The 67,834-nt window shown below is 34.8% G+C and overlaps 2 protein-coding genes and 1 pseudogene across 3 annotated transcripts; all 3 read left to right on the forward strand.

The window, feature by feature from the left end:
* Positions 1-6,772: 6,772 nt before the first annotated feature.
* On the forward strand, positions 6,773-9,951 carry LOC107952282 (receptor-like protein EIX1). The gene is made up of 2 exons (XM_041083287.1): positions 6,773-7,756; positions 7,844-9,951. The coding sequence occupies exons 1-2, from the start codon at positions 7,252-7,254 to the stop codon at positions 9,949-9,951; spliced, it is 2,613 nt and encodes an 870-aa protein (XP_040939221.1). The 5' UTR covers positions 6,773-7,251.
* Positions 9,952-30,935: 20,984 nt separating this feature from the next.
* Positions 30,936-34,960, forward strand: LOC107951472 (carboxyvinyl-carboxyphosphonate phosphorylmutase, chloroplastic). 2 transcript variants are annotated; one of them, XM_016886537.2, is made up of 7 exons: positions 30,936-31,327; positions 31,418-31,491; positions 31,671-31,753; positions 31,992-32,016; positions 32,123-32,142; positions 32,323-34,383; positions 34,483-34,960. In XM_016886537.2, exons 1-6 carry the CDS (start codon positions 31,029-31,031, stop codon positions 32,494-32,496), a joined length of 675 nt encoding a protein of 224 aa, XP_016742026.1. In that variant the 5' UTR covers positions 30,936-31,028; the 3' UTR covers positions 32,497-34,383; positions 34,483-34,960. The 2 variants fall into 2 exon arrangements, with proteins under 2 accessions (XP_016742026.1, XP_016742025.1); XM_016886536.2 differs by having other exon boundaries at positions 32,851-34,383; positions 34,483-34,804.
* LOC107952576 (basic blue protein-like) lies at positions 34,203-34,804 on the forward strand (annotated as a pseudogene).
* Positions 34,961-67,834: the final 32,874 nt, after the last annotated feature.

The following is a 67,834-nucleotide window of genomic DNA, read 5'->3' on the forward strand; positions in this document are numbered from 1 at the left end:
AAAAAAGGGGGGAATGTACATTTGTTGGACACGCATGGAACCCTTTATTATGTCACGCCAAAAATTCGATTGTTGCGAATAGCGTATCAAAGCCACTTCATCTGTTTGATTAGGATCATTAGCATCCTTAGCATTAGTATAAGTATCGGTGTCTGCCTGGATCGAACACCAATTGCAACGATTCGATAAACGGCTCATTGGGATAGATGTAGTTAAATAATAACCCCCTAGAAACATATAAGAAGTTTTCTCCTCGTACGGCTCGAGAAAAAAATGATTAATTAAAAGTTATGTCTATGTATGGAATTATAATGTATGGAATTAGCATGTCAAAAAGATCCATAAACCAGCAAATCAATTAGACATTTAACCTCGTCTTTTCTTTTAAGTATCAGTGGATAGTGTGACGTAATCTTCGACGATCCCCGAGTCTGAACAAGTTTTGGAATCACTATAAAACATGGAAAAGCAACAAAGTAACCTATATAACTTAGTAAGCTTCACTGTTACAATAAGCAACTATCACCCTTCATTAATCATTCAAATAATAGAAAACAATACACAACAATTCTATTAAATCTCAAAGATATCAAATGATCATTCACATAACTTACCAAAGACTTATCAATTCCATAGTTTCCAAAACTCAATTCATTACCGCACGTACCTGTACCATCTTGCACCAACCTCATACTCAACCACATCTTTCATTTACCCGTTAAACCATTTGGAATAGAAGTTGGATACTTAAGGGTCTTACACGATAAATACTTGTACCATGGCCCGAAGCCAAATCAGTGTAACTTATCTGAAACTCTGATATCATGGCCCAAAGCCAAATCAGCCGATATGCATGGCCCGAAGCCAAATCGGTTTATATCGTACCCGAAGTGCTAAATCATGGCCTGAAGCCAACTCAAGGTATCCCTAATGACATGTCACTAGCATCCTAAACTATTCCTAAGGTTCAACTGGGATTCCAACTGTCGAATCTTCATCGAATCATTTTCAAACTTGTCTGTAATCACATAATCAATATTCATGCTATATCAAAGCACATAAAATACATTTGAAATGAAATTATAACATACGAACTTACCTTGGATGTTAAAATGACAAATCGAGTCTATTAGTCGATAACTTTATCTTTTCCCCGATCCAAGCCTGTATTTATCCTTTCTTGATCTAAATATATTTAGAATTAACTTATTTAATCATCTCTCTATTCAATTTAGACCAAAACACACTTTAAAATAAATTTACACTTTTTCCCCACATATTTCATATTTTTCACAATTTAGTCCTTATTTCATAAAATAAAAAATTAATGCAAATTTCAAAACACCCATGATTAGCAGAATTACCATTATACCCTTAGCAAGCCATATTTTTCATTTATTTCACATTCCAACCACAAACTTTCAACATTTCTAAATTTAATCCCTATTTTTTATTTTCACTAAAAATCACTTAACAAAACCTTATATATCTATCAATAAGCATTCATAATCTATCAAGAACTTCAAAATACACATGTATTCAACAATGGCATCATCAAAATCTTTAACAATTTTGCAAATTAGTCCCTGGGCTAACTAGTACTAGTTGCAACGATTACAAAAATATAAAAATCATTAAAAACGGAGTAAAAATACTTACCAATCAAGCACACAAGTGACCGAATAGAAAACCTAGCTTTTGGATTTTCTTCCTCTCTAATTTCAGTTGATGAAGAACATAAAAATAATAACAATGTTTTGTTAAATTAATTTTATTAACATAATTTTACAAATTACAAAAATAACCTTTGTTATAAATCATTTAAATTCGTTTATTCATGTCCACTCACACTAATCATGGTCTAATTACAACATAAAGGCCTTAACTTTAAGGTTCTATAGCTATTAGACACCTTTAGCTATTAGAACTCAAGTTTTACACTTTATGTGATTTAGTCCTTTTTTATCAAATTGACAATTTAAACGATAAAATTTCTTAACGAAATTTTCACACAATCATTCAATCATGCTGTATACATTAGAATAATAATAAAATAAATATTTTGACTTCAAATTTGTGATCCCGAAACTATTGTTCTGATTTGACTAAAAACGGGCTGTTGTAAAAATTCTGAACGAAAAAAATGAGTTATAGGTTAACATTAATGGTTAAATAAAGAAACAATGTATTAGGCTCAACGGGGTTGACTAAGGGTTAATTAAAAAGGTAGGCTTTTTAATGGGATAAATGGGTTAAAACCTTGTGCCTTTATCATCTCAGTATATCAAATCAAAGGTGTGGTCTTGACATGTATAATCGAAGCAAGTTCTAGAATAACAAATTAAATTGACACACTCGTAACTAATAATCAAATGAGCAAGAAAAATATATGTTCTGAAAGCTCAAAATCTCACAAAAAATCATGGTTTTTTATGTCAAACTTGTAAATTTAAAACTTCAAAATAATATCTCAATTCAGAGAAACAACCTAAAAGTTTTAATTCTGAGAATAAACTTATCATGCTTGATTCTCTCATGTCTTAAAGTTTAAATCAACCAATGCACCAATATCTACAAATTAATCTAAAACACATCAACAAAAATCTCAAATCGATAAAAATTTATTCTAATGGAAGTATGAGAAAATTATTTAAACATAAGACATAATTAAGATATTTTCTAATAATTATATAAATAACCGCCCCACATTTAAGATGTACATTGTCCTCAATGTACAACCAGATATTATCACAGTGTAAGTAGAATATCATAAGAGAGGGAGAAAACTAAAACTTCCCAGAATTGTGAAAAGTGGAATTGTAGACAAATCTAACTGTAGTGCATGATTCCAAGCAACTAAAAAGAAAATAAACACAAATAGTCAAGAAAATTGGTGTTTTGATTCGTAGAAATCCCTAAATTATGTTAATATCTCTTTCGAGATTAAGAACAACTGACTCTAGCTTGATTAATTGAAATCTCTTTCTAATAAAACCCCTATCATCACATTAACTCGATTTATGGATTCCAATATTAGATTCGACTTTAATCTGATGGATTTATGTCGTCCTATTTCTAAGATTGCATGCAACTCCACTCAATTATGCTAGATCTACTATTAAATAGAGCTTTTGGCTCCATTGAATTAAACACATTAAACATGAATTAATATCCCAGAAATATTAAAATAAGAAATAAACATACATAATTAAGAACAAGAATCAAGTATTTATCGTGTAAAAAACATACATTAAATAAAAGTATTCATCATAGGTCTCATCCTCCCTAGATATCTAGGGAATTAGTTCATAATCCTAAATGAAAACATCTCAAAGTCAGAATAACCACAAAACATAAAAAAACTCATAAAAACTTCGAAATAAATTAAAAGGAGATCTTCGATCTTGATGGAGATCTACTTTCGAGTTGATTCCAATGGCGTTCTTCGAGTGTTTTCTTTGATCTTACCTGATGGCCCCCTTATGTCTTCTTCTAATGGGTATTTATAGACTTTAGAATGCTCAAAAAGCTTAAAATTTGATTTTTTAAGCGTATTTGGGAAGCAAGGTGTGAAATTGACAAGGGCTGGCACATGGGTGTGTGTCCAGCCTGTGTGGAAATGCCCAGGTCGTGTGGCTCCTAAAAACAGCTCTATTTGTCCGATTTTGGCTCTTTTTTGCTCCTTTTGCTCCCAAATGTTCTCTTAAGTATAGAAACATGAATTTAAAGGATTATGAGTATCAAATTCACTAATTTGCATAAATAATCATCCAAAAACGCATTAAGAATGGGATTAAAATATGTTACTTTTATAGTTATCAAAGTCTCCTCTCCTTTTCACCTATCACCATTACATTTAAATTCATTCTCATAATCCAAAAAAGCATGATTAATCTCATGCTCAACTAATCCCCATTTAGCTTTAGTTTGGTCATCATACTAAATGAGAATTGTGAAAAATGAATCAAGCACTAAAATCTTATAACACGATATTCATTATCTTTCCAGAATATGGGATAGTCACATTCGTCCCTCAAAGTTAATCCAATTTCAGCTCAAAATGCACATTGGGAGGAAATTGTTTTGGTGTACAGTTGGGAAAGTGAGTCGGTCGTTTGCCGTATTTGAGATCCCGTGAACAAATTGACGTGTCTAGTTAGAAAAAAAAAACTAGTTGGATTCCATTAAGGGAGATAATGATCAAATTTAAACGACCCACATAGTTGATGTCATTAATTTGAGTTGGACTCTTCTAGATCGCAAGGCTGCCGAGATCTTAAATTGCGAACGCATGTTACGTGGTTAGATAATCAGTAAGGGTTGGTTTGGAAGTCGTACCAGAACCAACTACACAAGGAAGAGTTAGCTGTTGAGGTGTCATTGATCACTATAACTATCTTATTGTTTGGAAGAGAAAAATCCACTTTCAAGGACCAGTTCGAGTTCGGAGTATACTAAGGCTAAGGCTAAGCATTCACATATTTGATTTACCAATTTAATTTAAATTACTTAATTTTGTTTTGCAACTATCAATCCGTTTTTATTTCATTTTATTTTATACTTGTTTTCCTTTATCAACTAAAATTTCCCTTTAATTACTTTTCAGCTCTACATGTATAGGTTGTGGGCATGACAGTTGCCTAGACTCAGGAATCTGGTCATGTAAACAGGAAAATTAGGAGTCCCAGTCCCTGTGGGATTGACCCTACTTCTCTATACTATAGTTTAATTCAGTTAGAGCGTAGGCAATTATATTTGGTGGTTTCGACACCCATAAACTATTAGTAAATATTATATTTTAGTCATTCAACTTTAAAAAATTACAAAATAGTTACTGAATTATTTGAAAGTTATAATTGGTGATTGGCCCGTTAAGTTCCTAACAAATATTAGATGTGGGGATGGGTAAGTTTACAATTTGGTCATCAATTATTAGTAAATTTATAATGTAATCACTCAACTATTAGTAAATTTACAAATTAGTCACTTTTTGCATAATTTAAGATTTTTTTTCATTGATACAACTAAATAAAATGTGCTATTAAATTATTTTATATTTTCTCAACCAAATTAATATCTTAGCGGTTTTTTTTTCTTTTAATTTTCCCCTTGTTAAGTGTTAATTAATTACATAACAAAATCGAAAAAAAGATTTAATGAATTATATAATGAAATAATAAATTTGTTTGGTACATTAGAATCTCAAACTTATACACCCACACACAACCATTTAAATTACTATACAGGCATAATCAATGGGTCAATTCTCGATTTTAAAGATATAAAAAACACCCTTAATCGATAATCCAAATGCTAGGATTCAAAATAATAAGTCTTTAATTACAAGAGAACCAATAGCACGTCTCTTTCTTTAATTACAAGAGAACCAATAGCACGTCTCTTTAGTCATTAATTTGGATAAAATAGTGATGATAAAACTGAAAGTGATGTGTAAATAAATAAGAAGGAAAGCAATCACTCTGAAGAAGCTTTTTTTTTCATATATTTAATGGTTAGAACCAAAACAAAGATAAAACCTATATTGTTAGACAAATTTGTTAATTTCCTTCAAATATTTTTATATTTTATTTAGTACTATCTTAACACACTATTGAGAATAATGGTTTTAATAATTTAACGGATAAATGATTTGTTTGTAACTTTTAAATAATTCAGTTGAATTGAGTATTATATACGCTTATTAAAAGTTTAAATGGAACAAGAAATAGAAAAGAGAAAATTACAGTCAATTTGTATATTGTTCGGTCATTGATGAAGTAATAATAATAAATAAATGGCATAATCATTTATTTCTGTCCTTTAATGTTACAAAAAAAGTTATTTTAGTTCTCTATTTAAATTTTCATCTTTTTTTGCCCTTAAATTTTTTTCCTTCAAATCACCTCAAAATGAATGAAAATGTTAACGTACGTGAATTGCCACTTGGATTACACATTAACATTTAATTAACTTTTTAAAATTTAAAAATTCAAAAAAATAAAAAACTTTTTAAAAATTTAATAATAAAATATATAAAACAACAATAAAAATATTTTTTAAATATTTTATTAATTTTTAAACAGTAAAACAGGCTTTTAGGGCAAGGCAAGCTAACTTGAAAACGAGCTTAGACTTGAAATTTTTTTGGAACCGAGCCTCAACTCGGCCATGGAACCTTTAGGTTGGATGAACTTTGAAAAATGGTCGAATCAAATTGGGGTCAAATTTGAGATAAATTTACTCACTCGTTTTAAGATATTTACAGAACTATCATAATATATATTAAGTTTCTACATTCAATAAATAAATAAATATTTTAAGATTTAAGTCTAAACTCAAAAAAAAATATTTGGTTCAAAATAAAAATAAATAAAATTTATTTGATTCAAAATAAAAATAAAATAAAATAATTCAATTAAATTCGGGCGAAGTGGAATCTCTTATTAAATTTCGAGGTGAAATTTGAGACAATTTTTTTTTGTTTTTAAGAGTCGAGGTGGAAGCAGGATGGGATGGGATGTGACTTCATCAGAAAAAAATTCCAACTCGAAATTCCCTACGAAATTGTCTTTAGGTATCAACACTATCACAGAGCTTTAAATTTCCTATGAAATTGCTTTTAGATAAAGGACTTGATCAGAACAAGTTACCTGTAAAATGTTACATCACTCACTCCCCCCTATCAATCAAAACTTTGAAAATAACAATTCAACAGGGTTTTCTCTGCAACTTCAATTACTGCTCCTATAAAAACTATTGGATCTCTGAACGGATTAAATCCAAGACTTTGTTTTAATGCATAAAACTCATCATCATCATCATCATCATCATCATCATCATGACCACCTTTATTTTCCTACTGTTTATTTCTTCCAAACTACTTGTTATAAATGCTTCTAATTGTCATGAACAAGAAAGAGAAGCATTGATGAGCTTCAAATCAAACATGGCAGACCCTTCAAATCGTTTATCTTCATGGAAAGGCCAAAACTGCTGCAGCTGGCATGGAATCGACTGTTCGGACTCGTTTCATGTGACAGCCATTGACCTTCGAAATCCCAAACCAGACAACCTTATTCTGGACACGAATTCCCAACTTGTTTCAACGTCTGATGTCCCATCTACTGCTCTTACTGGACCCATCCACCCTTCTTTGTTCTATCCCTTACTCATCTCAGATACCTTGACCTCAGTTTCAACAACTTCAGTTTCTCAAAGGTTCCTTTAGGATTCTCAAATCTCACTGGACTCATGTATCTCAATCTATCGAATGTTATGTTCAATGATTCCATTACAACCCAGTTTTCCAACCTTACTTTCCTGATGGAACTTGATCTTTCGTGTTCTTCAAGCATTGACGACCACTCATCAATTTACACTACCTTGTCATCTACCCGGACAATTCATGAAGGTTCTCTATACACATACATGAATCGAGGCAATTTGTATGCACCGAATTTGAGTTGGTTGCAAAGGTTGAACAATCTCAGAAAACTAAAACTGAATGGTGTGGATTTATCCAAAGCATCTCGATCAAACCTGTGGGCTAAATCGGTATCGACTCTTTCCAAGCTGAGGTTTCTTGAGCTGTCTAATTGTAGGATTTCTAGGGAGGTTCCAGTTGAGCAACTTCTCAACCTCACTAAATTATCTGAATTGTACATGGACTACAACTTCTTGGCATCGAAAATCCCGAGTAAGTTGGCCAATCTCACCTCCCTCTCAGTCCTAGACCTCACCAGATCGAACCTACAAGGTCATATCCCTTACCTTCCTCAAGTAAAGACACTTCATGTGGGAAACAACTCTGATGTTATGGTTGATCTCCATTCAATGTTTGCAGTCCCCTGGCCTCGATTAGAATCAATCGACATATCATCTACTCATGTCATTGGATCCATCCCACCCTCCATCGCCAACATCACCTCATTAGTTGATTTCATAGCATACAACAGTTTGATTCAAGGACGGATACCTGCCTCCATGATGAACCTTACGAGGTTGGAAATGTTGAGTCTAGATATGAACAACATAAGTGGTGAGATTTCACCATCAATATCCAATTTAAAAAGCCTGCAACTTCTATCTTTGCTTCAGAACTCTTTTCATGGATTGATCCCCGACACAATTTGTAGTATCTCCTCTCTCAGGTATCTATTGTTAGCAGGCAACTCTTTTACCGGAAACATTCCAAATTGCATAGGCCAGCTCAATGATCTCAGCTACTTTGAGGTTAGTTCCAACAAGATGAATGGATCAATCCCTTCATTGTCATCTTTTTTCAGACACTCAACTCCATATATGTTAGTTCTGGGATTTAGTGGGCTAACCGTGAAAGTAGACCAACAACCATTTCCACCAAGGTTTCAACCACAAATCGTGTCCCTTGATTCATGTAATATGGGAGGCAAAATCCCAGGTTTTATATCAAACCTGACCAAACTAGTATTTTTAAGTTTGTCCAATAACAGCCTATCAGGGACAATTCCTTCTTGGCTGTTCAATCTTCCCAACTTAGGCTACTTAAATCTTTCTTTCAACAGGCTCCAAGGTGTCATCCCACCTAGCATCAAGCTAAAGTCATTTTTCATCCAGACAACACTTATATTAAGAAACAATCTGCTTCAAGGATTGATCCCTCGGCAGCTCGAGAATATTCAAGCTTTGGATTTATCAGCGAATAATTTCACAGGCAACGTTCCTGCGGAGGTCGGACTAGGCAAAATTAGGTACTTGGCACTCTCTGATAATAAACTTTTTGGTCGGATCCCATTCTCTTTATGTCAAGAAAACTGTGAGCTTCTGCTGCTAGATCTTTCCACCAACAACTTGTTCGGAACCATTCCGACCAGCTTCGGAAATTGCAGCTGTTTAGTGTATCTAAACCTCGGCTCGAACAATCTTACCGGTGGTATTCCAGAGGAACTGCAAGGTGCTAAAAGGTTGAGTTTTTTAAATGTTAGTGGCAATCATTTTGATGGTCCATTCCCTTCTGTTGTTCGTAGACTTGAGAGAATATCGGTTATCGATATGGGAAACAACAAACTCAGTGGAAAGATCCCTGAATTCATTGGAGACCTCAAAGACCTCCAAATTCTTTTGTTGGAATTCAACTCGTTCAATGGTTCAATCCCGGAAGAGATAAATGCATTAGAAAATCTGCAATTCATTGGCTTTTCTAATAATCAACTGTCTGGTCCAATCCCTGAAAAGCTATCTGGTTTAAAGACAATCATAAACAGGCCAAAGGATGGAAATCTTCTTGGGTCTATCATCTCACAACTGTACATTGGTGTTCGAGTGAACCTGGTCGCTAAGGGATTGTCAATGCAATTTGATGTGGTTCGAACGTATAATAATGGACTGGATCTTTCATGCAACAAGCTTACGGGAAATCTTACATCGGAATTAGGCCATCTGCAAGGGCTTTATGCACTAAATCTCTCCCATAATCGTCTCTCTGGTAACATCCCAACCGCCATTGGAAACATGAGTCTTTTGGAATCTCTCGACCTCAGTTACAACAATCTAAGCGGAGAGATCCCCGTATCATTGGCTTTGTTGGATCCACTCTCAACTTTAAACTTGGCACACAACAATATGAGTGGCGAAATCCCAACAAGCCCACACTTTGATACGTTGAGCAGAGATGGGTTAGCATACATTGGCAACAAATTCTTGTGTGGAGCTCCTGCTGGTAGCCACTGCGACAGCGAAGATTTCCCAACGCCAGAATCATCTGAGTCTGAGCATAGCGAAGAACAATCTGGGGAGTGGAAAATGGTGCTCGCACTGGCATTTGCAGGCTATGTAGTTGGTTTCTGGGGACTTTTTGGGGTTGTTTATTTGGTGAATGAGAAATGGAGGAAGGCTTATTGGGCAAGTGTTGATCGAATCGTAGATGGAATCATCAGATGCAGAAAAATCAGAGTATCATCTGTTAACCAGTGAATTTTCTCTTTCTTTTATCTCTTTGTTTGCTAAATTAATGGATGCTTGATCCCTTTTCCAAAGATTGTTTCAGTTCTTCTTTTAGCTCTATGATGATTAGTAGGTAACTTAATTGCTTGTACATAAATATTCGTAAAATAAAATAGTTTGTCTGTTTGTTTGAACTAAAATGTTTCCAGAAAAAATATTTTCTAAATTTTATTCTTGTCTTCATAAGGTGATTGGAAAATTGCTTCCCTTTCCGCGACTTACGGATAAAAAAGGGAAATCATTTTGCCAAACTCTCCGACCTTTCCAAAAAAAAATAAATAAATAAGAAGAAAGAAAGCGGAATGCTATGAAAATATCTACTTTTTCTTCTCCTCAGTCCTTCGGGGCTTTTTTTTAATTGACTCAAAATTTTTTATTAATTACGAAGATTATCCACTTGAAAAAAAATTATGTAATTTAATCTGTTTGTTATAGTAAATCTCGATACAGTCACAAGCATTGGCGGCACCACCCTTAATGAGTACCCAATCATTGGCCAGTTTAAAAAATAATAATTTTCTTGAATAACGTCGTTGTCATTGGCAGCAATATTTTAATAGGTGTCGCCTTTGCATTGGTGACACCAACATTTTTATTGAAAAAAAGCACATCATTGTTTTTCTTTTTTGGTGTCATCGTTGCCATTAACGGCACCGGTGTTATGCTATCGACCTTGACATTGGCAACAACAATATGTTTTTAAAAAAATAAATTTCGTCGTTCACTCTCTAAAACGAAAAATATTTTATATATACTTGGATAAAAATAAAAGCTCCAATGGTGAGAAAGGTGAATATAGAATGAGAGAAAGATAAAAGGAGAAAGAAATGATTGTTTTGGTAGTTAATATGAACGGAGAAAGCCTTCGACAGTGGAGAGTCCACAACGGCGGCAATGATTTTTTTCTATTTAGTTTATTCTATTTAGTTTATCTTCATCTCTTTTTTTTACTGGTAAGGAATTACTTCCATTAAAAGAAAAAAATGCATTGAAAAATACTGTTAGGATCGTCCCGATTAAGCAACGAACAAGTAAAAATAGTAAAAGAAATTGAGAAGATGAACACACAAATTTAACGTGGAAAAACCCCTCAAAAGAGGATAAAAAACCACGGGCAAAGATAATTTTACTATAATGGCAAAAGAATGAAGAGTACAAAAGATGGAGATAAAAACTAAACCCCGAAAACCCGAAAAACAAAGAACCCTCAAACGTAAACACAAAATTCTCTGAATGTGTTATGAGTTCTAATCTAATGGGTGTCTCTTAATTCTAAGATTGTAAAGGAGCCTATTTATAGGCTAAATTAGTAAGTCAAATAAACTATACTAATAAATGCTAAATATATTATACTAATAAATACTAAATCTTCTAGAAAGAAAATATATTTTTGTTTAACTTGACTTGCAAGCAATCTCTTAGAATTTGGGTCACACAATTCTAACAATCTCCACCTTGACACGAATTCTTTCAATGCCATCTTTGCCAAAACCCGCCACGAGCCTATCTTGAACTATGCAGGGAATTAACTGAGTCGAATCTATGCTTAGAAGCTGGAAGACTTCTAGCCTTCGACTTGTGCACTACCAAATCAAAACTAACCCGGGTCTGATTTTCACGAATACAGTGCCCTAACTTTTCAAAACCTGCATCCAAAAGAGAACCTCTCTTCAACGAAACGGTCATACCTTTTTCCCTCCTATGACCAAGTTGCCTCCGCTTCAAATGAGTTGACTTTGACTCCGTAACGGACGAGGGATGTCCGATTTCACCGGTCACTATAGAACCTTCCAGAATATAAAGACTGCCGGTTCTTTTACCTTTTAACAAAACGAGAGCTCCACGAGATACTTTAATGTCGCTCGACTCGATGTTGATTCTGCATCCTTTCAAGTCTAAAATACTCAAGGAGATGAGATTCTTTCGTAAATCAGGTACATACCTGACATCTGAGAGTGTCCTAATCGTCCCATCGTGTATCCTAATTTTAACAGTACCAATACCGATTATTTTACTAGATGAATCGTTTCCCATGTGCACAACTCCACCTTCAACTGAACTGTATGTGGAGAACCATTCTCTATTGGGACACATGTGGAAAGAACATCCTGAATCTAGGATCCACTCAGACGTAAGCTTGGAGTTATCGCTCGTTGACACTAACAAGAAATCATCACCGCCTTCATCGACCAAATTAGCACCAGCTACATCTTCCTCGTTACTCTCAGCAGCTCTTTTATTTCGCAGTTTATAACAATCTACTTTGACGTGACCTAACTTTTTGCAATAGCGACACCTTTTGTCTCGTTTCTTTGATGCTACCAAAACAGAAGCTTGTCTATCTGCTTTGCTATTCAAATCAAACTCATTGTCGAGTTTGTCTCTACTCAACAAATGACCCTTCACATCTTCGAACGAGAGTTTGTCTCTGCCATAAATCAGGGTCTCCCTGAAAGACTTGTATGAAGAGGGTAAAGAGCACAATAATAGCATAGCTTGATCTTCATCGTCAATATGAACCTCAACTTCTTTAAATCATTTAAAAGAGTAATGAATTGACTGATGTGATCTTTAAGAAGCTCACCTTCGTTCATGCGAAACGTAAATAGACGTTGTTTCAACACTAAACGGTTAGCCAGAGACTTAGTCGCATAAAGAGTTTCTAACCTTTTCCACAAGGCGAATGAGGTCTTCTCCATCAATACCTCCTGCAATACTGTATTCGCGAGGCACAACTGGATTTCAGACAAGGCCTTTTCATCAAGCTCTTCCCATTCTGTTTGATTTAGATTCTCAGGCTTTTTCCCTGTAACAACCTTTTTCAAGCCATTTTGAACTAGAATTGCCATCATCCGAACTTGCCATAGATTGAAATTTGTCTCACCATCGAACTTCTCAATTTCAAACCTTGTTGCTGCCATCTCTGACCGGGCTGATCTATGAAAGTTAAACTAGCTCTGATACCACTTGTTAGGATCGTCCCGATTAAGCAACGAACAAGTAAAAATAGTAGAAGAAATTGAGAAGATGAACACACAAATTTAACGTGGAAAAACCCCTCAAAAGAGGATAAAAAACCACGGGCAAAGATAATTTTACTATAATGGCAAAAGAATGAAGAGTACAAAAGATGGAGATAAAAACTAAACCCCGAAAACCCGAAAAACAAAGAACCCTCAAACGTAAACACAAAATTCTCTGAATGTGTTATGAGTTCTAATCTAATGGGTGCCTCTTAATTCTAAGATTGTAAAGGAGCCTATTTATAGGCTAAATTAGTAAGTCAAATAAACTATACTAATAAATGCTAAATATATTATACTAATAAATACTAAATCTTCTAGAAAGAAAATATATTTTTGTTTAACTTGACTTGCAAGCAATCTCTTAGAATTTGGGTCACACAATTCTAACAAATACAAAAGCTCCAATGGTTAGAAAAGAGAATCTAGAATGAGAGAAAGATAGAAGAAGAAACAAATATTGTTTTGGTGATTAATCCGAACAGAGAATGCCTTTCACGGTAGAGAGTTCACAACAGTGACGATGATTTTTTACTATTTAATTTATCTTCATCTTTTTTTTCTAACGGTTATGAATGACTTTCATTAGAAGAGAAAAAATGCATTAAAAATTACAAAAAAGTAATGAACAGTTAAAAAACTGAAAATTAAAATAAGAAGAAAACTTTATCAAAAACTTTCTTCTTCTCTGACATATGAAGACAATAAAGCAAATAGGAAGCTATTAGAGAATTCTCCATTCCCCTTTTTTGGCTGGATTTTCATTGGTTTTTGAGGAAAGGTTTTATTTCCCCAAGCACTTTTATAAATGAAATTCATTTATTTTCTATAAAAAATATCTTTTGTATTTGATGTGTTGTTAATTCATTAATTAACTCATTATTTCTTAAAAGAAAAGAAATTAGGTTGATAAATGCTAAATAATCTAGCTATCTAACTATTTTTTTTATTTCAATATTTTTTCAATCTCCCCCCTAATTTTACTTTTCTCAAAAGTTTTTCAATTTCCTTTCTCACCATTGATTTTTCAATTTTAGCCAAGTACAAATCAATTTTTTTCTTCTTTGCCCTTTTGTTTCTTCGCCCGATCAATTTTTTTCTTCTTTGCCCTTTTGTTTCTTCGCCCGATGATGAATGTACCAATTCTTTTTTACTGCATAGGATCTAGGTCTTCGTTTTAGAGAATGGATGACAATTTTTTTAATTTCTCCAATGCCACCATAGAGGCCGGTGACACCCATTAAAAATTATTTTTAAAAAAAACGGTGCCACCAATATCAAGGCTGATAACAAAACATTGGTGCCACCAATGGCAACGGCAACACCAAAAATATATCTGACATGCTTTTTTTAATAAAAATGTAGTTGCTGCCACCTATTAAAATATATATTTCTCTTTTTCCTAAAAATACAAGTATTTTGGCATGACATGTACGCGTATTTTTATTGGTGCCACCAATGGCAACGACAAAACCAAGGTTTACTGTAGCAAACGAGTTACTTTTATACATAAATTTTCAAGTGGGTCATTTTTGTAATTAAAAACAAATTTTAGGTCAATTCCAAAAAAAGTCGTCCTTCGACATACCCCTCTCATTGACATTCTCATTAGCTTTCTCATCGGGAATTCACCCATTCCACCTAGGCAAATTTTATATTTTCATATATTCATTTATATTTTCTTTTTCAAGATCTATTATTTGTTTTTTTTTCTTTAAAAAAATGGGTTTTTTTACTAAAGATTATTTTTCTAGATTTTTTTGCCCATGCTACAAAATTATGATCATACTAAAAAACCTTGTTAATGAAGGGGTTAACCTTAAATTACTTCCCTTTTCCCTAAAAATATAGGACTTGTCACTCTTGCAAGTATGCTTTGTATATATTCTCTATAATTCCTATTTTTAGACTCCATTTTTTATCTAAGATGTCCATCGGTAATATGCTTGATCACATGCTCACTCAGGTTCTTTGAGATTGATGTTTGGCATTGGTTAAAGGAGTTTCTCTTGTAAGTTTTATGGTTTGCTTAAAGTATTTTTTGATATTTCATTGTGGAGTTTGATAATCTTTTAAGTATTGCTACTAAAACATTTTGAATGCTAAATTCATTGAGAACAGTTTAAACTAAACGACACTTTCAAAGTCCCATTATCTGAATCAGTGAGTTCAATGGTCGAATTAATTAGTGCTCAATTAAACACAGAGGTTGGGAAGTGATGGTCACTAAACTAACTATAAATACGACTAAGGAAAGTGTACCTATCGAATAATAGTATAGCTATGGTGAGTAGGGAATATCGTATCCACGAGAACTAAAAGTACTAGTAATTACCATTTTCTTATTATTTAGCTGATCAATTGAAGTGATTGTTTTTAATCTAAATTTGTTTTTAATCTAAATTTACTAATTTAATTTAACTAAGAACGCAACAGAGAATGAAATAGGAAAATAATCGAAGATAACCAATGAGATGACAATACCCAGGAAAGAATCCAACTAGACTTCACCTATTATTATCAATGTGAATTAAACGATTTATTCACTTGTGTCTTGATCCATAGAAATCCCTAAATTATGTTAATATCTCTTTCGAGATTAAGAACAACTGACTCTAGGTTGATTAATTGAAATCTCTTTCTAATTAAAATCCGTATTGTCACATTAACTATATCTATGGATTCCCTAATTAGATTTGACTCTAATTCGGTAGATTTATGTCATCCTATTTCTAGGATTGCTTGCAAATCCACTTAATTATGCTAGATCTATTTTTAAACATGGTCTTTTACTCCACTGATTTAAGCACATTAAACATGAGTTAATATCCCTAGAAATATTAAAATATGAAATAAGTATATCTAATTGAGAACAAGAATAATGTATTTATCGTGTAAATTAGAAATTAAATAATAAGATTCATCATAGGTTTCATCCTCCCTAGGTAGGAATTTAGTTCATAATCCTAAATATAAACATTTCAAAGTTAGAACAACCATATGACATAAAGAAACTCAACAAAAATTCAAAAGAAATTAAATGGAGATCTTCAATCTTGAGGGAGATCTGCTTCTGGGTTGATTCTGATGGTGTTCTTCGAGTGTTTTCTTCAATCTTCTCTGATTGTCCCCTTAGGTCTTCTTCTAATTGGTATTTATAGCTTTAGAATGCTCAGAAAGCCTAAAAATTAAATTTTTCCGCGTATTTGGGAAGCAAGGTGTGAAATCGATACTGGCCAGTACATGGGCATATGACCAGCCCGTGTGGAAATGCCCTAACCGTGCGGATCCTGAAAACAACTCTTTTTGTTCGATTTTGGCTTGTTTTTCACTTCTTTCGCTCCCAAATGCTCTCCTAAGTGTAGAAACATGAATTTAAAGGATTAGGAGCATCAAATTCACTAATTTGCATAATTAATTATCCAAAAATACATTAAGAATGAGATTTAAATATGTTACTTTTATAGCTTATCAAATATTCCCACATTTAAGCGTTTGCTTGTCATCAAGAAAAATCCTCAAATCACATTAAAATTAATATTTCTTAACTTGTAATTCCCATCAATAATGTCTCAAAATAATTCACAAATAATCATGCATTGACAATTCAGCCAAAAGAGCACTAAAGTCTCAAACAATCCAAGCTAACATTTTTAAATGCGAAAACATAGGTGTCTCTCCTTATTTAAGTAGTTACCTTTAATTCAAAACCTACAAGAATTGACATCCTCACTAAAGATTCACTCAAATCACTCAAAGTGTTTAAGGTTCACGAATAAGCACTCAATAGTCGAACAAGAAATGTCATTACCATAAGCTTGTATGGAAATCAAATCTCCACAACTATAAAATGAAATGATATACAAATTAAAATGTCTTTAAGAGTTTGTAACAGGGCTTTGGTTAAGGGTGTAGAGAAAGGCCAGAAAAGTTGGTTATAATTGGGATCGAATTGAGAAATTACCAAATAGAAAAAATACACAAGTGCTGAATTAAAAACAATTACATCAATCGAGACCTATTTAAGAATAAAAACGAGATTCTTCTCAAAATATGAATTTAACTGTTCAAGCTCAATCAACATATATAAAACTAAATAATAATCAAGATTTTTATTAATTTTTTTCGATTTTTTTATCTTTTATTTTTTTATCTAAAACAATCAGAAATAATTCAGCAAATCAAACACAATAGCATAGTTAAGCAACTAACCAAATCAAATCTCGATAAAAAAGGGAGTCAATAAAACGAGAAAAAGTTTCAACTTAAAGATGAGTTATGGGTTAACATTAAGCGGTAAATCAAGAAACGGTGTGTTAGGTTCAACGGGGTTCACTAAAGGTTAATTTTGTAGGTAGGCTTTTTATGAGATAAGTGGGTTAAAACCTAAGTGTCTATCATCTCAATATATCAAATCAAAAGGTATGGTCTCGATATGTATAATCAAAGCAAGTTCTAGAATAACAAATCAAATTGACACACTCATAACCAATAATAAAATGAGCAAGAAAAATGTATGCTCCAATGGCTCAAAATCTCACAAAAAATAATGGTTTTTTATGTCAAACTTTCAAATCTCAAACTTCAAGATAATACTTCAATTTAGGGAAACAACCTAAAAATTTTTAATTTCTAAAAAATAACTTATCATGCTTGATTCTCTCATGTCTTAAAGTTTAAATCAACAAATACACAATTATCGATAAATTAATATAAAACACATCAACAAAAAATTCCAAATCGAAAAAAATTTATTCTAATGGAAGTATGAGAAAATTACTTAAATACAAGATATAATTCAAGGATTTTCTAATAATTATATAAAAACCTCCCTACACTTAAGATATACATTGTCCTTGATGTACAAACAGATATAATCACAGTATAAGCATAATATCATAAGAGAGGAGAAAACTGAAATTACCTTGAACATTGGATGAAATTGCCAGAATGGTGAAAAGTAGAATTGTAGACAAATCTAGATATAGTGCATGATTCCAAGCAAACTAATAAGAAAATAAACACAAATAGTGAAGAAGATTAAAAGGTTACTAACTTGATTAGAAACAACCATATAGATAAAAATATAGTTCAAAAGATAAGAAACGAAATAAGTCTAAGAAAATAATAATAATAAAAAATAACAATAAACATAAACATAAAATAAAAAGAAAAAGAAAAAGAAAACAAATAAACTTGATGGTCCTCGTCATTAGAAGCTGACGAGGAGATATGGAGATGCTGACAGATCTGCTGCAATGTTGCTTCAATACTATTGAACCTTTGAAAGCAATGTTGCTTGAAGCGATTGAACTGCTCGGAGAGGTCCTCTAAGGTAGTAGTAGAAGAAACAAGACGGTGACTCAAAGGTGGGGGATGAGCTGGATCCTCGTGATGGAAAGGGACATCATCAGTGAAGTTCTCGGGCTCATCCTGAGGGTCAGAATGAGTAATCGGTACTGAGGAAGATCCACTCCTCGGAGTCGCTCGATCATCCATATGGGTCATGCTAGATATTCCCTATGAGGATATCTAGCCGGCGAGTGTAAACGTAGAGGACTGTACTAGTATGTCGAGGAGACCAAAGTGTCGAGCGAGTCGAGTCACATAAAGGCCTAAACAGATAGGACCCTTCCTATTGCGGTATGTCTGATGGTGAAAGGCGAAGGCGATAAATTAAGCTAAATAAAAAATATGCCCTGTGGCCATGCTCCATAAAAAATATGCATCGGTGGTACTGACGACTCCGGTGCTCTCTTTTCTACTGGTCAAAATGTGACCTAAAAGGGCGTGAATAAACCGTAAAGCTAGAGGGAGAGAAGTCGCATTTGAGCGACTCGTGTTATAAGGTGTCATACTCGCCATAAGGTCTACCCAACAAAGAGATGGCAAGTAGTGGATGTGCCAATGTATGCAGAGGAAGTTCTTGGCACTCATAAACTCTTCAATGTATAGTCCCAAAGCAGAACCAAACTCAGGGATACTCATATGTCGCACCAAGCCATCGAGTCTGAAGGCTCAGCTCATCATGGTTCGTCATTACATACTGTAGAGCAAATATCAAATAGAACTCCAAGGTCAGCTCCATATATGTGGGCTCGATAATGGAAAATAACTAGTCCCATGAGGCTGTAGAAATGAAGGCTTGAACATGATAAGCTAATTGGACTTGCTCCAAAGTAGCCCAATCGATACAGCAGTTGAAACCGAATGGTCGCAATCGAAGTAGCTGATATAAGTCCTTTTGGGGACCTGCTAAAAATCGAATATAGGGGTGGCAAGCCTCAGCAAAAGCGCTCAAGAAGAAGGTTGCACCAAGGATCTTCCGCTTTTTGGAAGCGGGAACGACAACCTTAGACTTGCTGCGAGTGTTCATCATGGTGTCCCTACAATAAAAAAGACCAAATAACAATTGCAGTATTCAAAGTAAGAGTACGAATCGACACAATGGATCAATGGAAATAGGCACAAAAGGAAACTCGAATTCAACTAAAATTTAAAATCATAAAATCAAATACTTAGCTAAAAAGAATATAGTGGAATCTAACCGTCACATACAATGAATAGCAAGAAGTAACAACAGAATAAATAAAAATAAAAACCCAATATAATCAACTACTAATATAACTATAATAGTACCAAAATTACGCATAAAAAAGAATAGTAATGAAACTAAAGAATAAGAATGAAAATTAATAATAATAAAGAAAAATAATAAAACCACAAACACAAAAGAAACAAACGAGTCTAGGTAATCAAAGTAATATGACTATAACAAAAATAGCAAGGTAAAATCGATAAATAATAATAATAATAAAACAAATGAAAATAAGAATAAAAAATGATAAAAAATATAAAAAGAGTAATAATAGAAGGAAAATTACTAAAGAGTAACAATAATAATAAAATAACAAGGGAAAAATGGATGACCGACTGCGGTAGGGGCAGTGGTTGAAGTGAGGGTTGCACACGGTGGTCAGGGTGTGGGACTGGTCGATGAAGGAGAGAAGGAAGAAGGGCGTGGGTGGGTGTCGGTGAGGTGAGGGGAAGAAAGGAAGAGGGTGGAAGGCCAAGAAAAAGAAGGGTGGATGGGGTGGTTAAGGTGTGACGATGCGTTTATGGGGGTACAAAGGGGACGGGGAGGGCATGGTCGGTGAAGAGGGTGAGCGTGCAGCTTGAACATAGGTGAATGAGAGCGGTTTGACACGAGCGTAGGAAGGGTGAGTAGAAGGCGACGAAGGAAAGAAAAGGAGAATAAAGGGGTAACGGGGTGAAAGGGCTATCAACTAAGGGGAAACGATTGCCGGAATGGGGGAAGAAAGTGGGAGCGGTGGCCAGGGTTAAGGCTGAAGGAAGAAAATAGTATAAAAATAAAAAGGGGATTAGGGGTTTAAAATGGGTGACATGGTCATGTGAGGCCTGTGTTGGGCTACACAGTCATGTCACACGCTTGTGTGGGGAGTTTTTAGCTCATGTGAGTTAAAAAATAGAAATCCAGTCTTACACGGCCGTGTCGCATGGTCGTGTACGATCTCCTTTGATCTCTCACACCCGTGTGGCTCAGCCATGTCTCGCACATGGCTATATGTCTTACCCATGTAACTCTCTGACTTGATTTAAAATAAAAAAAATTAGCTCCAAGTTTTACACGGCCTAGGACATGGCCGTATGTCTAAGTCGTGTCAACCTATTTAGGCCGTGTAACTTTTGAATTTTTGAAAAATTAAGTCCAAGGATCCACACGGCCAGGGAAACGCCCATGTGTCCAGGTCGTGTGGATCACATGGCCATGTCGCCAGGTTGTGTAACTTATTGTCGAACCTCTTATAATGCATACGGCCTGGGACACGCCCATGTGTCCAGGTCGTGTAGGTTAAAAACATTTTTTTATTACAAAAATTAATTAGTTTAAAAACAAAATGAAATAAAATTAAAAGAATTAGTAGATTTAACACTTGGTTTGCCTCCCGAGAAGTATTTATTTAAAGTTTGAGCTCGACTTACCTCGTATTCGCACGATTACGGTTGTTCACGGAGCCAAGATTCCTCTTTCTCGCTATCAATTCTATGATCAAGATAAGGTTTGAGTCAAGTACTATTTACCTTAAATGTACCAAATTCAAAATGAGTTACCCTGACTATGCCGTATAGGAAAATGTTCAGTACCATAAAAGGGTTTGATCCGTTTGCATCAAGCTCTGAAGTGGCAATTCATGGATTCGTTTTGTCTAGAAGTACCTTGTCTCCAACCTTAAATTGGTTCGCTCAATCCACATACTTTTTATGGCGTCTCCTTAACTCTTCATCGTGCATTTTTTATTTCTCCTTAACATGTGTTCGCTATTCATCTAGTTTATCAATTTGCAACATTATTTTATTGTAAATCATTCTGTTTTTGTCGTATTGACTAGAACATAGATCCATTGTGTTTTTCCAAGGAGTTTTCTACAAAAAAAGTTGAGCCACATGGTTACTCATATTAATAGAACTTGTAAAATCATATTGATCACTAGATGTCTTAACAGAATCACGAAGTACTAATTCACCCGTACCAGCATTAATTATAGTTCTAGTAGTTGCTGAAAAGGGTCTTCCTAAAATCAAAGGTAAGTCACTATCCCCATCCATATCTAAAATAACGAAATCACTGGAATATGAATTTATCAATTTTTACAAGAACATCTTCAGTAATACCCCTAGGAAAGCTAATGGCTCTATCTGCTAATTGAATATTCATTCTACTTTGTTTGGGTTTCCAAAGACCTAATTGCTTAAACATTTTATAGGGCATGACATTAAATCAACCAAAGCATTATTAATATTCAAACTACCAAATAAATAAGGAATAGTAAAAATTCCTGGATCTTTCAAATTGTTGGGTAGTTTATTTTGTAGTATGGCTGAGCAAACTGCATTTAGCTCTACAGTCGACGAATTATCTAACTTTCTTTTGTTCGCCAAAAGCTCCTTTAAAAATTTAACGGAATTGGGCATCTGCGAAAAAGCTTCAACAAACGATAAGTTAATATGTAATTTTTTTTAAAAGTTTAAGAAATTTACCAATTATTCATTCATGTAGTATCTCTTCGTCGCGTTAGGATATGACACTTGAGGTTTATATTCTATAGCAACTGGTTTTTGCTCATTCTGGCTTACCTTAACCTTACCGTTACTTATCACACTTTCTTACCTCAGTTTTGGTTCATATTCAACTAACCCTTCTTTATCTCGCACAGTAATTGCATGAAGTTGTTCTATTGGGTTAGTTTCAGTATTGTTAGGCAAACTACCTTATGGTCGTTCTGTAATTAACTTACCAAGTTGACCGATTTGGTTCTCTAGTCTATAAACCGATGCTTGTTGATTTTTAAGTGTTGCTTCAGTGTTTTGAAAGTGAGTTTCTGACACTGAGATAAACTTCGTCAACATCTCCTTAAGGTTCGGCTTCTTCTCTTGCTAGTAAGGTTGTTGCTGGAAACCTGAAGGGGGTTGTGCTATCTAATTTCCTTAACCACCCCAAGAGAAATTGGGATGGTTCCTCCAACCTGCATTATAGGTATTATTATAAGGGTTATTTTGAGGCCTAGAATTATTACCCATTTAATTGATTTGTTCATTCTCTATATCAGGACCATTGGGTAAATATTATGGATTATTTATTCCACCTCCATTTGCATCGTATTGCATTACCGGATGTACCTGCGTAGAAATACATAAACCATCAATTTTCTTATTTAAAATTTCTACTTGGTTCGATAACATAGTGAGCGCATCTAAGTTAAAAACACTGATTACCTTTATCGGCTTCGTCCTCATACCTTGCCACTGATAATTATTCAGTGACATCTCCTCTACAAATTCATAAGCCGTTTTGAGTGTTATATTGTTCAGAGTTCCACTGGCTACTGCGTCGATCAACTGTCTAGTTAAGGGATTCAAACCGTTGTAGAAGGTTTGAACCTATAGCCATAGAGGTAACCCATAATTAGGGTACCTTCTCAATAAATCATTGTATCTCTCCTATGCATTATATAAGGTTTCTAAGTCAATCTAAACGAAGGAAGACATATTATTCCTTAACTTGGCTGTCTTGGCTAGTAGGAAGTACTTCAGTAGGAATTTCTCTGTCATTTGATCCCATATAGTGATAAAATTTCGTCGTAAAGAATTCAACCACTGTTTAGCTTTGTTCCTCAATGAGAAAGGGAATAACCATAGGCGAATGGCATCGTAAAAAATGTTATTTATCTTGAAAGTATCACAGGCTTCCAGAAAATTTACCAAATGAGTATTTGGATCTTCGTCTTGCAAATGATCGAACTGAACAAATTGTTGTATCATCTAAGTAGTGTTCAACTTCAGTTTGAAATTATTTGCAGCAGTGGTTGGTCTCACAATACTCTATTCAACCCCAGCTAGAGTAGGTTTGGCATAATCATACATGGTACGATGAACATGATCTAGATTTGTAGGATTTGCAGCAATTATAGGAGGTAGGTGATTATTCTGACCATCACCTATCTTCTCAGTAATAATAATGTCCTCTTGCTCATTTACTACATTCTGTCTATTTTTCTTGCTTCTCTACGGTTTTCGCGAGCTATACTTTCAATTTCACTGTCAAATAACAATGGTCCCAATGCGTTTCTTCTGGTCATAAACTAAAGCAACCTACCAGAAGCAAATAAAAAAAATTAAAATGTAAAAATTTAGCTAAAAACAAAATAAAATGCAATAAGAATAAATAGCTAAGTTAATAAAAATCAAGTGTTCCCAATATTTTAGTCCCCGGCAACGGCGCCAAAAACTTGATGATCACTAAACTAACTATAAATACGACAAAGGCAAGTGCACCTATCAAATAATAGTATAACTATGGTGAGTAGGGAATATCGTATCCTCGAGGACTAAAAGTACTAGTAATTACCGTTTTCTTATTATTTAGCCGATAAATTGAAGTGATTGTTTTTAATCTAAATTTACTAATCTAATTTAACTAAGAACGTAATAGAGAATGAAATAGGAAAATAATCGAAGATAATCAATGAAATAGACAATACCCAAGAAAGAATCCACCTAGACTTCAGCTATTATTATGAATCTGAATAAACTATTTATTCACTTGTGTCTTGATCTGTAGAAATCCCTAAATTATGTTAATATCTTTTTCGAGAGTAAGAACAAGTGACTCTAGGTTGATCAATTGAAATCTCTTTCTAATTAAACCCCTATTGTCGCATTAATTCAATCTATGGATTCCCCTATTAGATTTGACTCTAATTCGGTAGATTAATATCATCCTATTTCTAGGCTTGTATGCAACTCCACTCAATTATTCTAGGTCTTCTCTTAAACAGTGTCTTTTACACCATTGAATTAAGCACATTAAACATGGATTAATATTCCTAGAAATATCAAAACGTGAAATAAGCATACATAATTGAGAACAAGAATCAAGTATTTATCGTATAAATCAGAAATCAAATAATAAGATTCATCATAGATTTCATCCTCCCTAGGTATCTAGGGAATTTAGTTCATAATCCTAAATATAAACATCTCAAAGTTAGGATAACCACAAAACATAAAGAAACTCAACAATGCTTCAAAAGAAATTAAGCGGAGATCTTCAATATTGAGGGAGATCTGCTTTCGGGTTGATTCCGATGGTATTCTTCGAGTGTTTTCTTCAATATTCAATCTTCTTTGATTGCCCCTTTAGGTATTCTTTTAATTGGTATTTATAGACTTTAGAATGCTTAGAAAGCCTAAAAATTGGGTTTTTCTGTCTATTTGGGAAGCAGGGTGCAAAGTTGACACGGACTGGCACATGGGAATGTGCCCAGCAAGTGTGAGCGTGGCCAACTTGTGTGGAAATGCCCAAGCCGTGTGGATCTTAAAAATAGCTCTTTTATTTGATTTTGACTCATTTTTCGCTTCCAAATTCTCTCATAAGTATAGAAACTTGAATTTAAAGGATTAGGAGCATCAAGTTCACTAATTTCCATAATTAATCATCCTAAAATGCATTAAGAATGAAATTAAAATATGTTACTATTATAGCTTATCAAGAAGGTCGCAACAACTTTAGTAGAGAGTTTATCGGTTAAAATTGAGAAGTCTTAGTAGTAAAGGTTGGTTCATGTTTTTATCTTTTATAATCATGAATTTATTAATCTTTTATTGGAATTATCAGGGTTATGCTAACGTCAAGTTTTTGAGGATTTTTCATGAGTATAATTAAGAATATAATCCAGACATCGTCAATTTACTAGAGACAAAGGTCAATGATGGCAAGACAAATGAGTCATTGCTAAATTGAGGTTCCTATTTTCTCATCATGTGGAGAAGATTGGATTTTCTGCCGATACTTAGGTTGGTTGGAAAAAATCGGTTCATGTAGAGATTATTTCTAATAATCTTAAATTTATTTTAACTCGTGTTATTGGTGTTAATGTTAATTGGTCGATTCTTATAGCTTTGGTCTATGGCAGCCCGGATAGACTTAAAAGGAAGAATCTGTGGGAGGGTTTAAGAAACATCATTCCATCTAGTAATATTCCTTAGCTAACGATCGGGGATTTCAATGTGATTCTATCTCCTAATGATAAGAAAGAGGTCGTATGGAAGGAAAAATATGTTCGATGTTTGGTAATTTTCTTGGGGAAGCAAAGTTGCAGGATTTGGGATTCAGAAGTCCCTCTTTCATTTGGTATATGAGAGGTGTCTTTGAGCGTCTTGATCAAGCTATTGGGACTGATTCTTGGGTCAAAGCTTTCCCGCACTGTTCTGTTGCTCATATTCCTAGATTAAAGTTAGACCATAGACCTTTACTATTATCTCACATGTCAATTATTAATTTGCCTAAAGAGAGATCATTCAGGTTTGTGGCAGGTTGGGTGGAGCACCCTAATTTCTCTAATTTTGTTAAAGATAATTGGCATTTCAATGGTAATATGTCTAAGGCTTTAGCTAGTTTCACCTAGAATATTAAAGTGTCGAATAAATCTGTTTATGGACATATCAGTATTTGCAAAAGAAAGTTGATGCAAAAGCTTTCTGGGATTTAGAGGACACTTGAAAGTTTAGAGTCAAATTACTTAATTCAGCTAGAAATTCAAGTTCGCGAGGAACTTGAAAATGTTTTCCATCATGAGTTGTTATGGAAACAGAAAGCTAGATGTGATTGGCTACTGTTAAGTGATCGTAATGCCAAATATTATCATTCTCGGACGATGCAAAGAAAAAAAATAGGATTACAGCCTTTAAGAATGATAATGGCGATTGGGTTTTTTATATTGATGACCTCTGAATGGAGGTAGTTAAGTTTTTCACAAAACTATATGGTAAAAAACCAAGTCTTATGCTTAATTTACCGCCTAGTAATTTTTTCGTACTTGAGCATTGCGATGTTATGTTTTTTGGCAAGGAGGTTTCTAATGAAGATATCAAGTCAACCATGTTTGATATGATTCTCACGCACTATTCTTCTAGAATCAGTGGGATTCGATTGGTGAAGCTGTTTGCAAATAGGTCTAGAAAGTTTTTGATAGGCATCTCATTAATCCAGAGCTTAACAATATGTTGATTGTAATATTACTGAAGGTTTTGAACCCCAAGGGTTTTGGCCAATTTAGACTACTAAGTTTATGGTCAATTCTATACAAGTTGGTAATGAAGATTATAGATAATTGATTTAAGGTGGCATTTTCCAAAATTATTGCTCCTAAGTAAGCAGAGTTTATCGTAGGAAGGAACATACCAGATAATTTTATTGTGGCCCAAGAAATTATTCACTCCATGAGGAGCAAACAAAAGAATAGAATATGGATGGCCATAAAGATAGATTTGGAGAAGACATACGACAGGGTGAGATGCGAGTTCATAGAAGGTTATCTACAAGTTGTAAATATTTCCAATTTCATTATCAATATTATTATGTTTGCCATTTCAAGTTCTTCTATGCAAATTCTGTAGGATTGTGTTCCATCTCAAAAATTTCGACCTGCAAGAGGTGTTAGGCAGGGGGTGCCCCTTATCTCCTTACCTTTTCGTTTTATGTATGGAATGGCTAAGACATAGTAACTGCTCCAATATTAGTTCTGGCTAGTGGCATCCTGTTCATTTGTCGAGGATTAGACCGACACTCTCACTTTTTTTTTGCAGATGATCTGGTCATTTTTGGGCAAGCAAATTTTAAACAGGTCAAGTTGATCAGAGATATTTTGGATAAATTTTATGCTTAATCTGGGCATCAAGTTAATGCTTACATAACTAATTTTTTTCTCTTAAAAGGTAGAAGGAAAGGTTGTAGATAGGTTGTGTGATATCATTGGTTTTCGTAAAGTTTAAAACCTTGGGAAGTATATGAGAATCCCACTATTCAATGAAAGAGTTACAACTAGTTCTTTGAGGATGGTAGTGGACAAGGTTCGGAGCAAATTATAGAGACGGGATGCGAGACAATTATCCTTAGCAGGTAGAGTTACTCTAGCCCAATCTGTGCTTTTGTCAATTCATGCAATCTTTGAGTGTTCTATAAAGCTCTGTGAGGAGATAGAACATTTGGTGCGACAATTTGTCTAGGGCACGAATGGGGGGAATAAGAAGATTTCCTTAATGAGCTGGCAAATGATATGCCAACAAAAGCTTATGGTGGACTCAGATTGCATCAGTTTAGAGATCAAAATAATTCTTTCATGCTATAATTGGGGTTCAATATTGTGGTTGACACTAATTCTTTATGGGTTCATATTTTTAGATCAAAATATGGGGTTAAATAAGGCATTCTCGATTCCTTAGCTCATAGTAGGGAGTCATTCCTTTGGAAATCTCTTTCTAAGATTGGGTCATTATTTCAGGAAAATATTTTCTGGTCAGTAGGTGATGGTCTTAGAGTTAAATGTTGAAAGGATAAATGGATTCCTGAAATTGGACCCTTAGTTAATCTAATTCCTGGACACACAAACCTTGATTTGGATTGTCTGCTTAAGGACATGGTTACAGAGGAAGGTGTATGGAATTTAGATCTTTTCAGGGTTTGGTTGTCAGAAGATATCATAAGATGCATCGTGAGTATTCCCTCGACTCATTCTTCAGCTGGATTTGATAGAATTGCTTGGGCTAGGAGTGGGTCTGGGTCACTTTCCATAAAGAGTGCTTATGAAATGCTTACAGAGAGTTCTTGGGATCAAAAAGGGGAAATTTGGAATTCGGTGTGGAAATTTTCGGGACCTTAGAGGGTTAGGGTGTTTATTTGGCTAACTTTTAAACAAAGATTACTAACACAGGTGGAGTGAGTGAGATACGACATTGGGGTTTAAGAGCATTGTACGATTTGTGAGCTTTGAGCAGAGGATGTATTACATGCTATCAGGGGCTGTTTTATGGCTAAAGGTGTTCGGTCGCAAATTATTCCAATTGACAAGTAAGAACGGCTCTTTTCAAGAGATTTGCATGAATGGCTTGCGTTTAATTTGGGTAATCGTCAAAGTCTTTCCATAAGGGATATTGGCTAGCTGTGTTTTTTTTTTTTTGGGGTTAATAGCTTGGCAAATCTGGAAAAACATAAATATTTTCATTTTTTAGGGATTGTCGTAGAGTGTAGATGAAATTATTAAATGTTCATACAATTGGGCTTTATAGTGCAACTCTATGCACAAGAAAGATCATTGTAGAAGGTCAAAGACACACTCAATACCAAGTAAGGTCGATAATTGGATCAATTTATATTCGAATGGAGTTGTTAAGGTAAGCTCTGGGGGGTATTCTCAGGGATCAACATGAGAACTGGATTCTTGGATTTAATAGATGACTGGGACAATGTTATGTTTTTAATGTTGAGCTCTAAGATATTTTAGATAGTCTGACTTTTTCTTCAGAGCAGATGGTATGATAGAACTTGGAGCTTATTTAGAAAATTCAAGAAGCATTTTCAAAGACATCTCATTCAGCACTAATCAGACGCATTCAACAACTTTTGTTGGAAACAGATCTTTAGGAATTTGAATATATTCCTAAAGAAGAGAATGTAGAAGCAGATGATATCACTAAACAGGCTTTTGACAGGAATGAAAGGCTATAGCTGTTTGCAGAGAGTCCCTTGAATATTTTTAGATAATAATGTTTAAGTTATCTATTTTTTTTTACATAAAAAGTATTTGTTCCCTCCCATTTAGGATTTAAGGATTATAGGTAAAAGTAGGGTTTATATAAAAAAAATTTGAAAAAATATCATATTCCTTTAATATCTAAATTTATTAAATATTTAAGTTCAATAAACCATTTTTAGTTCACTCGGGTTCAACTTTGGTTCGGCCTCGCATGATCAGTCAAAGTTCAATTTAGCCATTGCCAAATGTCAGCAATTGCGAAGTGAATTTCAACATGTTTCGTTTACTTGAGATCGATGAGTAGCTAATTGAGTTGCTCACCAATTGGCACAGGTAGCCCGTATCTATGTTGTCAAATTTTCACTGACTATTGCTTTTTCTTGTTAATGTAGTTTTCTTTCAGCTGATGCACATTTTGTATCCGGTGATTTAAGGCATTAGTTATTGGGTTTATCGGGCTTAAGCTATTGACTAGGTGTTAATTTATTAAAAAACAATTTATTAAAAACCATAAAAAATTTGAAAAAAATAACTTATTAAAATTATTAGAAATTAATTAAAAACTATACAATTTTTTTTTATTTTTTTCATTTTGATTAAAATTTTTCAATAATATAACTTGTGCAAATTGAAAATCGAGAAGAAAATATAACAAAAGAAATTGTTAATCTTCATTTTATGATATAAGTTGTTTGATGTTCGTTTTTTATTTAAAATATAAAATTAATAAATTATTTCTATAAATTTTATGATTTTAATTAACTTCTAGTAATTTTTATATATTTTATAATTTTAATGATTTTTTTATATTTTTATGTTTTTATAATTTTAAAATGTAATTACACAAATGGGTGTCTATATTCAAATGAACCTTGACAATCATTTGTCCAAATTTATTGTGTACTTGTTTCAAATATATATGCTTTATTTTTTGCTGATATGATATCTGTTAACAATCACATTAGCATTGTCATTAAATACTAACGGTCAATGTCAATCGAAGGATTTATTTAGTCAATTTTGTTAATTCAATGCTTAATTTGGTATAAAAATTTAAAAAGACTTAATTGATATTTTTAAAAAAGATTTGAGGGCTTATAATACCCTTAAGCAGTCATTTAACACATATGAAAAATTTAACCCAACTTGACAGAGCTACTTCTAACATCTTTAAAAGAAAAATTAAATTTTGTTATTATTCTCTATACTTTGCAAAAATCATGAATTTAGTTTTTATACTTTAATTTAGTCATTTTTAATTTTACTACTTCTCAAATTTTAAAATTTCAATCCTCTCCAAAAGAAAACTATTAAATTCAGTAATAAGTTTTGCTGTTTCTAAAATCTAATGCGACAAACATATTATCACTTGTGAAATGCCATGTCAACTTGCTATTTTCACATATTATTCCTTAAAAATTAGTTAATGGATTAAAAACAGTCATTTACATCAAGCTAAAAATTTCAAAATTCAAATAATATAGGGATTTGAAATGATTCAATTGAAGAATATAGATTAAATCCACAACTGTATGCATAGTATATGACTAGTAATTCAATTTAACCAAACATTTAAATGTTATTGTTAGGGTCAGGACTAAGAGTTCAAAATTTTAAAAGTATAGGGACTAAAATTGACCAATTTGAAAAGTAAAAGAACTAAAATTGATCAAATTAAAATATAAGGACTAAATCCATAACTTTTGCAAAGTGCAGAAACTAATAGCAGAATTTGACTAAAAATGGCTTTGGGTCCATTATCAGTTATCCAGTTATTCTTATCCAAAACGACAACATAAAAGCAGAAAATCCCTGTCGTTCATGTGGATAATATTGCGCGCAATCAATCCATAAAAACCGCACATCAAAACCCGAGCGAACCCCAAGGCTACTTCCACTTCCAGCTTCGAAAATGTCGACGATGACCACTATCATGCTAATGCCACCCAAAGCCACTTCGCTTCAACACTCCAACTTCAAACCTTCCACATTACGCTCAAGGTCGTCGCCTACCAAGTCTTCCTATCCGACGGTCAGAATGCAGACGCGGTTTCACCGTCTGATTGAGGACCAAGGCATCGTTCTAATGCCTGGCTGCTACGACGCTCTATCGGCTGCCATTGTTCAGCAGTCTGGTTTCACAGCTGGCTTCATCTCTGGATATGCTCTCTCTGCTTCTCTCCTTGGGAAACCTGACTTTGGCTTGCTCACGTGAGAATTCCGGATTCATCTTTACTTTTTTGGGGCTGTAAAACATTAAACAATGTGATAATTTTATTAGGTTTTTGATGTTTTCTAAAGGCCACCGGAGATGGCGGCGACGGCTAGAACGGTTTGTGCGGCGGCTTCGATGATACCCATTATTGCAGATGCTGGTATTTATTTATCCTATTGCATTTCTATTTTACTTTTCTTTATTGGTTTCATAGGTTAAATCTCAACTCTCCAGGAAATGGAGCTTAACTAGTCATTAATCATTTCAATACTATATGGTTATGAAATGCATTGACTCAATATTTCAGTAATAATAATGCTATTAATCTGCTTGTTCCAGATACTGGTGGTGGCAATGCTCTTAATGTTCAAAGGACTGTCAGGGATTTTATTGCAGCTGGTGCTGCTGGTTGCTTTCTTGAGGTACAAAAGATCAGTTCTGCAACTAAAAGGCTCATCTTTTTATATATATTTCACCATGTTGGATTCTTGTTTCCCTATATGCAAAGTAGAGATGGAAATACGATTGTAGATGAACTTGCTTTTATAGATTGTAAGTTTGCTTTATCTTGCTATAAAATTATGTAAAAGCCCATTGGATTTATTTGTTTGTGAAGAACCTGTTGCTTCCTCTTGTTAATTTGGCTTACTTTCCTTCCAGGATCAAGCATGGCCAAAGAAGTGTGGCATGAACTATGAACTTCCACTTCATCTGTCTTCATTCTTTATGTTTTCATATATTCTCTTGTTACTTAGTGTACTGATTGTTCCTTTGCCTTTGTATTCAACCAGGGCATATGCGTGGCAAGCAGGTACTTTTTTCATATTCCCGTTTATTTGAATTAAGAATTTCTTGATCGAAATTTCAGGTTCTGTTATTGGTTATTTCATCTGGTGATACTGATTGGATTTTATCATATGGAGAAGAGGTGTTTTTTGTTCATCTCTAATGCCTTTCCCTCCTTCCGTTCCCCCTTAACTTGTCCTTTTAGGTTATACCTGCAGAGGAGCATGCTGCAAAAATTGCATCCGCAAGAGATGCCATTGGAGATTCAGACTTTTTCTTAGTGGCTAGAACTGATGCATGTGCTACATCAGCAAAAACCGGCCTTTCTGATGCCATCGCTAGAGCTAATCTTTACATGGAGCTACTCGTCTTGCATTGACCTTGAATCATATTTATCTTTCATACAATCTGCTAAAACCGCATTCAATCTAATCTGCTTTATCATTGTCTCCTCTTCCATCAGCCCCTTGTAGTAACCAAATCTTCTAAAACGAGATATAATTTTATCCGTAAATCACTACACTCTCCCCCATGTGAAAATTCTCACTTCTGCTGTAGATCCTGCAAGAGTGTGTTATTGATCAAGCATGAAAAGAGGCAATTATCCGTTGGCTACATTTACCTTTTTCTTGCATTGTTAAGCAAATTTGAACTTTGTGCAATGATGTGGCATGGCATATAGTTCTCTTCTAGATGATGTTGCTAAACTTTTGATCCTGGGATCAATGTACAGGCAGGAGCAGATGCTTGCTTTGTGGAGGCACCGAGGAACGATGATGAGCTTAAGGAGATCGGACGCCATACAAAAGGTTACAGAGTTTGTAATATGATTGAAGGTGGGGTCACACCCTTGCACACGCCTGAGGAGCTTAGAGCAATGGGGTTTCATTTGATTGTGCATCCACTCACCGCCCTCTATGCTTCAGCTCGTGCATTGGTGGACGTCCTCAAGAACCTGAAAGAAAACGGAACTACCAGAGATCACCTTCACAAGATGGCTACATTTGAAGAATTTAACCAACTAGTCAAGTTGGACTCGTGGTTTGAACTCGAAGCACTCTATTCAAATCAGAAGAGTCCCATGAGAGTAAAATCATGATAATGAAGGGAGAAATATGTAGGATTTTTTTTTCCTTTTTTCCAATAAAAGGGAGGAATTAGTCTTTACCAATAAAAGGGACAATGCAAGTTTTGGGAACTAGATTTCATCATTCTCTGAAGAACTTGTATGAAAATCCATGTTCTTTGTTTAGTATCCGAGCTACCGGCATGTGTTCAACAGTGCTGAAAATAATTATGCATCTTGATCATGATTTGGAGACAAATGTCGCTCCATTATTAGTAAAATTATAGGCTAGCTAATTAAAGCTGGTAATGTTGCTTATATCATTAAGACTTAAAAGTGTCTTATTCAGGTACCTTGCCTTTAGTTTCCAAGGCATCATGGGAAAAAGTTCTAAACATGTGTAGTGGCATCTATTTAAATATTTCATTATGGGGATGTTTTGTGGGATTTTCGATGGCGATCATGTCAGGTAAAATTGAGTTTACAAAGAAGGGAAAAACTGATTTTCAAAGGAAGGAAAGAAATTTATTTTCAAAGAAAGCAAATAATCGATTTAGATTCCTAGGTACCATGATTTTCCAAATTTATATGTGGATTTAATCAAACAATTACAGTCCCCATTTTCTGATTAGCTTGGTGATTTGAATATACTCGTATTGGACATATGTAATAGCTTTTTCCAACTATCCTTCAGCCCAAACCGTCCACCAACTCCAATCTTTTAATTCACGGGCGGTGATTGCAATTACTCTTCCATGTGAGTACCATAGTCAAGCAGTTTCTACATAAGACCCGTCACTGTCCTTTTCATGACACTCAAGCTAAACAAACAGTAGTTGGTAATGCAGTTGTTGGCTTCGACTAGTTCAATCGGCTTGTAATTATTAAAACAAAAATCCAACGTCACTGTTCTAAACGGCTTATAAAAGCATGAAACTTTAGCTTTCCCCACCTCACCCAAACGCAGCCGAGAATAAATCTCCAATTTTTCCAGTTACAGTTTAAGCTTTTTCTCAGAGATGGCGCAGGGAAGTGGCAGTGCAAGTCAAGCCAAGTTCTGAGTTGCATTGCTATTTTGCTTTCTTTTTTTCTGGGAAAATGTCGATGCAGCAACTTATACTGTTGGTGGCTCCAATGGTTGGACCTTTAACATGGCCACTTGGCCTCGAGGGAAGCGTTTCAGGGCCGGTGACACACTCTGTGAGCATATACATATACGATCTAAAATCGGTTTTGAAGTTACATAATTGTGAATTGGGAAACCTGGAACGTTATATGACTTCGTTTTTTTTTCTCCAGTGTTCGAATACGATGCAACAATCCACAATGTGGTGGCGGTGAACCGGGGAGGTTACAGAAGCTGCATAACGCCGGCGGGAGCAAAAGTGTATAAGTCAGGGAAAGATGAGGTAAAACTAGGGAAAGGAATGAACTACTTCATATGCAACATTGCTGGTCACTGTGAATCTGGAATGAAGATAGCCATAAATGCAGTGTAAATCGCCGGCGCCGGCGTACTATCTTTTTCTTAAGGAGTATGAAACTATGGTTTGTTGTTAAATCAGTTATATTGGGCAAATCTGAGCAGATCTAATGTCATATGATTATGGCCTTTGTCTTATTTTTGTGTTCACTTTCAGAGTTCCGTAGAACATGTAAATTTGTCGGTGATGTTAGTTTTACTTATCATTGTCCCTGTAGGGTTGTGTACTTGCATCGGATCCGTTCGATTTAGTTTTTTTAAGATCTAATCAAATTAGAATATTATTTTCAAAAATATTAAATATATATATTAATAATTTTATATTTTATATTTTATGTTTTATATTAAATTTAAATTGAATATTGATTTTATTAAAAAAATTCATTTTATAAAGGAGGCAAGCAGTATTTGTTTAAGTATAATTAAAAAAAAATTCCCCACAAGTATATCTAAATAATGTTTAATGTCTTTTTAAATTATATTTTATTATTTTATTGTAAAAAATATCTATACATTTTTAGTGGAGTTTTTAAATTTAACAAGTAAAACTAGAGTAATGACAAGTGTCACATAAGATATAATAAAATATTTTAAAAATAAATATACAAAAATAGAAGAAGGAATTTTCTTTCTTTTTTTTTTAATTTTGCTTGTGGATTTAAAATAGTACATTATTAATATATCAAATATTAATATTTTTATATTTTAAAAATAAATAAAATTATTCTAAACATGCTTGTGAAAGTTTTTATTCAACTGAGGGTATATAAAATAATAAATTTTATTTTATTTTAATTTAATATAGAAATATCATTATTAATATAATAGATTTCAATATTTCAATTTACTAAATTTAAACTCGTGCAACTAACGAAAATATGTTTGTATTAATAAATTCTAATTACAATATTTATTTTAAATTTTTTTTTTTAAATTTAGAGTTAACAAGCTCTCTCTTTGTCCTCAATAGTTAGGTGCTTCTCACTTAAACTTCAACGAGGTTGAGGAGCTAGTAAACAAAAAAAAAAAACCAAAAAAAAATGTAGAATTATAAATAAAGTATAATTTATTTTATTTTATAATAAATTTATTATAATTGAATATAGCTGCTAGCTTGCTATAATTTTTTTGCTTATCAAATTAATGCACAGTATTCAATGTAGGTTTAATTTTTCTTTAATTATGAATTTGAATTTTAATAGGTTAAAATGGTTGAAGTGTATAATTTTTTGTATATTTAAAATTTAGTTTTTATTTTATTTTATTTTTAGTGTGACTAATATCTCAAAGAATTTTGTGTTTCATTCAAAGATAAAACACATTGACTAGTAGTGGAGCTTGAAAAATTATTTTGGGCAGTGGAATTAGATAGTATATTTATGTTATAGTAAAAATGTAATTTCATCATTTCAATAATTTATATCTTTATAATTTTTAAAGTGTTAAATTTAATTTTTATCATTTTTGTGGAGGTTAAAGTGTAATTTTATTATTACCAATTTAAAATTTTATAAATTATAAAGAGCCTTCATTAAAAATTTACCATTTTAGGGGTATAGCCCCCTGGGTCTCCACTACGTTTCTTCACTGACATTGATATCGGGCATCATTTCATTAAATAGCTAGTTGAGAATGGGACATATGAGATATTCATCTAGAAATCGATTGGTTGATCTATTTACCAAAACATTGGAAGTTGCCAAGTTTAAAAAATTGAGGAACAAAGTGGGAATGTGGCAAATTTAACTCAACATATACGACACAACACCAAAACTCATTAATTCAATGTTGTATTGACTCAATTCGACATAGGCTACTTTTTTAGTTTCTTAATTTTATTTCTAGTAGGGTGAAAAATGCGAAAATGTTTGTAAGAAAAGATTAAGGTTAGTTTAATTCTCTAAACCTCTCAAGAAGCTCTAAAATTATTGCCACAATAACTCAAGAAGCTTTTCTTTCAAGCAAAACCGCTTCTAGAATATCATTAAATGACTCGTTTGAAGAAAACCAAAACCTTCAACCCCGCAATTTTTGAAAAATCATATTGGAGATTTCCTTCTCTTAAACCATTAATTTCAAGAAAAAGATCAAGTGAAAAAACCGAGGGAACTTCTTCTTTAGTACCTTAAGAAACTTTACAAACCGATCCTATGCAAGAAAATTGTTTTTAACGCATAGGTGGAAGATCGTTTTAAAAGTACTGTTTGGAGTTGACAGTTAGAATCACATCTTCTTGAAGAGTGTGAACTTTACATTTTGTTTCTTAGAATGGCATGTACATAGGTCCAGAGCTATGTGAATGTATGTAGTAAATTAGTTTGGTAGTACAAACTTATGTCTTGCATACTTATTGGTATTTTGAACTTTGTGATGTTTAATGTAATGACTTGAAAGTCAGTGGAGTAGGAAAGTGTAGTTTCGAGATCCCGTATCTGTAAACTGGACTCATAAATATTTTTGTTAAATATTTATGAAGTTATATTAGAAGCAAATTGAATTTCGGTTAGGTAATTTCGTTGAATTAGTTCTTAATTTAGGTACAGGAACTAAATTGCATAAGTGATAAAAATATGATTTGGTATTAAATTATAATGTGGAACTTGATTCAGGGACTTATTAATTAAATGAACCATTATCTATGATTATAATGGTTGCCAGTTATGACTTATATTATATGTTAAATATATTATGAAACTTTAGTTAAAATTTATGTTAAAATAAAAATAAGATAAAAAAATGAAAGTAAATAGAAAAGTGGGGAGAAAGAGAAACAAACCTCTCATCTTCATTTTTGCATGCTAAAATTGGAGAGGAAGAAGAAAGCTTTGAAGCTCAAATTGGTTAGTGTAATTTTACTCGTTTCTTGTTATTTTTATGTTCTAAGAATCCTCGTAGTTCAATTTAGCTAATTCATGTTATAATTTTTTGCACTGGTAAAGATTTAGGGTGTTACAATTTTTGAATATTTAGAGTTTGAGGTGTTATTTTGATAGATTTTAAGTTTAGAATTGATAAAGGACTAAATTGTAAAGTTAATTGTTGATTTTGTGCAATAGGACCAAATTGCAAAAATTTCAAAGTTTTGGGGTAGAAATGAGAAATAGGGAGTTAAATTTGGCCTAGAGTGAAATTGGTATAAAAAATTAAGTTTAAATGTGGAAGTTATGTTGTCTCGATTTTAGGGGCAAAATTGAATAAAATGCAAAAGTTGTATATATTAGCAATTGAATGTGAAGTTGATTGTGTATTGATGAAATGTGTTGTTTGTTTATTCCGCATCTAACCTCAACTCGGATTCCTCGAAAAAGAAAGGAAAAGATAAAGTCGTCAACAAATAGCTTGGAGTATACGGTTTGTCTTTCTATAATCCGAAATGATTATAAATGACAAGGCTCTAGAATAACGTATTTTTATGTATTAATCATGTGTTTATTCTGAGCTTGATCCTACTAATTTGAGCTATTTATGTCTTTTTATCTTTTAGGGACTGATTTAGAGGCAAAAGCAAAATTAAGGGACAAAAGTGCGGATTTGGAGACACAATGGGCTGATATGCGACACAGAAAAAAGATTGTGCCAAAAGTGCAAGCATGGAAGACACAAGGACTAAAAAGCAAAAAGAAGAGATTTTATTTTATAAGACTCCATTTTATTAGGATAATTAATATTAAGATAATTATTAGGATTATTCAAATTTAGGATTTTATTTTAATTATCTTTAATTATCTTTAATTAAATGTATTTATCTTTTTAGAATTTAAGTTCAATTAGACTATCTCCCTAGCACTATAAATAGGGGGTGAAGTGACTCTATTTGGGGTGGAACTTTTTCTGTAAACACTCTCCCCCTGAAAGTCTAGGCTTTTGTTTCTTCATATTTTCTTTCAATAAAATTCCCTTTTCCCTTTTTATATTTATTTTCTTTTCCACCATTATCATGAGCCACTACAACCTATCTAGCCGAAAGTTGTCAATATTCCCCAAAAAGGGTTCTTGAGGCCTAGAATCCGTACTTAGCCTTCTCGTCAAGTATTCATCGTTTCTCCGCACTACGGGCTGACACTTCCATCCATGGCCCTTAAGAAGTAAGCTTTTCATCATATGCAAAGGCGGTCGCTTTGTATGTTTTGGAAGGATTACACAGTCTGTTCGTTAACTTACTACGTCACAGGTTGGCAAGCCAAAGAGACAAAATGGCGTGGGATTTGCCATTGAGAAGCGTTGATCTAGCATAAATTACTGGCTAGAGTCAGGTTCCCTAAAAATCGTAAGTCTAATCTTTGGAGCTAGTGGTCATAGGCGTCCTCTTCCACTATAACTAGCTTACTTGAGTTGAGAAGGGTTTTTTAAAAGCCGAGGATTGAATCCAAGGCGGAACGAGACAACTGGAGGCTGGAATCTACCAATAAGAATTTCTTTTCCTTTAACTCTCTTTATTATTTTTATATATTCTCCATCTCAATTTCTGTCATTTATTTAATTTCGCAATTTCAATTTAATTTAAATACTATTTTTATTTTTCCAAATCGAAATTCTTAATTCTATTTTTTTTATTTATTTTTTCAGGAACGCAAGTTTCTTGGCCAAGAAATTGTCCAAGATTTCAAGAAACGAGCATTCGTACAATCCAGTCCCTGAGGATTTGACCCTACTTCCCCTTTACTGTTATTTTTATTATTTTACAGGGAATAGGATATTTTTGGTGCTCTCAATGACGCATCAAATTTTGGCACCGTTGCCGGGGATCGGTAACGTACTAATCTTGTTTTTTTTTCTTATGACCAGATTTGCTCCAGGAACTCTTGCGTTTGATTCAGAGATTGAAAAGACTGCGAGAGCTAATCGCACGGAAACAAAGCTAAAAAAAAAGCAGTCAACGGTGGTTGGGACTCAAAGTAATCCACCGCCAAAAATCAGAATCGACGACAAAGCAGAGTCTAGGGTTAACGAAAACCCTATTCAAACTTTTGAAAGTGAAAAAGTAGAAGTCGATTCCCCAGAAGAAGTGCTTAACGCTAGGGTTAACGAAAACCCTAATTTAGCACCTCAACCTATGGCTCAGACAATTCGGCAACTGGCCGAAGCGCCGAAAGAACAACTGCCACTATGCATCGCGTATCCTACTATGGATACTGATTTTGAATTAAAGTCAGGCTTGATTCAGCTACTGCCAACTTTCCGTGGGTTACAAAATGAAAACCCCCACAAGCATTTAAAAGAATTCCATATGGTTTGTTTGAGTATGAAACCTCAGGGGGTAACTGAGGACTAAATTAAATTGCGCGCTTTCCCTTTTTCCCTAGCAGATTCAGCTAGGGAATGGTTATTTTATTTACCTCCTGAATCCATTACAACTTGGGCTGATCTATCTCGCTTATTTCTTAACAGGTTTTTCCTTGCATCGCGTGCAGCTGAGTTAAGAAGAGAAATCGTGGGCATAAGGCAAAAAGACGCAGAGACTCTATACGACTATTGGGAGCGATTTAAGAAGTTGTGTGCAAGTTGCCCACAACACGGTATAACGGAACAGTCTTTGCTCCAGTACTTTTATGAAGGCTTGAAACCAATGGAGATGAATATGGTAGATGCCGCGAGTGGAGGAGCGTTAGTCAACATGACTCCACAACAAGCAAGAGACTTAATCTCCACAATGGCTGTAAATTCCCAGCAATTTCGAGCCAATCCTGAACCCCCTAGAAGGGTTCACCAACTAAGTAATTCTACCTTTGAGGATAGACTTGATAGACTTACTAATATTATGAATTCCCTTGTTGTAGAAAAAACAAAACTAGCCCGAGTATGTAGAATATGTGCTACACCTGAACATACGATTGATGCGTGCCCTAGTCTGTGTGACGATACTATAGCCCATTTAGATGCTGTGGGAAATTTTCCTAGGCCACCACAAAGACGATACGACCCTTACACCAATACCTACAACCCAGGATAGAGGGACCACCCTAACTTTAGTTATGGGGCTAATCTACGATATAACCAGCCATACCAAAATCGAGCCCCACAACAGCTACAAGATTCAGGTAATTCTCTGGAAACTTTGGTCAATAAATTAGCAGCTAATGTCCTTGATTTTCAACAGAAAATTCTTAATTTCCAAAAACAAAAGAAGGCATCTATAAGAAAATTGACCACGTCAATTGAGAAATTGAGTTCTCAAGGGAAGTTACCGTCGCAAACAGAACCAAACCTGAGAAAGAATGCAAATGTAGTAACGTTGCAAAGTGGAAAGGTGCTGGAACCAATTCCTGGCAAGAATCTTGGTCAAGAAATCACCCAGGAAACTCCAGAAAATGACGAACAGATCCGAGCGAAACCCCCACTGCCAAAAATCCAACCTCCATTCCCAGGATGATTAAATCAGTGTCGAAAAAGTAAGGAAGACAATGAGATCCTCGAAACATTCAGGAATGTTGAGATCAATTTACCACTATAAGATGCCATCAGACAGATTCCGCGGTATGCCAAGTTCCTCAAAGAGCTTTGCACCAACAAACGAAAACTAACAGGTAATGAAAAGGTAAGTGTTGGTGAGAATGTTTCCGCAGTGCTACAGCGAAAAATGCCGGTTAAATGCAAAAATAGGGGTATGTTCACTATTCCATGCAAAATTGGCCATTTAGGAATTAAAAAGGCTATGTGCGATTTAGGGGTCTTCATAAATGTAATGCCTTATTCTATTTATGAATCACTTAACGCGGGTTTTTTGACAAAGACAGGTGTTATTATTCAATTGGCGAACAGGTCTATCGTGCATCCCGAAGGAGTCCTCAAGGACGTCTTGGTAAAAGTTAATGAACTTATTTTTCCTGCAGATTTCTACGTAATAAAGATGGAGGAGGACAACACTGCTGGATCTTCGGACCTCCTGTTGGGCCTACCCTTCCTTAGTACTACTAGCACCAAGATCGATGTCCGAAGCAGCACTCTTACAATGGAATTTGATGGGGAGATCGTGAAATTCAATGTTTATGATGCCATTAGCCATCCAAGCGAAATCTTGAGCGTAAACTGTGTCGACCTGGTTGACTCATTAGTAGACGAGACTTTTGAGTCAACTTATGAAGACAAATCTGAATATAGATATGATGATTATGAATTTGTTAATACATTATTGTCCTCATCAGAAACTAAACTTCTACCTTCTGTTGTGCAGGTTCCAGATTTGGAATTGAAACCGCTTCCCGCGCATATCAAGTATGCATTTTTAGGAAAAGGTAATACCTTACCCATTATAATTTCAAATAAACTCTCTAAACCCGAGGAGGAAAGTTTGATCCAGGTCCTGAAGAGTCATAAGGAGGCGATTGGCTGGACCATTGCTGACTTGAAAGGGATAAGCCCTTTGACATGCACCCACAAGATTTACTTGGAGGAGAACACGAAACCAAGGAGAGAGACACAAAGACGTTTAAACCCGAATATGATGAAGGTGGTAAAAAAGGAAATAATTAAGTTGCTGGATGCTGACATCATCTTCCCCATTTCTCACAGCAAATGGGTAAGTCTGGTACAAGTCGTGCCCAAGAAACGGGCGTGACAGTAAAGAAAAATGCTAAGGGTGACTTAGTACCGGTCCGAGTGCAGAACGGGTGGTGTGTCTGCATCGATTACAGGAAGTTGAACACTTATACTAGAAAAGATCATTTCCCTCTTCCTTTTATAGATCAAATGCTTGAACGTTTAGCTAGTAAAACTCATTTTTGTTGTCTTGATGGATATTCAGGTTTTTTCCAAATCCCTGTTGCGCCAGAGGACTAGGAGAAGACCACTTTTACATGCCCGTTCAGTACATTTGCATACAGGAGGATTGCATTTGGACTTTGCAACGCACCAGCTACCTTCCAAAGATGCATGATGAGTATATTTTTCGAATATGTAGAAAAAATTATTGAAGTGTTTATGGATGAGTTTATGGATGATTTTACCGTGTATGGAAACTGTTTTACTGAATGCTTTGAAAACCTTACGATAATTTTGAACAGGTGCATAGAATTTAATCTTGTCTTGAACTATGAAAAGTGTCATTTTATGGTAGACAAAGGTTTGATTCTAGGTCATATAGTCTCATCTAAGGGAATTGAGGTTGATAAGGCCAAAATTGACATTATAAATTCTCTGCCATATCCCTCTACTGTTAGAGAGATACGTTCTTTTCTTGGCCATGCAGAATTTTACAGGCGTTTTATAAAAAACTTCTCAAAAATAGCTGAACCATTATGCAAGCTGTTGCAGAAAGACAAGAAATTTGAGTTTGACCCAAAATGCAAGGAGGCTTTTGATACACTTAAGCAAAAGTTGGTAACTACCCCTATAGTACAAGCACCAGACTAGAACTATCTCTTTGAAATTATGTGCGACGCAAGCGAATGCAGCGTGGGAGCCGTCTTGGGACAAAAGATAGCCAAGGAGCCTCATGTGATCTGTTATGCCTCAAAGACCCTAGATGCTGCACAAAGCAACTACACAACCACAGAAAAAGAACTTTTAGCTATTGTGTTTGCTTTAAATAAATTTCGATCATATTTACTGGGATCTAAGGTGATTATTTTTTCTGACCATGCAGCTCTTAGGTACTTGATCGCAAAGAGGGAAGCAAAGCCAAGGCTCATTAGGTGGATTTTACTGCTTCAAGAATTTGACATCGAGATTCGTGACAAAAAAGGGTGTGAAAACCTGGTGGCCGACCACTTGAGTAAGATAAAAACTCCGTTTGATGATGATCCCATAAAGGATGAGTTCCCTGACGAAAGCTTATTCTCAACCGAGGCTTACTATTCATAGTATGCAGACATAGTTAATCTCTTAACCATGGGATCGTTGCCCACTGAGTTAGCTCGATCCGTAAAAAACAAGCTTAGACGCGAAGCTCAGAATTACATATGGGACGATCCATACTTGTGGAAACATTGCTCATATTAGATAATACGGTGATATGTTCTAGAAACCGAGGTAACCTCTATCCTTACTTTTTGTCACACAGAAGCTTGTGGAGGTCACTTTGGCCCTAAGCCGACAGCTCACAAGGTATTGGAGTGTGGGCTATATTGGCCTACAATCTTTCGCGAAGCGTTTAACTTTTGTAAGTCTTGCGATAAATGCCAGCATACAGATAATATCACTAAACGAAATCAAATGCCCCTATCCCCGATTCATGTATGTGAGATTTTTGATGTATAGGGCATTGATTACGTGAGCCCCTTTATTTCTTTGTTTGGAAACATATATATAATTCTTGTAGTAGACTATGTTTCTAAGTGGATAGAAGCAAAGCCTACTCACAATGATAATGCTAAAACTGTTGTGGAGTTTCTAAAACGAACTATTTTTTTAAGGTTTGGAACACCTCGAGCTTTGATCAGTGATTGTGGTACCCACTTTTGCAACAAGGTCATGGAGGCACTATTATCAAAATATGGAGTTCATCATCGTATAGCAACAGCCTACCATCCCTAAACAAATGGCCTAGTAGAGGTTTCAAACAGGGAGATCAAGTCAATTTTGGAAAAAACGGTTCGACCCAACCATAAGGATTGGAGTCTTCGGCTCAATGACGCACTTTGGGCTTATCAGACGGCGTATAAGGGACCAATTGGCATAACCCCGTATCGACTTGTTTTTGGCAAAGCGTGTCATCTACCAGTAGAGTTGGAGCATAAAGCTTATTGGGCTATTCGACAATGTAACATGGAGTTAGAGCCCGTAGGGAAGGCAAAGAAATTGGACATTCAAGACTTGGAGGAAATTCGAAATGATGCCTACGAGAATGCTCGAATTTATAAAGACAAAACGAAGTTGTTTCATGACAAAAGTATAGTTCAGAAGCATTTCTCAGTAGGACAAAGAGTTTTGCTTTATAACTCCGTATTAAAGCTATTCCCAGGTAAGCTTCGATCTCGGTGGCAAGGACCTTTTATTGTGACTAAAGTATTTACACATGGCGCAGTTGAAATAGAAAGTGAAGAATCAGGAAAGCGGTTCACAGTCAATGGTCAACAGCTGAAGCCATTTTACGAGAATTTCTAGGCCCCACACGGTCGAGAAAATTCAGTTAGAACCACCATAAAACCTTTCAAGGCGTCGAGCTAACGATGTTAAACAAGTGCTTATCGGGAGACAACCCAATCTTTAATTTTAAATTTTATTTCTATTATTATTATTATTATTATTATATTTATTTTATTTTATTATATTAATAAAATTCTCTTCTTTTAAATAGGTGAACCGAGACGGAAGTAAAGTGCAAGGGGAAGAAAAGCCTTAAACCTGCAGCTAAACAGCCCCACTCCAGCCCATATCACTATCCTTATTCCTGCCCTAGACTAGCCCTACACCTGCAGCCAAACACCACATTTCAGCAACTAAAAAACCCCAATCCCTAAAATTTTCCCTCATTTTCTTCCATAGCCGCCGCACCCATCTCCCCAACCCCTTTCACCGTCGATTGCCGTCCACCATGGTGCGAATTCACAGCCGCGCCGGCGTCGAGCCCTCTTTCACCATGAACCATCGCCGGTGCCACTTCTCCGCTCTTCAAGTCATTGACTTGAGTGCCGACACCCCCTCCTCTTCTTTTTCTTCCTTGCCGATGCATGGCGCTACTCCCTCGCCACTGATTTCTCCCACGCCGTCGCCCAACATCGCCGAAGTTACGTCACCCTCGCTGATTCGCGCAATGCTGATCGAGCCGTCTACCGACACAACGAACACCTCGCCCACGCCATCGCCGAACCCCGACGAAGCCATGATGCCACCCCACAAAACAGCCTCTTCCTCGTCGCACAACGCAAACAACGCCACACCACCATCACCTCTCCAAGTCGAATACCCCCATCTCTCCCTACCACCGCCGTCACCCCTTGCTACCCACGCCACGACGCCACCACTAGGAGTGGCACCTGAACCGTCGTACCACCAGCCCCACCGAGATAGGACTACCCGAGCTTCGGCCCAACCCACGTCCACATATGCCGGGACCTACTCTAACACTAATACCGACACCTCTGACCATGCCGCAAGTTCTGCTCGTGCCGAGAGTCACCACGACCAGCAACCACTGCCTACTCGTGGCCGAACCTACCTGTAATATCCTGAATTAGGGCCTAATCGGAATAGTGGTTTCGTGACCATAAATCTGAGATAGAAATAATTATTTTATAATTATTTTGAGGTTTATGATATGATTGCATGATTGTGTGAAAATTTCGTGATGAAATTCTATGCCTAAAGTGCTTAAATTGAAAGTAGGGACTAAATCGAATAAGTTGCAAAACTTGCATTCTAGAAGTTTTTAGTATGAAATTGTTTTGGAATATTAATAAGGAGGTCTTAAATAGAAATTTGACCAATTTTAAGTTCATGGAGAAAATTAGGACATGGAAGGAATTTTTGAAAAGTTTAGTAGTAAGGGTATTTTGGTCATTTAGTTATTAAAATGAATTAAAAACAAAATTAAAAGCCAATTTTTGTCCATCTTCTTCATTAGGCCGAAATTTCAAGGGTTCTCCATAGCTAGGGTTTGTTTCAAGCTTCCAAGCTCCATAGTAAGTGATTCCAAGCCCCGTTTTTAATGATTTTTACGTTTTTGAGATCCTAGTAACTCGATAAAGCTTATGTTAGCAATAATTTAACCTAGGGTTTATATTTGGAAAAATACCCATAGGTGAAATTTGTGTATTTTGATGTTTTATGATGGAATATGAAGTTTTAAATTATGTTAGACAACTTGTACTACTCGATTTTAAGCAAAAACGAGTAAAAGGGCTTAATCGGTAAAAATACCTAATAGTCACAAGTACATGTTAGAGTGAGAATTTGATGTTGCCATAGAAGAGAAAAGTGATCAGCATGTTGTAAAACATAAGAATAATGAATAAATTTTAATCCCGAGCCTAGGGGCAAAAATGTAAATATGCAAAAGTTTAGGGGTAAAATTGTAATTTTTCCAAAATTTGTGTTAAGGATTAATTTGATAATGTGAGTATTAAATAAGCTAAATGTGTTATTTTAGATCAAGAAAGACGTGGAATCGACCTCAATCGAGGAAAAGAAAAGATTGTGGACTAAATTGCAAAGTCTTTGTATTTTGGTACCAAGGTAAGTTCATGTGTAAATAATGTAGCATAATTGTTATTTTTAAGTTATTGATATTAATTATGTGCTATGCTGAATTTCATTATGAAATGTATGCTTTGTGGTTAATTTCAAATAATATGTAAATTATGTGAGCTACTTGTTAAATATAATTGTTACCGAGTATTGATTTCGGCATTCTACGGAAGACGGCAAGGATAAGTGTTCAAGAAAAATCCCGTTTGAACCTTAGGAATATATTAGGATACAAGTGACATGTCACTAGGATGGTTGAGCATCCGAACTCGTTGAGTTGAGTCCGAGTTCACTTATGGATGCAAATGTCCGAACTCGTTGAGTTGAGTCCGAGTTCGTGAGATGTAACTAGGCATCCGAACTCGTTGAGTTGAGTCCGAGTTCACTTATGGATGCGAACGCCCGAGCTCGTTGAGTTGAGTCCGAGTTCGCTTATGGGCGGGTTACATGATTGCTTGATTGCATATATGACACTTATGTGCAAGTTATCCATGTATCCGAATTATATTCCGATGTGTTCAACGGGTAAAGTTCTACTTAATGGAGGAATATTCGAGATGTAAAGAGAAGTATTGGTGAGTGATGTGAAATGGTTATTTTGGACAGGTATGTATTTAACCCCCGGGTTGAGTATTGATACAACCACTATAAGGTAATAAGATGATGAGGAATGATGTTTAGAAATGTGATATGTGTTTTAGTGATGTATGCTAATGTTGATTGGTATAACTGTTTGTTATGTTACTTATTATTTGCATATGAACTTACTAAGCATTTATGCTTACTCCCTCCTTCTTACTTATTGTAGTTTTGGACAAGCCAGCTCAGGAGTCGGGATAGGTCGAAGGCTCAGTCACACTATCCGGAAGACTTTTGGTAAATGGCTTGTAAATTTAAGTATGGCATGTATAGCAATATACCTATTTTGTGAAAATGATCTTATGGTATGGTTGTGGAATGGTTGAGGAAATGCTTGATAATGATAAATTATGAAAATGGTTAGTGTAGATTATGTTTGATGTTAAGGAAAACTATTAAGATACTTAGTGCATAAAAACTCATAAAAGGATGAAATTTGCCATAAATAGAATACTGCAGCAACACTGACGCGAGTTTGAAAATTTACTAAAAATCATAGCAATTGAATTTAGTGATGGACTACATATCAAATTGAATCTTATTATTTCTAGTTTCACATGAAACAAATGAAACAGGTAAAGGAATTATATGTTACAAGATATTTGAATTTTAGTGAAACAGGGTCATAGCAGTTTCTGAATCCCCTTTTCCAACTTTAGAAATTCACCATAAATTGTAAAGATATAATTAGGTAGTGTATTTTATATTCTCAGAATCCTTATTGAGTCTAGTTTCAGTATAAATAAACCTCATAGTCATATGGATTTTGTACAGAGAGAAATGTGGTTCGTAGTAAACAGAGGTCAGACCAGTCAAGTCCTGAAACAGGGGTAACTTTAACTAATCAAATGTACTAATTGGCCCAACTAAAAATTCTAGAAAAAAATTAGTAGATAGGTATATGAGTCTAGATTTAGGGAAAATTTACGTATCTTGATTTCGAGTTTCTTAACTCGAGATATGATTTTTCTTGTGACTGTGATGCAAGTAGCTTAAAAGCTGTGAATGTAGAAATAAATAATCCAAAGTTCTAAATATGTTAAATTAAGCTTAGTAACACCTCATACTCGACTCCGGCGATGGTCTCGGGCGTGGGGGCGTTACACTACCGGTCTCGGACATCCATCTTACCACCCGAGTGCCATCTAAACGATAATTTACAGTTCAATACTACTGCTAGCCGGAACATGTATGATTGCTTACGCCACAAACAACTCGTACCTTGCAAATGCTTATCATTGCCTATTTTGGATACTCTGCGGATTGGAATTGACATCACTAGTTATTTTCACAATATTGGTTGGGTCAGGAATTTTGATATTTTTCTCATTGTGCATATTATGAACTGGTGTTGGAATTTTATTCTACATGTCACTTTCATCGACACGGTAATATTTCGTTAGATACACCTAATGTTATTCGATTTCGATTGCTTGGTACTTTGCATCGCTTGTCCATTACTGATTTTAACATAGCACTATCTTTTGTGACTGAGGACTATTCTATGAGCAGTGATTATGAACACAGTTTATGTACTTTTCCTGCAGATTTTAAGGCTAACGAGGCCTTTGCTTTATTAACTGATAATGCCGAATCCACATATAGCTCGAAAACCTCAAAGGATTTGTGGTTTCGTAACCCTGCCTTATGTTACATACACCGTTATTTGGCTTATAATTTTTCAGGCTATCAAGATGTTCCGGCTACTGTCTCAAAGATGGAATTATTTTTATTATGGTGTATGTATACCGGTTGTCTGGTAAACTTGGGCTATTGGTATGCGTTACAATTTGAGCATGTTATAAATGCAAAACGACCTCTAATTTTGGGCTCTTTTATTACGCAACTGCTATTTTCTCTACATGGTACTAATGCTCCTGTTTCAAAATTATATGTTGCTTGTCAGGCTGATCCTTTGGATACTCAATGTCTCGACTCAATGGGGTTGCTCGTTGGCACTCCATCTTCCTTTCTTTTTGTCCCTCCAGGCGTTCGCACCACACCGACTGAACAAGTCTTTCGACAGTGACATCATGACAATGCACCCACTCAAGCCCAACTTCCGATGACCATTGAACAACGCCTCGAGCGTATCGAGGCTCGACTCGACACTTTTGGCTAGCAACTAGCGAATCTCATCACCATCATATGCGAACGACAGTGATTACACGGGGAGTTCTTCTAAACTTTTCTTCTACCTATTTATTTATTTATTCCACATCGAGGACTATGTGTTTTAAGTAGGGGGAGGAAGTTATTCATGTCGTTTTAGCTGCTGAATTTTTGTTGTTGCTGCTGGTTTGGTTGTTGCTATTGTTGCTGGCTCATTATTTTTTTTGGAATATCTTGCCTCTTTTCATGCCCAAGAATTTAACCATGACTTTGCCACGGTTTGACTTTCATGCATGATTCTTGCCTTCTAGGGAAGTTATGATTTTTCCCATAGATGATGCCATCTCCACTATTTTATTTTTATTAGGCTAAAAATAATTGTGATTAATGGAGTTAACTCTATCTTGCTTTTTGTAAAATTGATCAAGTTTAATCTAAAGTGAACGCTTAAAATGATTGCATGCTTAATTAATGTTCATGGCTATTAAGTGATTATTGAAACTTGTTCTTGACATTTAAATTGTTTTTCCCGAAGTTCTCAAAATTTTAATTTCATTGTTAATAAATTTTTCCATGGTTATGAGTACAGCTTAGAACGTGACTAACTGAGTAACCGGGGTAAGGTGCTTGGGTTGTCATTCTACTTCAAGTCAAAAGGTTGTGTGATGTGAAAGTTAAAGCTCCATTAATCGGAATTAATTCTTAAGAATGCGTTGGGCTGAGTAACCGGGGTTTGGTGCTTGGGTTGTCATCACTCATCGCGTTAAAAGGTTCGACATGTTCTTAGGAAAAATAAAGAAAAATAAAAAGTATGTTGGGCTGAGTAACCGGGGTTTGGTGCTTGGCTGTCATCACTCTTTGCGTCAAAAGGTTCAACATACATACACACATGCATAAATAAAATAAAATAAAATAAGTAAAAAGAGAAAAAAAAAGGGAGAAAAAAAAGAAAAAATATATGTAAATAAATAAAGTTTGGGACTAAAGAAGAAACAAAAAAGGTGTCTTGGTAGGTTTAGTAATCCACCTAATTTCCATGAAATAATTCATCGATTTTAATTACTGTGTGTATTAATTGGAAAACTTTTTCTATTTTACCTAAAGCAAGCTTAGGGTTCTCTTTATTTTTCATATGCCTTTTTAACTAATTCTTATAAAACTTTGGGGTGGTATTTCTTTTATGGCAGAAGCTAACTTTCACTGTGGACAGGAACCATACTTGAGGGCAAGCATGGGCTAAGTAGGGAGAATTTGATAATGCTCTAGAATAACGTATTTTTATGTATTAATCATGTGTTTATTCTGAGCTTGATCCTACTAATTTGAGCTATTTATGTCTTTTTATCTTTTAGGGACTGATTTGGAGGCAAAAGCAAAATTAAGGGACAAAAGTGCGGATTTGGAGACACAATGGGTTGATATGCAACACAAGAAAAAGATTGTGCCAAAAGTGCAAGCATGGAAGACACAAGGACTAAAAAGCAAAAAGAAGAGATTTTATTTTATAAGACTCCATTTTATTAGGATAATTAATATTAAGATAATTATTAGGATTATTCAAATTTAGGATTTTATTTTAATTATCTTTATTTATCTTTAATTAAATGTATTTATCTTTTTAGAATTTAAGTTCAATTAGACTATCTCCCTAGCACTATAAATTGGGGGTGAAGTGACTCTATTTGGGGTGGAACTTTTTCTGTAAACACTCTCCCCCTGTAAGTCTAGGCTTTTGTTTCTTCATATTTTCTTTCAATAAAATTCCCTTTTCCATTTTTATATTTATTTTCTTTTCCACCATTATCATGAGCCACTACAACCTATCTAGCCGAAAGTTGTCAATATTCCCCAAAAAGGGTTCTTGAGGCCTAGAATCCGTACTTAGCCTTCTCGTCAATTATTCATCATTTCTCCGCACTACGGGCTGACGCTTCCGTCCATGGCCCTTAAGAAGTAAGCTTTTCATCATATGCAAAGGCGGCCGCTTTGTATGTTTTGGGAGGATTACACAGTCTATTCATTAACTTACTGCGTCAGAGGTTGGCAAGCCAAAGAGACAAAATGGCGTGGGATTCGCCATTGAGAAGCATTGATCTAGCATAGATTACTGGCTAGAGTCAGGTTCCCTAAAAATCGTAAGTCTAATCTTTGGAGCTGGTGGTCGTAGGCGTCCTCTTCCACTATAACTGGCTTACTTGAGTTGAGAAGGGTTATTTAAAAGCCGAGGATTGAATCCAAGACGGAATGAGACAACTGGAGGCTGGAATCTACCAATAAGAATTTCTATTCCTTTAACTCTCTTTATTATTTTTATATATTCTCCATCTCAATTTCCGTCATTTCTTTAATTTCGCAATTTCAATTTAATTTAAATACTATTTTTATTTTTCCAAATCGAAATTCTTAATTCTGTTTTTTATTTATTTTTTTAGGAACGCAAGTTTTTTGGCCAAGAAATTGTCCAAGATTTCAAGAAACGAGCATTCGTACAATCCGGTTCCTGAAGATTCGACCCTACTTTCCCTTTACTGTTATTTTTATTATTTTACAGGGAATAGAATATTTTTGGTGCTCTCAACAACGCATCAATAAATTGATGCATATTGATTTGCTCATTCATGGTAAGAATATGATGTGAGAATTCTTATTCACTTGAGATGATTTGAATCAAATAATGATTATGAGGATTGAAATGAATATGTTTGATAAAATATGTGTATTTTTATTAATTATGAAAATTGAGTATGAATTAGGATAATTATGACTACTATATATGTTGAATAAGTGTTTACTTGATTGAAATAACTGTTAAATTGAGACATTTGTTGGTATTGGATTATGAAATGAAAACCCTATTAATTGTTTGGGTAGAGATGGATATAGTTGGCATGCCATAGGATACGAAGAGTTCAAGTATTTCTTCGACTATGAGTCAGTGAAGCATTGGGTGCCAATTTGCTTTGGTTTAACCGATGAGACACTAGGTGCCAATCTATTTGATAGCACTGAGCACAACTATTTGCTTTGGATTTATCCAATGAGGCACTGGTGTCAAACTGGTGTGTTGGTTGGATCCATGTATCTATTTAAGTCCGAGTCATGTTAATAGGGATATAAAGAACAAAATGGTTTATATGCGATTTTGATATGAAAAAATAACAAGAAATGAAATTAGAAATGGAAATGAAAATGAAATGTGAATTTTGAATTGAATTGGGAACATTAATATGTTATGTTCCATGAAATCATGAAATTGAATTTTGAGATGAAATCTATCTCACATGAGTTATAAGATTATTCTCTTGCAAAATTTGATAGGCTTAAGTTGATTATGTGATATAGCATATTTGACTTGATGATTTGCATGTTATTTTCATTTTAAGTTTGTGCTCCTTTATGTTTCATATTGTACTTATTTTTCAAATTATAGAAATACCACTGAGTTACTCAGTGTACGTTTTTGTTTGTCCGTACACAGGTTAGGTACTATTCAGTCAGGACATCGATTCAGCATCCAACGGCAATCCCGAACTCAAGTGTTGGTGATGCTCTTATTTTGGTTTTAGCATGTACCTAGGAAGTTTTGTGTTTGAAATGTTGATTTTTTAGTTTATGACTTTGAATCTTGTTGGCTTTGTAGGTTATGTAAATACGTATAGCTTGATGGAAATGGTCACTTTGTTGATAGTTTGATGGTTGTTTTGGTTATTTGTTAAATGTTTTCATGGATGAAATGGTTATATGTTAGGCATTAGGTTTGATATGTTTTGATATATATAATGATGTTGAAACATGAACTTGTTTTAAGGGTTAGTTGTGATTAAGTAAGTGATTGAGAAAATGTCATACAATGTTAATGATTCAGTATGCTTGAGCATTTTCATTTTGGTTGTTTTGAGTTACAAATCGAGGAGCCTTTGTGGGCATATTGATTAGGCACTTAGGTTGAATGGTATATGACATGTTTTGATATGATTTGGTGTGTTTTAAGATGGGTAATTATAGGTGCAAATGGTATGGGTTGGTAATAAAGTAATGGTAGGTGAAATAGCTTGATTTTAAAGTTACTTTAGGTGCACATGGCCTGCAACACGGTCTACCGCATGGTCGTGTGTCCCACACGGTCACCCCACATGACCATGTAGCCTATTTAATTTTAATACAGGTTTGTCCACACGGTCTTAAGGAGTTACATGGTCTAGCGACATGGTCGTGTGACCATATATTCGAATTGTACATAGCCTAACGACACGGCCGTGTAACCCTATATTTGAATTGTACACGGTCTGCCCACAAAGCCATGTTATTGATCCACACGAGCTAAGCTTTGTCATACGGCCTGGCAACACGGCCATGTGACCCCAATTTCACACGGCATCGAGTTGTTACACGGTTTATTCACACGACCTTGTAATGTAACACCCCTAACTTGTATCCGTCGCCGGAATAGGGTTACAAGGTATTACCGGACGATATAACATTTATCAAACATTCAATATTGCATATCATTCATTCACATACACAAAGTCCCTTAAATAGGTCTACGAGACCTTAAAACATGCTTAAGAGTGATTCGGGACTAAACCAATCACATATAAAAATTTTCGAACACTTAGAAAAATTTCATGAAATGCCGTGTGTTTCACACGCCTGTGTGAACAAGCCGTGTGTTTCACACGACCACCAGACACGCCCGTGGCGCAAGCCATGTGAAAACAGGGCATACATACTGACTTGTACCACATAGCTGAAGACACTCCCGTGAGCCATGGCTGTAGGAAAACTAGGGAGGTTACTGACTTGGGTCACACGGTCAGTCACATGCCCGTGTGTAAGTCCGTGCGACACACACGATCAGTAGACACACCCATGTGTCTAGGCCGTGTCAAACCTGTAGGGTATACTGACTTAATTCATAGGGCTACCCCAGGGGACACACGACTGTGTAACATAACCGTGTGTCACACACGGCTGAGACACACCCCTGTGTCTCTACCCGTGTGGACAAAAATATGTCATTTGTAAAGCCAAATTGTCACCCTTTCCAAAAGCATACAAATCAACCAAAATAACACTATTTCAATACATTTTTAGGCAACCAGAAACAAGTCAAATCAATCACATATCAAGCTATATATCATCAATCAATTCAACTACTAATTTCCATATACAAATATACCAAATCCATATACCAAAACCATCAAAATTTACCATTTCTCAAACATTGATAACTAACCAAAGCAACACCCATTTAACTATATCCACAACTATGGCAAACATACCAAAACAAGCCAACATTTACATCATTAACAAGCCAAATCACATGGCTAACATCATAGCTCAAAACATACCAAAATAACACTAGCCTATACATGTCATATACCATATATATACAAAGCTTTCAAAGTACCAACAAAATGATCGATAGTGTAACGATACTCTTGACAATCCCCGAGTCCAAGCTAGCTTTGACTATATATAAAACATAGACAAATAACACACAGTAAGCTTCATAGCTTAGTAAGTTCATACTTAAGCAATTCAATTCATCAAATAATATAGTTCAACCATTTGCACATTACCAAATCAACATTACATTAATACAAACCTTATTCATGTCTTAAACATGATTAAATACCGTTCCATTAAACTTTCTCAATGTAGTACTTGAATAGATTCCGTACATACCCGTATCACTTCGTACTAACCTCTTTCTCAACCACGGCATGTAACACCCCTTACCCGTATTCTACGTCAGAATAGGGTACGAGGTATTACCAGACTTAAACACAATTAAACACACCCAAAAACCGATCATAAAACTTCATTCTAATTTACTATTATTCAAACACATGCTTAAAGTCCCTTCTATGGGCCTACGAGGCCCAAAATATACGTTGGAGATAGATCATGATCAAACTAAGGACTTTTATAGCTTTTAGAAAACTTAAGAAAGTTTTATCATGAAACAGGACCACACACCCGTGTGGATAGGGACACGCCTGTGTGGGTAGGCCGTGTGGTCACACACGCCCGTGGAGCTCTCTAACTTGCATTCAAGAAGAAACTTGAGTCACACGGCCTGAGTACACGTCCGTGTTGCTAGGCCATGTGATAATTAAATTTCACAATTTAGGTGCAGACTTCACACGGCCGTATCACACAGCCATGTTAAATCCCGTGAGTGTCACACGGCCAAGCCACACGTCCGTGTGCCAGGTCGTATGCCTAAACCTGGAGATTCTGTTTCTCATTTTTAAGTTGCAGGGGACACACGACCTTATCACATGCCCATATAGTAGACACACGACCTAAACACACACTTGTGTGCCTACCCGTGTGGACGAAAATAGGCCATTTAAGACCATTATTCTCACCCTCATACTAACCTCCTGCATAAAAACACATTTATATACCAATAAAGTCCAACCAATTAACCAATTCAAGCCAAAACATGTATATTTCATTATTTATTATAACTAACACATTCAACTTACATTGCATACTTAATTGTTCATCCTATTAGATTATCAAATCAACCCCTTTACATTCCATATAAATCAAAAAGTTGTTTAACAAAATCTACCGGAGTAAATCTGGATAATGTGATCCTCGATGTAGATCCGATCCTCCGAATGTATATACACTAATCTACAAGATAAATGAACATACACAAGTAAGCTTATATAAGCTTAGTAAGCTCATAGGCATAGAAAATAAATCTTACCGAACATTTAACAATAACCATATATTATACAATTCATTAATTCCTCCTGTCAATCATAAAATCAATGATAAGTTCACTTATTTGGATTCAATGTCACATAATAACAATTTTTTTATATTCTATTGGGCCAATGTATCACTTACCTTTCTTATCCAATTTTGGGAACAATTACAGAATTAAGTACTTCGTTATCACAATGCCATAGTAAAACTAAGGTCTTGCACATAGTCACATGTCACACACTGAAGTCATAGCCCAGCCATGGTCTTACACAGATCACAAATCACACTGATGCCATATCCCAGATATGGTCTTACACAGAAGCACATATATCACCGATGCCATATCCCAAATAAGGTCTTATACGGAAGCACATAATCGAATCCCACTGATGCCATAGCCCAACTATGGTCTTATACGGGAGCACATCTCACATGTTGCCATGGTCTAACCATGGTCTTTTCTGTCAATTCATCTTGAACACAAAACGAAAGCACCCAATTGCATCGTCCCACTTAATTTATACTTTTACTCAAATATTATTATTTCACAATTATTACAGTTTAATGACATTCATATACCATAATATACTATGACACGTATGAAATTTACCTACCAATACATTGAATTTAGCCATATGAACTTACCTCGGCTAATTTGCAAAAGTCATAGAAATTTAGGAACAATTCTTGCAATTTCTCTTTTCCACGATTCACTTCATTTTCTTGATCTATAATTATAAAATCATTCCTTCATTAGCATCTATTTCAATTTTATTCTACTTCACAAGTTATGCCCTTTAATTTTTAAAATTACACTATTACCCTAAACTTTTTAATTTTTACAATTTAGTCATTGCTTAATTTATTCATCAATTGAGCTAATTCCTCTCAAATAACACTTTATCAAGACATTATAAACTACTTCAAAGCCTTTAACATTCAAAATTTCAACACAAAACCCTAATTCCAACAACTTTCACAATTAGATCCTAAAAAAATCAATTCTTATAAAATCTCTTTATAAAATTATCATATAATAAACTTAGAACCCCAATTCCATACTAAATCATCATAAGCTTTCAGCTCTTACTCATGGAAACTTTCTAAATCATTCATAAAAGCAAAAACTAATGAATTAGATAATAGGACTTAGTTGTAAAAGTTTCAAAATCACAAAAATTGCAAGAAATAATCAAGAATTGAGCTTACATGTTGTAAAAATATGAGAGACCAGCTTAAAAGAACCCTTTAATGGTGTTTTTTCTGGAGAGGATGAAGAAAATGAAGGAAACTCTAGATTTCCTAATTTAACCCAATTTTTTTAACTATTCAATTTCAACTAAATTACCAATTTACCCTTAGTTCACACCATTTCTTAGCTAATATTTACCTAACCATCCAGCCCATTTTATTTTAGGTCAAATTGCTCTTTAAGTCCCTCTTATTTATTATTTAAGCTATTTAATCACTTCCCACTGTTTTACATCTTATTCAATTTAGTCCTTTTTATTCAATTGACTACCGAAATGTTAAAATTTCTTAACAAAACTTTAATACTAACTTAGTAACATTCCATAAATATTTCTGAAAATATTTATGGCTCGGTTTAGGAATTAGAGGTCTTAATACCTCGTTTTTATCTCATTTTATCAAAAAAATTCCTTTAATTCACAATTTCACTAATTCAAAAACATTTCTAAAATCACACTTAACTTTTACTTACTAATATCTAAACTCATATGTCGGATTTAGTGATCTCACATCACTATTCTGACACCACTAAAATTTGGGCCGTTACACGGTATCTATTTATCCGTTGAACCATTAGGGATAGAAATTAGATACTCACGAATCACAATCGATAAGTACCTATACCATGGCCCGTAGCCAAATCAAGGTAACTTATCTCGGAGTACCTATACCATGGCCTGTAGCCAAATCAAGGTAACTCTTCTCAAAATACCTATATCATGGCCCATAGCTAAATCAAGGTATTATTCGCACCCAAAGTGTTGATATCATGGCCCGAAGCCAATGCATTAACTTAATAACATTACATTATCATCATCACTGTCCTTAAGGTTTAACCGGGAAGTTTCGCTTGTCGATTTCATCGTTGAACACTTCCGTATAATCGTATTCACAATTCAAACATTATCTGCAATCTCATAAATACATTTTATGCAATATCAAAGCATATAACGTTCATTTATAATGAAATTAACACCTACGAACTTACCTCGTACTCGAAATTGACGAATCAGATCGATTACTCGATAACTTTCGATTTCCCTCGATCTAAATCTGAATTCTTTCTTTCTTGATCTATATGTATTCAAAATTAACCCATTTAATCACCAACTCAATCAATTTCATCCACAAATATACATTTGGGCATTTTTTTCACTTTAGCCCCTAAACTTTCACATCTATTTAGTTTAGTCCCTACTTCACAAATACACAAAATTCACAAAAATTTAATTTAACCCATGCTTGGCTCAATTACCATAATGCCCCTAATAGCCTACATTTTCATTTATTTCATACATTTAACCCCTCAATTTATAATTTTCTCAATTTAATCCTTAATTGACATTTTTATCAAAAATAACTTTATAAAACATATATATCAAACACCAAGCTTGCATAATTCATCATCAAACATCATAAAACTCATGGATTCATCAATGGGATTTTCCAAAATCACTAAAAAACTCAAAAATTAAGGTACGGGCTAGCTAGTACTCAAAGCAACAATCACAAAACCATAAAAATCATCAAAAACCGAGCTAAAATGGACTTACATGCTTAAACATCAATAGCCAAACCATCCAAAGCTTTCAAAACCCTATTTCCTTTCTTACAATCGGTTGAGGAAGATGATAATTAAAAATGAAATTGTTTTTGTTTTGTTTTATTATCATTTATAACCATTTTACAAATTTACCCTTAATTAAATCATTTAAAAACAACTTAATGGATGCCCATTTATGTCCATTAAGGACCTCTCATTTAATAAGCCATGGCAAATAGACACCTTTATCACATAGAATGCAACTTTTGCATTTTACGTGATTTGGTCTTTTTTTTCAAATTGAGCTATTAAACGATAAAATTAGCTCACGAAAGTGTCACACATGCATATTCACATATTGTAAACACAAAAAATAATATTAAAATAATTTTACAACCTCGAATTTGTAGTTTCAAAACCACTATTTCGATTTAGCTAAAATGGGTTGTTACAACTCTCCTCCCTTAGGGATTTTCGTCCCCGAAAATCTTACCAGCGAATAGGTTTGGATATTGCTTTCTCAAAGCATCCCTGGGTTCCCATGTAGCTTCTTCGACCTCGTGTCGATGCCATAACACTTTTACTAATGCTATTATTTTATTTCGCAGCTCTTAGATCTCACGAGCTAGAATTCGAATCAGTTCTTCACCGTACGATAAATTTCACTGAATCTCAACTTTGATCGGGGAAATAACATGTAAAAGATCAGATTTGTATCGTCAAAGCATTGATACGTGAAATACATTATGAATCTTTTCTAATTGAGACGACAATGCTAACTGATAAGCCATTGGTCCAACTCACTCGATAATTTCATACGGCCCGACGAATCTCGGACTCAATTTGCCTTTACGATCGAATCAAAGTATTTTCTTCCACGGAGATACTTTCAAAAACACTTTATCCCCGATCTGAAACTCAATATCTTTCCTTTTCAAGTCTGCATATGATTTTTGACGATTTGACGCCTCTTTCAAACTATCATGTATTACTTTCACTTTTTCTTCTGTTTCTCTAATCAGATCAACCCCGTGAATCTTATTCTCACTTAGCTCAATCCAGTACAACGGTGTTCGACATTTTCGACCGTAAAAAGCTTCATACGGTGCCATTTTAATGCTCGATTGAAAACTATTGTTATACGCAAATTCAATCAATGATACATACCTTTCCCACGTACCTTCGAACTTAAGAATGCAACATCTCAACATATACTCGAGTCTCTAAATAACTCGCTCAGATTGACCATCCGTCTACAGGTGAAATGCGGTACTAAAATGTAGTTTTGTACCCAGTGCATCTTGCAGTTTCTTCCAGAACCTCGATGAAAACCTCGGATATTTATCCGAAACAATAGAAATAGGTACCCCTTGTAATCTCACAACCTCGGAGATATACAACTCAGCTAATTTTTCAAGTGAATAATTCATTCGTACCGGAATGAAATGAGCCAATTTAGTCAATCTGTCCACAACAACCTAGATCGTATCTTTCTTACTCAGAGACAAAGGTAAATCCGAAACAAAATCCATAGTCACTCTATCCCATTTCCACTTAGGAATCATAATAGGTTACAACAAACCTGACAGCATTTTATGCTCAGTTTTAACTTGCTGATAAATCAAACATTTCAAAACGAATTCTGAAATGTCATGTTTCATACCATGCCACCAATAAAGCTATTTCAAATCGTTATACCTTTTCATGCTTCCCGGATGCACAGATAAACAACTACAATGTGCTTCATTCAGGATCATCTGAATCAACTCTGAATTTCTCGGAACATATATTTGCCCTCTGAATCTCAAACAATCATCTGAATCAACTTGAAAATCTAAATTCGAGTTTGAATCACATTGAGCTTGTTTTGCTAAAATTTCATTATCAACTTTCTGAGCTTTACAAATCTGCTGTAAAAACAACGGTTTCGCTTTCAAATGAGCTACAATCGAGCTTTCATCAGATAGAACCAACTGAGTATTCATTGCACGTAGAGTAAACAAAGATTTCCGGCTTAATGCATCAATAACAACATTTGCATTTCTCGAATGGTAGTCAATTACTAACTCATAGTCTTTTAGAAATTCTAGCCATCTCTGTTGTCGCAAATTCAAATCGTTCTGTGTCATCAAATACTTCAAACTCTTGTGACCTGAATAAATCATCAAATACTTCAAACTCTTATGATCTGAATAAACATGGCATTTTCACCAAACAGATAATGACGCCAATTCTTCAACGCAAACACAATGGTTGTGAACTCTAAATCGTGCATCAGATAATTCTTTTCATGCGGCTTCAACTGTCTCGAGGCACAAGCTATGACTTTGCCTTCCTGTATCAAAACGCAGCCCAAACCATTTAACGATGCATCACTAAAGATTACAAATTCTTTACCCGATTCTGGCTGTACTAACACTAGAGCTTCAATCAAAAGATCTTTTAGCTAATCAAAACTTTTCTGACATTTCTCAGACTATTCAAACTTTACATCTTTCTGAAGCAATCTCGTCCACGGAGTCGTAATCATCAAAAAGCTTTTCACAAATCGTCGGTAATAGCCAGCTAATCCAAGAAAACAACGACTTTGGATACATTTCTCAGAGGCTTCCAATCCATTATTGCAGAAATCTTACTCGGATCAACTCGGATACCCGATGCTGACACAATATGCCCCAAAAAACCAACGACACGCAACCAAAATTCACATTTACTAAACTTTACATATAACTGCTTATCCCGCAGAGTCTGCAATACAATTCTCAAATGCTCGACATGCTTAGCTTCATCTCGTAAATATATCAAAATGTCATCTATGAATACAAGAAAAAATTGGCCTAGGTATGCTCTGAAAATTTGGTTCATTAAGCCTATAAAGACTGCAGGAGCATTCGTTAGTCCAAAAGGCATAACTAAGAATTCATAGGGTCCCTACCTCGTTCGAAAAGCTATCTTTGGCAAATCAGAGTCTCTGACTCGCAACTGATAATAACCTGATCTTAAATCTATCTTTGAAAACATTGTAGCCCATTTTAATTGATCGAACAAATAATCTATTCTGGGAAGAGGATATTTATTCTTGATTGTCACTTTATTCAACTGTCGGTAGTCTATACATATTCTCATCGTGCCATCTTTCTTTTTCACAAACAACCCGGGAGCACCCCAAGGCGAGAAACTCGATCTAGGAAAACCTCTATATGTCAGTTCTTACAACTGAGTTTTTAATTCTTTTAACTCCGTCGGAGCCATTCTATAAAGAGCTATCGATATCAGCGTTGTACCCGACATTAACTCCATACCAAATTCAACTTCTCGGATCAGTGGTAAACCCAGTAACTCATTAGGAAACACCTCTGTATATTCACACACAACTGGCATTGATTCAATCTTCTTTTCAGTCACTTTCATATCTAGCACATAAGCAAAGCAAGCTTCATAACCCTTTCTCACATATTTCTAAGCTACATCAATGAAATCACTGCTGGCAAATCATTCAAATCATCTGATTCAATTCGAATAATCTCATTTTTCTGATATTTCAATTCTTTTGCAATTCAAAGACAGCATCATGCAACATTAGCCAATCCATACCCAGGATTATATCAAATTCATCAAATGGTAACAACATCCGATCAGCCGAAAAATAAATATCCCAAATCATCAATGGGCAGTTCTTGCACACTTTATCAATCAATACGCACTTGCCTAAGGGGTTCGATACTCTAATTACAAATTCAGTAGACTCTACAAGTAAAGTGTTACTGGATACTAAATTCACACATATATACAAATGAGTTGATTCTAGATCTATCAATGCAATAACTTTAGTATCATAGAGAGTAAAAGTATCGGTAATGACGTCTGGAGATGACGTTTCTTCTCGAGCATGAATAGCATAGGCTCGTGCAGGTGCTCTAGCCTCGGACCTCATAGTAGAGTCTTTAGTCACTTTCTGACTACCACTCACATTTCTCGTGTTTCTAGGTGGTCTACCCCTGTTTACAGTGTTACTCGGCCTCGTGTTTTGAACATCATCTTTTTCCATCAGCTCTAGGCAATCTTGCATAAAGTGATCCAACAATCCGCATTTGTAATATGCTTTATTTCTTTTGTTCCACCATTCTCCAAAATGTCGTCGTCCACATTGCTGACATTCGGGTTTGTTGTCTCTCACACTGCCAATACTAGCTACTGATGTAGCTTGAGCTTTAGAACTAGAGTGTTTTTTAGCACGATCCTTGTTCGAATATTCATTTGAAGCATTCAGGTGGTTATACAAATCCCTGGATTTCTTCGAAGAAGATTGATACGGCTTACTCATCGATCTTTTTCTGGTGTCTCTAGCCTTCGAATCTGCTTTTCTCTTTTCTTTGCTAAGATCTTCGGCTTTACAAGACCTTTCAACTAAAACAACGAATTCTTTAATTTCCAGAATCCCGATTAATAGCTTTATATTTTCATTCAACCCATCAACGAACCGCTTACATATAATCTCTTTGATAGAAATGTATTCCCGAGCATACTTACTCAATTGTACAAATTCTCTTTCGTACTCGGTCATAGTCATTCAGCCTTGTTTCAATTCTAGAAACTCTTTATGTTTCTGATTGAGAAATCTTTGACTTGTATACATTTTTTGAAATTCGAATTGAAAGAACTCCCAGGTAACTTGTTCTCTAGGAACTACTGATATTAAGGTTTTCCACCAATAATACGAATTATCTCTTAGCAACGATACAACGCATTTAATGCATTCATCAAGAGTACAGGAAAATTCATCAAATACTCTGATCGTGTTCTTGAGCTAGAACTCAACCCTCTCAACATCATCATCAATTGTAGCTCCAAACTCTTCGGCCCTGTGTTTACGTATCTTATCCACTGGCGACTTACTCAATTGAATCGGATCTAACACTTGCGGCACAACTAGAACTTGTTGAGGAATAGGTGAGGGTGGAGGTTGTTGAACAGCCAGATTCATTCAAACGAACTCTGTGAACCACTCACTCATCATTTGGAAAAAGGCTTGCTTAGCCTCTCCCCCTTAGCTACTAGAAATCAGCTTAGATTCAGCCAGCGCTGTCCCTTGAGCGAGAACAGGCGTATTACTTTCAACATCATCAGTTATTACTTTTTCGGGATCCATTTGCTATATAAAAAACACATTTTAACTGTTAAGAATCATCCCACTATCCCAGTTTATATATATGGCATGTATAGCTAGACTCTCACTTGCTATGTTAGTCCTAGAATCGACTATACCGTAGCTCTGATACCAATAAAATGTAACACCCTTAACCCGTATTTGTTGCCGAAATAGGGTTACGAGACATTACCAGATAATATAACATTTATCAAACATTCAATATTGCATATCATTCATTCATATACACGAAGTCCCTTAAATAGGTCTACAAGACCTTAAAACATGCTTAAGATTGGTTCGCGACTAAACCAATCACATATAAAAATTTTCGAACACTTTTCATGAAATTATAGGTCACACGCCCGTGTGAACAGGATGTGTGCCTCATACGACCACCAGACGCCCGTGGCACAGGCCGTGCGAAAAAGGGCATATATACTGACTTGTACCACATGGTCGAAGACACTCTCGTGTGCCATGGCCGTGGGAAAACTAGGGAGGTTATTGACTTGAGTCACACGGTCAGTCACACGTCTGTGTGTGAGTCCGTGTGACACACACAGTCAGTAGACACGCCTGTGTGTCTAGGCCGTGTCAAACCTGTAGAGTATACTGACCTAATTCATAAGGCTATCCTAAGGGACACCCGACCGTGTAAGATAATCGTGTGTCACACACAACTGAGACACACGCCCGTGTCTCTGCCCGTGTGGACAAAAATAGACCATTTGTAAAGCCAAATTTCCACCCTTTCCACAAGCATACAAATCAACCAAAATAACACCATTTCAATACATTTTTAGGCAACCAAAAACATGCCAAATCAATCACATATCAGGCTATATATCATCAATCAATTCAACTACTAATTTTCATATACAAATATACCAAATCCATATACCAAAACCATCAAAATTTACCATTTCTCAAACATTGATAACTAACCAAATCAACATCCATTTAACTATATCCACAACTATGGCAAACATACCAAAACAAGCCAACATTTACATCATTAACAAGCTAGATCACATGGCTAAATTCATAGCTCAAAACATACCAAAATGACACTAGCCTGTACATGCCATATACCATATATATACAAAGCTTTCAAAGTACCAACAAAATGATTTATAGTGTGACGATGCTCCTAACGATCCCCGCGTCCAAGCTAGCTTTGAATATCTATAAAACATAGACAAATAACACACAGTAAGCTTCTAGCTTAGTAGGCTCGTAGTTAAGTAATTCAATTCATCAAATAATATAGTTCAACCATTTGCACATTACGAAATCAATATTACATTAATACAAACCTTATTCATGTCTCAAACATGATTAAATACCATTCCATTAAAATTTCTCAATGTAGTACATGAATAGATTCCGTACGTACCCGTATCACTTTGTACTAACCTTTTTCTCAACCATGGCATTTATTTATTCATTGAACCATTAGGGATAGAAATCAAATACTCACGAATCACAATCGGTAAGTGCCTATACCATGGCCCATAGCCAAATCAAGGGATTATCCGCACCCAAAGTGCTGATGGTCCGAAGCCAATGCATTAACTTAATGACATTACATTATCATCATCACTATAGTTAAGGTTTAACCGGGAAGTTTCGCTTGTCGATTTCATCGTTGAACACTTCCGTATAGTTGTATTCACAATTCAAACATTATCCGCAATCTCATAAACACATTTTATGCAATATCAAAGCATAAAACATTCATTTATAATGAAATTAACACCTACGAACTTACCTCGTACTCGGAATTGACAAATCGGATCGATTACTCCATAACTTTCGATTTCCCTCGATCTAAATCTGAATTCTTTCCTTCTTGATCTATATGTATTCAAAGTTAACCCATTTAATCACCAACTCAATCAATTTCATCCACAAATATACATTTGGGTATTTTTTCACTTTAGCCTCTAAACTTTCACATCTATTCAGTTTAGTCCCTACTTCACAAATACACAAAATTCACAAAAATTCAATTTAACCCATGCTTGGCCAAATTACCATAATGCCGTTAACAGCCCATATTTTTATTTATTTCACACATTTAACCCCTCAATTTACAATTTTCTCAATTTAATCCCTAATTGACATTTTTGTCAAAAATCACTTTACAAAGCATGTATATCAAACACCGTGCTTACATAATTCATCATCAAATGTCATAAAACTCATGGATTCATCAATGGGATTTTTCAAAATCACCAAAAAACTCAAAAATTAAGGTATGGGCTAGCTAGTACTCAAAGCAATGATCACAAAAACATAAAAATCATCAAAAACCGAACTAAAACGGATTTACATGCTTAAACATCAATAGCCGAACCATCCAAAGCTTTCAAAACCCTATTTCCTTTCTCAAAATTGGTTGAGGAAGATGACAATTAAAAATGAAATTGTTTTTGTTTTTGTTTTACTATCATTTATAACCATTTTACAAATTTACCCTTAATTAAATCATTTAAAAACAACTTAGTAGATGCCCATTTATGTCCATTCCCACTATCCATGGTCTAATTACAATATAAGGACCTCTCATTTAATAAGACATGGCAAATAGACACCTTTACAAATAGAATGCAAGTTTTGCATTTTACATGATTTGGTCTTTTTTCTCAAATTGAGCTATTAAACGATAAAATTAGCTCACGAAATTTTCACACATGCATATTCACATACTGTAAACACCAAAAATAATATTAAAATAATTTTACGACCTTATATTTTTTGTTTCGAAACCACTATTCTTATTTAGCTAAAACCGAGCTGTTACATGTGACCTATCCACACGGCCTCGAGACACGGTCATGTGTCCCCTGTTTTCATATTTTTCTCATCTTTTTAAATTTGTTTCAAACTGATCCAAATTAATTTCTTGCTTAGTTTTAAATTTCTGTAAGTTTGATATTAATCCGTAATTGATTGAAACACATGTTAATTTATTTAGTTATAATTTGTTTGATAGTTAATTTAGATTTTCAAAATTATAATTTGCTTGTAGTTGTTTAATATTTAGTTGTTACATCCTATTGTATAAGTTCGATGACCAGATCGGGTGAGAGGTGTTATATTTAAATTCTATAATGGAGCATACTTGCATTATTTGTTTAGGTGATAATTATATGTATTTTATGGTTTAGAAATGTTGGACAAAGTTTGGAAGTGAATGGTGAACAATATAGCATGCTTTGGAGGTGTTTCAGGCTTGTTTTGGCTTCCAAGCATCTTATTATCGACATAAGTGGGAGTTGTATTGGTACTTTCTTAGCAGAATGCAAAAAATTAATAGTTCCAGTACCCAAGTATCAATAAATTGGGTCAAGGTATTAATACCTCTACCCTAACTCGCCTTATTTGTTTTGTTTAGCCTGGAACAAGTCCCAAACAATGATTGAATGCAACCAAAGCATAAGGGAAGCTTAGAAGTCATTCAAATTACATTAAATTACCTTAATAATATTAAGTAGGAAAGATGAACCTCAAATTTAGTAAACCTAGTGTTCAAATGTGACATCCTTTGCTTGAATTATCAACTAATCTTTGGTTAAGGGGTACTACATTTGTTTTGGTATCAAAGCCTAAATTTAAT

This window comes from Gossypium hirsutum, chromosome A02 (genome assembly GCF_007990345.1).
Source record: "Gossypium hirsutum isolate 1008001.06 chromosome A02, Gossypium_hirsutum_v2.1, whole genome shotgun sequence".
NCBI lineage: Eukaryota > Viridiplantae > Streptophyta > Magnoliopsida > Malvales > Malvaceae > Gossypium > Gossypium hirsutum.

Coding starts and splice junctions, on each gene's coding strand:
- LOC107952282 (XM_041083287.1), top strand. CDS start 7,252: ATGTATCTCAATCTATCGAATGTTATGTTCAATGATTCCATTACAACC. Junction 7,757..7,843: donor CACCAGATCGAACCTACAAG/GTCATATCCCTT, acceptor CAATGTTTGCAG/TCCCCTGGCCTCGATTAGAA.
- LOC107951472 (XM_016886536.2), top strand. CDS start 31,029: ATGTCGACGATGACCACTATCATGCTAATGCCACCCAAAGCCACTTCG. Junction 31,492..31,670: donor ACCCATTATTGCAGATGCTG/GTATTTATTTAT, acceptor TGCTTGTTCCAG/ATACTGGTGGTGGCAATGCT. Junction 32,017..32,122: donor AGCATGGCCAAAGAAGTGTG/GCATGAACTATG, acceptor GTATTCAACCAG/GGCATATGCGTGGCAAGCAG.